Raw genomic sequence first — 71,669 nt, 5'->3', positions numbered from 1 at the left:
TGGTGGTGCACTTGTCTAGGATGCAGACAGAAGGAAAAGATCCATCTGCTCCCTTCTCACCTAAGCTTGCAGAGTGCAGGACAGCTCTCAATGTGTTCCCTGCTCCAGCAGATGGGTCACGTAAGGGACCAAAGCAGGATTTGCTCAACCTGACCTTTTAGAAGGGAAGTTTGCTTCTCTAACCCACCACAGTACAGACCCTTGAGAGGTTCAGCTCTGCTCCACCAGTGCTGGCAGTGGCTGAAAGTCACCCAGGAGTGGCACCTGGAAAACTCCTCCAACCTGTTACAAGAACAAGTGCTCAGTTTCCAGTCAGACATTACACTAGGGGCAGAAAGACACGCCTGAAAGCTGAAGTTTGGAGGACTGGAAAACATCACTTTGACAAAAAGAACTTTTCTTGCCTGTTTCTACAAGGGGAAATAGTAGAAGTGAACACTCTCTACGCCTTTACATCAAATGTCAAGTCCTTTTCATCACCTCCTCTACCCACTAGAAAGCAGCACCTTGCCTACTGCAAAGCAAATATCCCCTGGAATGGATCCACATTCCAATATTATGGGGCTGCTGTGACCATTCTGGGATTATGGTGGTATTATTCTACCTCTAGCTGTTTTAATAACTATTATATGATTGCCAGGGAAACCCTGAGGAACAGAATAATACTGAATACCCATAGTTCTGAATTCCACCAGCATCTGAGTCAATTGCTATAATATGTAAATTAAGTAGTTAATGGATTAAAGCCATTAAATCTATGACTGGGACATCCTGGGACTAACTATGCCTCTCTCTTCCAGCAGACACTTGTTTACTCAGCATTTTCATTAACAGAGGAAAGTTAACTTGCCTAGAAATAGTGGAAATATTTCCCAAGCTGCCACTTCCACCAGTGTGACATTTCTGGGGAGGCCTTGCAGAAGTGACTGTGGACAGACCTGATGTCCTGAAGATGACCACTGAGCCACCAACTTCTGACTGAAAACCCCCAGTTTAAAAGGCACTTCTCTGAAAGAGAGCTTACAGAACTTTCCTAAAAAACCCAGATGTTTTGGGTTTGCTTATATTAAGGTTTTTCCTGTGCTCATAGTTGTGTTCATTATTTTGTTTTTCTTAAATGTAGCAAATTACACCTTTTTTGCAGCTTCTTAAAAGTCACAATCTAAGTTCTGGGTACACAGAAGAAATTATTACAAGGAACTTTGAATGAGACTGTTTCTACATCAACAACCATCTCCAGTATTTCCACTGGATACTCATTAATATTCCTAAATCTACAAAGCTTTTTTTCCTTTTTCGTTCTTTCTCTTATCTTGGTAATTCTTATCCTAGTAAAAGGATAAGGATCTCATCTTGCAAAAGGAGTCCATGTATACCAGTCCTAGAGCAATGCTCTGGTGATAATGGTCTGTGTGATGAAGTCTCTTGGCAGGATCACATTCCTCAGCTGCAGCCTCCTCCTGATAGATCTGGGAATGATTTGGGAAGGGGCAAGAAGAGAGGTGACAAGTGCTGAGGGTGAGGGGTTCTCAGCCTGGGGAGAGGAGTTACTGAGCAGTGGGGAACAGAATGAAGTAAGTTCCATTTGCAATTGGAATGCTAAAAAGCACAAAGGATTTTTTCCTGGAAAATAGACAACTCTGATTCAACATATACAATAATGGGCTAAAAGTTAGATTGTGCCACTCCTAGAAAAGAAATCCTGGATTAATTGTGTGGTCTCTGGAGACAGCTGTCTGCTTGATAGAGATCAGAAAGCATGAAAACCTCCCGGTGTAGTCACACATTGCATGCAGCAAATCTGAGCAGGCTGGCTGCTGGAAGGGCAGCTGCTTTTCCCTGTGTGCTCCCTCCCTGTTCCTTGCACCCTCCTGATGCTCCTCTGCTCCTCAGCAGCAAATACACCCAGGAGAAGGAAAACAGCTATTTGTGCCATAGGTGTTAAAATTATGCAGTCTAAATGAAATTTGTTTTACAGGAATATGCTAAACAGGGTGTCCTCACAAGTCAAGATAAGCTTCATCTCAAACCCCTCTGAGGGATGTCACAGTAGTTTGTCATATCACTGTGCATGTGAGCCCTGCTGTGGGGACATGCCCAACATAGCGAGGACACAATGTGGATGCTGAACCCCCAGAATGGCACCACTTCCTGCACCCTATCTTCACCAGCATCCTCACTGAGTGATTTCCATTGCACTCCAGCCCCTGGCACTGCATGCCCCATTGCAGTCCCTGTCCCTGGGCAGCCTGGCCCCTTCTGCAGGTCTGCACTGCACAATGTGATGGGGATTTGGCCCATGGAGGGAGGCACAGGAAGTGGGAGATGTTGTTTGCACATCCAGGGCATGGCAGGAGGGCTCAACCAGCCTCAGGGTCTGCCTGCAGTGGGACAGTGGCCTGGCAGTGCTTCCCAGCTCTTCTGCAAAAGCATTTAGCAACAGGAAGGGGCTAAATCCTGTTGATAACCTTTGGTCCCAACTTGGCTTCTCCCCAGCCAGAACACGGAGCAGCATCCCATCCCACCCCACCCCACTTTCCCATCTCCTGGGACCCATCTGCCCTGTTGGCCTGGAACCCAGTGACTCCCATCTGCTGTTCCCTGGCCCTGCTGTCCAGCCTTCTCTGAGTGTTTGCACCCTGCAAGAAGCTTCCTGACCTTTTCCTCCTGCTAGCACTCCATGGCACACATGGGAGTGGGTGCTGCCAGCCATGGGGCAGGAAATCCAGCTGCCAGCCCATAAAGCACAGTTCATGACCTGGAGAGCAGAGTCTGAAGTGAATCAGTCTGCAGAAGGGGCTGTGTGCCACAGGATACTGCTCCCCTGCATGCAGAAGGCAGCTGCTCTCTTCACCAGATGGCTCAGCCTCCTGGGATTCTTTAGACTTGAAAGAATTCAAACCAGACCCTAAAAAGGTTATTAGGCTTGTGCTGGCCAGACAGCCCCCATTGTGCTGTGAATTACTGCTACACCTGCAGGGAAGGTGGGAAAGCAGGTAGGGTGGAAAAGTTTTTGGCACCTCTCACCACCTCCAGTGAATAATTGACCCAACTGATGGTCGTACTATTAATTACTCAGTACTATTAAATATTTTGTTCATGATCATGTATAACAACAACATTCTGTACTTCATAAGAGGAATTTCATTTTTCTCTCACAATGCTGAAAGGGACCTTGAGAGATCATCTAATCTTTTCTCCTGCCTAGGTAAAGATAAGCTGCATCTCAAATCCTTCCGAGAGATGTCACATTAGTTTGCCATATCACATTCCCTTTCTCAGGGTCTGTCCTGCCAAGTTTTTGACCTACATGATGTCATGGAAAAGGTAATTGTGGGTTCTGCAAAGAATTCAGCAGGCTGCACCCACAGGCAGGGCAGTGCCAGTGGTGACATCAGCTGTCACCTCTGGCCGCCCTCAGCAAAGGGATCCCCTGCACCCACCCGACCTGGGGGCTGGAAAACCTTTTCTCCAGCAGCCACTGGGAGCCCACAGAGCCAAGGTGAACTACGGAAAGGCATGAATTTGGATAGGCTCAATTAAACTGCATTAAGGTGAATCCACTTTGGGGAGAACAATGCTACTGGAATTCTGCAGCTGCAGACAGCTGTGTGCCACGAGACAGCTGTGTGTTCTGCAGACAGCTGTGTGTCCTGAGCCAGCTGTGCACCCCACAGACAGCTGTGTGCTCTGATGTAGCTGTGCACCTTGAGATAACTGTGCCCTGCAGAGCTGAGCACCCAGGGACAGATGTGTCCCAGGCAGAGCTGTGTGCCACACTGTGCCCTGTGAACACTGGGACAGCCTGCAGACAGCTGTGCATCCTGCAGACAGCTGGGTGCCACGTGGACAGCTGTGGGCCATTCAGCCAGCTGTGCTCCCTGCAGTCAGTCCTGCACACAGCTGGGCTGCAGAGAAGCCTTCTGCTCACCACCACCTCGCAGAGTGCCAGCCCTCAGGCATGCCAGTAAAGCTGCTTGCCAGGGGCTTCTCCACCTCATTCCTGGCAGAAGGAGCTTGCTTAGGAAGTACCCATGATGTAAGAGCACAGGACATTGATAGGACAAGCTCAATTGGAGGAAAATAGTTTAAGGAGCAGCATCAGAAAGAGCTCTGGCTGTGGATCAGGACAATGGTGACATCTGGCAGACATCGCCATTAAAGAGTGCTTCTAACAGAGCCTGATCAAAAACATTTCAGACTAATATTCTCTAGTGTGAAAGGGACATACTCCACATCAGGCAATTTTGATATCACCCCAGGGTTTAAATAGAGTGCTACAAAAACCCAACAGCAGCACCCATTGAAGACTGAAGGCATCCTTGCATGTGCTGCTGCACACATGGTTTTGAACTGTGCATACATGTTTCTAGTTGCTCTTTTAGCCTTCTCTACTGAGCTCTGGGGTTTGGAAAAGACCTGGAGTGGAAGTGATTATCTTGGTCTTGCTCTCTGTACAATCTTGTTCTCTACTTGGCTGCCAGGAAAATCTTGTACCCATGATCTTCTACCCATTTACATTGGTAAAGACCTTTAAGACCCTAGAGTCCAACTTTATACCTAACACTGCCAAGTCCACCACTGAATCATGTCCCTCAGTGCCACATCTACTTGTAATCCCACTATCAGGCACTAGAACTGATGCTGCTGGAGCTCTGGGCTAAGATACCATCTCTAACTGTATTCAAGATGATACTTCAAGCCAAATTTTACATGGAATCTCAGTTTGTCTTTTGCATCAGATTTCTAAGTTGTCAGGTCTCCAGCAGATGAAAGGGAAGAACACAGATCTAACATTTTTCTAGCCATGGTAATGACTAAATGAGGCTTATTTGGATTTGTTTCTCTCCCTTTCTCTCTTACAGGGTCTTCTGCCTTGAAGGAGCTTGAAGATCTGCTGTCACTGACTCATCACAATAGTCAGTGCTGCTGAGTACACATAAGGAAATGGCACTGCAGTCTCAGAGATGCACAAATGTGCACTGGGGTCATGGCCCTAAGCTAGCCAGAGCTGGAGACTGTTTTTAAAGAGACTTTGAAAGGAAGATGATTTGCAATCACTAGAATAATGAGGAGATATCCTCTGCTTTGAGACCTTGGATTCATTTTCCCCTGTATTCAGACTGCTGAGGGAGACAGGCAGCAGGAATGTCAAGAATCCACAAATACCCCTGTTCAGTGGACTAAGCAAAAAGAGGGCTGCACAGAAAAGGGTGCTTTAAGTGGATACTCACGTGCATAGGCATACCTGGCTAACAGTCCCACACCCCAAATGTGACACTGCCACAAATCCAGCATTCCCAAAAATGACAGCACTGTACTCCAGCCAGGTGGAGATGGTCTGTTAACATATTCTGCTGTTGCTGTCATTACTGAAAGTACAAGGTCCTAAAATTATGTGATTCCATGCAGAACTGAACTTGCAACATTTTTTTTTTCCTGAGGAGTTTTATGTGGTCTTTGCATTACAAAGGAAAAGCTCAGAAATGTGACTTTGAAAGGCACTAGAAGAGATCATAGTGCTTCTCTTAAGGATGGAAAACAAAACAGTTTTTCCTTTACAAGTTTGGACTGTAATTATCTGTTCTTTGGCTTCTTTCTTTTGCATTGGTTACAAATACTGGTAGACAGACAGGACTCCATTTCTAGGATATCTCTGTAGAGACATGAATAGAGGCAGGGAACAGGCTACTATTAATAACATACATCACCAGTTTTCTGCACTTTTCTTTATTATCTAGCTACCTGTAGCTACAGACGTGTCTTTTACGATACCTGCAAAAAATTTGTATTAGGAGAATCATGAAGTCGAAGTGGCAAAAGTGAGGAGGTACCAAATCTTGTGGATGAATGGAATTTTTAGGATAAAATCTTTAATGGCAAATTACTTCACACATTTTCTCAGCCTTCCCTACCACAGTATACATTCGTTCTGATTTTAAATATATTCCTCTTGAATCTCTGTGAGGTCTCATCTGCCTGAGGTGGTGGCTGATCAGTCCATGATACTCTGCCTTCTTCCACAGGGAAAGCATCATGGGGAGAAATCCTGCTTGCAGGCGGCACCCTTGAGTGCTCCCTGTGGCCTGCAGAGACTGAGCTACCCCTCCGTGCTCCACACCCACGTGAAAATGGTCTCCCACCTCAATTTTTCACTTTTCTGTTATTCATGTCCCTGGCCCTGGAGGGGGTGAGGACTGTGGGATAGGGGAAAGATTTGGCAACGCCTGCTAAATTTCCATGAAGGAGGAAAATTCAGCCTGGCTTAGGTATCCAGCTGTGGGGAGATGATCACAGTTGTGCTGTGCTGCTGCTGCAGAGCTGAACAATCTCCCGCAGGGAAGGCTGATGCTCCCCTCGCCTGTGCTCGGGAGTTTAGGCAGCTCCTCATACGAAGCATCCTCTTCTGCAGTCCCATTCCTGGCTTCCCTTCCCTGGTGCTGGGCACACAAGGCTCCACCTGCCAGGCAACAGGCTCTCAGCTCTCCTTTCTCTCCTGCCAGCGTGGCTGGAAGCTCTAGGAACGGCTTGCAGGGCAATCTCACAGTCCGAATGCCTCTCAGGATCTGGGCTCGTTTTGCTCCCTTGATCAAGGGCTTGCTAAGTCAATGACATGCCCTTGGGAAACACCATCCTTAGATGCTTTGTAAAGAGCACCTGAATTCGCTGCTTGCAGCTTTGCAGTACCTGTGATGCCTTATTAAACAAATTCAAATGTATCTGCTTTTTCAATAGAGCCTTCTCAGGGCTGTTGTTGTGCAAATCTGGAGTAGCTCTTCGAATGTCACTTAAATTACTCTCAGTTTATACAGCGGGATCAGAATTTATTCCACAAGGTTTTGCACTAGATCCTGTTACAAATGATGGAAATTTTGAATGCAAGGAAAAATCCATTAAATGTGAGAAGAATTTTACAAATAGAGTCCTTTTTAATGGGGAATAAGTGGAGTTCTAGATTATTTATTAGGAATGCTTTTAGATGCACTCAAAATTTTACTGCTCTGGCAGTAAAGGGATTCAAACAAAACATGCAAAAGGATTGCAAGTCCAAGAAAAAAACTACAACTTATTAACAATAAATTAGACTGTTTAATGTGAGAAAGCTTAATAATGTTGGAATCCTTCCCTGTATACCTTTAAAAATCACAGTGGATGACAAAATTCTGCCTGCCTTCTGTGTGTGTATGGACAAGAGGGAAGGAAGGGAAAATGTCCATGGGAATAATGGGGATAACAAGGTTATTCAGAAATGAAGCTTAACCCAAAAAGGAGAGATCTGTAGAAAACTTTAAAAATCCGGGATAGTTTTTCATGGCTCACCACAAACCTGGGGCCAATGTTATGCTGTCCAGGTGACACAGAAGTGATTTTCTGACTTGGAAAGCAGAGGACTAAAAATCTCCCACCAACATGTAGCTACCCCTTTTTAGTCCCTTTCCACACTCAACCAAATTTTCCTTGCCAGTGTTCACAGCTAAATATCTCCATGCTGGTGTCCCCTGCAGAGACCTTCCTACAGAAATAAAACCCTAATATTGCAGAAATAAAGCCAGACAGGAGCATGGTCGCCCTCCTGTTTTAGCACAGGCAGCCCTTCACAGACTCTGCATTCCCAGCAATCCCTCTGGAATGAGCTGGCTGTTAGCCAAATGCAGCCTGGCTAAGTCCTTTGCATATCTTTGGGCTGCTGTGAAAACCGATCCTTAGATCTTTAGCTGCCCAGAGCCAAGGTCAGCTTTGTCCCCTTGTTTTCCATCTAAAATTTGGAAGCCTGTTTCCCCTAGCCTGAAGGCAAATCGTGGGTGCATCCCCCAAATCCTAGAGTCTCCAGCTGTCGACCAAGAAAAATAAACAGGGAGAAAAGTGCCAAGTGCTCCACTGTCCCTGAGTTGTGCCAAAATCAAAGCTGTGCATACAGTGTTTTGACTGAGAAATCAACACATTATAAAATAAAAAATTTCTCCCAACCGGAATCTTGCGCTTGAAGGTCTATTCCTTCTTTCAGATTTGGGATAAGCATTGTGCTCTGTCTGTGCTCTACATGAGAAGATGTTAAAAATATCTTGGTTCTGAAAAGGAAAGATTTACAAAGCCAGAAATATCCAAAGTGTTTCCAAACCCAGGAAAAGATTTAAAACCTCATCATATTTAAATGCTTTTAATTCTAAACACAGACAGGAGGGTCTCTTGAAGCTTTCTCATTTACTTATCCAATTTTTTTTCTGTAAGTATAATGAGTTTAGAGAGGAAATATTTTGTTTTCCTGCTAAATTCCAGGAATCCCACTTTAATGGCATTTTTTAATTCAGCCAAATATACATCATTGTGAGTGTGGGCTCTGTAATCTAATCAAACCATCTAGTTATCTGACATGATGGATGGAAAGTAGAAATATTATATTTGCTTTCCCATTGAAGGTAAGGGCCAAATTTTGCTCCCTCTACCAGCACTTCAAATTCAGTCTATCCCTTGTTATTTTCCTCTTGATGTACTTGAGAGTGGAATTTAGCCCTTAGGGTTAACTAATGCCAAAGGCAAATCATTTGCTTTGCTAATGAGGCAGCGAGCTTCCCTTCTTCACAGCTACACAAACAGCAATCACTTCATTACACTTTCAGATAGCTGCATTTTTCTAAAGAAAGAAAATATAATTAAGCAGTATGATAGTAATCGTGCCCTGGAATAGCTCAGTGCTTTTGATAAAATTACCTGTATTAGAAACATTTTAAATCAGATTATTCCATTACTGAATGCTGTATAGATAAGAGGCCTCTGCCTAAGATCAGGGTTAAGTCAGAAAGTTTTCTAACAAAGACTACTTTATATCTGAAAGCCATATATATACATTTGTGTGTATATATATATAAAAAAGACTGCTTTTGGATATCATTCATCAAAACAAATTTAGATGAAATATTTGTTCTGGAAACTTACATTTTTCTGTTCTTTCACCTTTACTTTATATATTGCTTTTCCACACTAAGAAATTTGCACATACAAACAAAAAAAATGGACCAGTTTCAAATGTCTTGGTGCAATATATCTTTATTGTTGGGCAAGATGTATCCCAGTACACTCAACTAAACCCAAGGCACAGTTACTCTCAAATACATTTTAAGATATAGCATTTGGCAATAAAGGTCTATTTTAGACACATAAGGCAATCTTTCTGAATTTCATTGCAGTCTATTGCTTACCACACATGGTATTAAAATCTGAATTATATTTATGACCAAATATTACTGAGAGCTCCACACTCCAAATCCCTTTTGGGAATCATCTTAGCTTAAGTGTCTAATCATTATGAATTCCTGAGCCATTGAAAACCTCCACACTGCCCTTGCTAAAGCTGACTGCTTTCCAGTGATCTGTGAAATAAACCCATTTTTCATGAAGCAGTTTTTCAGAGGACATTTCATATTCTTTATGAGAGAATTGTTGACTAAGAAAAGGTAGTTCCTTCCAATAGGAAAAATTACAGAAGCCAACTTTAGAATTTTGTTTAGGGGGAAGCTCCAAAATGAAACATTTCAAAAGTACTGATACAACCTATTTAAAGAACTCAGTTCAGAGAAAGATTCATGTTTCTTTTTGAAAACAAATTTTCAGAATGTCTTTTAAAATAATTTTTAGCATATAAAAGCATTTCAAGGTTTACAAATTGAAAGCAAAATGAAGACTTCTGAATCTTTTTCCTACATGGTCCTTAAGCAATTTGTGCTTATGTGTTTCATTTTAGAATAGAAATGTTTTTGACATCTCATTTGAGTTTCCCACAAGACACAAAAGCCAGATCCTAGCTCAGTCACAGCCTCAGATCGAGGAGTATATGGTTTCTAAGGAATGAAATCTAGCTTTTGGCACCAAGAATACACAAGTGACATGTGTAATACTAGAAGTTACTTCCTTCAGCTATTTTTTTTCTCCACTAGCATTAGGTATTTTCCTCAAAGAAAACCTCTTCTAATGTACTGCATGCTTCTTTAATCTCATACATGTTTAAATGGGCAAAATGCATCTCATTTTCCTAATTAACAAAAGATATTTTTTTCTGCCACTTCATCTGGTAGAGCAATTAAAACCCACCTTTAATTCATAATTCAAAAATCCTCGTGTGACTGTTTGCCATGATTTCAGGATGGGACTGACACTTTGAACAGGTGAAAATCAGGATAGCCAGAGCTAAGCTCTGTGTTTTGCACAGCTCCACTGCTGCTGGATGGGCTCTGCCGCAGCAAACCCTCCAGGGAGGGATGCACCCCTCTGAGTGCAGCCTCAAGCACATCCTCACCTCAGAGCACTGCCTGGAGACAGCACAGCAACCACAGTGTTGGGGTTACTGCAGCCCTGCCTGCCCCGAGCGTTTAGCACTGCTCAAAGTGTCAAGCCCTATTTCTGGCAGGACGGAAGAAAGTCCAGCGCTGTTGTGAGTCACTGTTTTTGCTGCAATTTGCACGTTTGCAAAGAAAAGCAAAGCGCCTTTTGCATAACACGGCAGTTTGAAGCTCTGGTCCCTTTCCGAGCAGCCCAGCGCACACACAGGTGCCCCTGCCTTTGCAGCTGCTCTTCAGGCTGTGACCCAAGGCTTAGGTGCTGTATTCCTTGTTTTGGCAGCTCACAGCTCCTCTCTCCTTTCTGTGCTCACCTGTGTCACAGCTCAGAGGGGCAGCAGGGCCCAGCCACCCTGATGGAAAGGGTACCAAGATGTGTAAGGTACACAGGGGTTACATCCCTGTGCCAGGAGGCACTGCCAGGCTAAACCTGGGCAGTCACTCTGCTGCCTCCTTCCAGAGGTTATTGTGACAGCCTGGGCCATAAGGGCTGCCTGCAGAGCTCAGCTCAGGGCTGGGGGATGCCTTCACTCCCCAGTGTGTGCATTCAGTCCCCAGTGCTGGTTACTGCTCTAGTAGCCTGTGCTGTGCCTGCTGGCCTCGAGCCAGCAAAGTACTTAACCACATGCCCAGCTTTAAGTAGACAAGTCACTACTGCTTGTGTTACAACTTCAGGCCAAGCACGTGCTTCAGCGTTTTGCTGAATTAAAGTCACAGGCAACACTTAGGGGACTTTTGCATTTGACCTCTGCTGCACCCACTGTAACCCCTGACTCAGATGCTGTTCATCTGTTGGGGATGTCTGAAGCTCACAAGAAGACCATGAAATGGCTGTGTTTGCCCAATGGATCCACAAATGACCAGGTAATTTATTCCCTGGAAATGCTCTCTCAGAGGTGAAAACAGAAAGGTCAAGTGTGGATAGAAATTTTTCAAGCTAGGTCTATTGCCCTTGCAGAGTTTATGCCTCCTCATTGGTCCTGCTCTCAAGACAAGCAATATTTTCCAGATTGGAAAAATGAATTTCTGTAAAGAAGTTCTTCCTTTAATGACCTTCTTGCAGCTGCCACACCTAGAGCAATAGCCGTGTCTGCTGTCATCAATAGAAGGATCCTGGTGACCTTCTTTTTATAGTGTGGCTGAGAGCAGGACAGAATTGTAATTGCAATTCCATGTTCCTGACAAGTTCCAGGCTTCATATTGAAAAATATTTTTAGCTATAATTTGTTTTATCTTTTCATCATCCTTGGGAAAGCAGAGCTGTTGGCTCTGTTCTGGGGTTAGCATCACTGGGCTGTTGACCCACCCACACAAAGTCTGCTGTAAATTGCACCCTCATGAGCAGGGCTTGGCTGAGGGGATCTGAAGAGCAAAGCTGTCTGGACACCACGAGGGGCCTGACACAAGGCAGTAACAAAACCTGGTTCTCCATCTACCTCCAGGCATACTCACACTGCCAAGAGGCATCTCAGCTCTCCTCCTGGGGTATGTGAGGGCAGTTAAACACCTTTTGCTCTGGGAGTGTTTCCTGCCAAGGCTGGCCAAGGCAGTGCAGCATGCCGGTGCCACTGCTTCCCAGAAAGACAATGGAAAGGATCACGTGTTGACCACGTCTGACTGAAAGCCAAGTCCTTCACAAATCCAGCCAAGGGATGGAAACTCTCAGACCTATGAAGCCCTAACTTGACGTCTCACAGACTATGTCCAGCTGGTCTGAGATGTTCATCTATCAGCCGTGATAACATCACTCAACTCCTGAGCATCAGGATTTTGCCTTGCTGCTTTTTCCCAAGCAGCCCAATATCTTCCTGTCCCCAAACTGGCTGATGGTGTCTCTATCACCTCTGTTTGCCCTGTAATTCTCATCTACCTGGAGATAGTGAAAAGTCTCCTACAAATCATGTTCATTACTTAGGCCCTTTCCTGGCTGCTGAAGACAAGAAAGCCAAAGAAGAAAATAATTGCACTCAGTTATCTCTCAGTATGAAAGCATTCACAGGTCATCTATAGCATCTAATGTATAGCATCTAATATCCTTAATACAGCAAATCCTTTCAGTGATACTTCCCAGACTGATCCTTGTCTACACTAAAATCACAGTCCTTCACCCATGAAGTTTTATAAAAACTTCTGGATTTATTTTAGAAACAGAACTTTATCTGCTGGTTCCTGGAAAGGAAAGGTTGTACCTATATAGACCAATATACACCATATTTGTGCCTACACACGGGGATGTATGTGCATGGAGTGTACTATAAAGAATTTATATATATACTATATAGTATACTATACATATATAGTATACTATATATATATAGTATATATATATATATACTATAAAGAATTTAGGACTGTTCTCAGATGTGCTTAAACTGGCTACAGCCCTAAACCTTTACCAGCTCTGCAGCCTTGAGGTTTGAGTGCAATACCTGCAGGGACAGCTGGGACCAGCTATGTGAGCGACTGGTGTAGGGAAGGCACAACATGAGGCCTGAAGCCCAGGAGGCACAAACCTGCCCAGGCGGCACAAACCTACCCAGGAGCTTGTGAAAAAACACAAATCTGTTTGCCCACTTTACTGCAAATAAACAGGAACCTTTATACGGTAAAATGCAGGTCACAGAGAGTGGGATTTCTAATTCACAGAACATCTTGAATGAAAGCAGCCTTGCCTTAACTCAGGAAATGTCATTGTGGTTTGATCCCATGACAGCATGGGCTAAAGCATCATGGAGCTGTCTCTGCATATCTTTGCAGTGCATTATGTCTGAAGGGATATAGATGCAGAGATGGATGATGTAAATGGGCATCTCTGTGTGTCTGTCTCCACATATGTATGTATAGATGTAAATGAATGGGGAGATTTCACAGCAGGTCTGTCTGGAATAAATCTTGCTCCTTTAGAAACCATGTGGATCTCATCCACTGTCTAAATGAAGATAAAAGTGAAATTTTTTTTCTCAGAATTCAGGTAGAAGAATTATTTGGTTTTCAGGGGCAAAAAAACCACAAACAATTTAATAGAATTCAAAGAGTGACTTAGAAATGCCAGTGAGCATGCAAAATTTATATTATCCCAGGGCAGGATTGAGATACAATGGCCAGGAGCCAGCTAGAAACCACACACAGCTCTGCAGGGCTGCTCACCTCTCCTGGAGATGGAGAGGGCTCCAGAGCAGCCATACCAGGGCTGGAGATGGCTGTGAAAAGTGGGATTTAAGTTTGAATACTCATTCCCCTTTTTTAACAATTAAATGAGGTGCAACAGCAAGGTATCATAAAAATACCAGTGCTGAGATTCCTAATTTTTCTCCCAAGCAGGCATCTGGATTACCAAGTGTGTCTGCAGAGTGCAAAGCTATGCTGCTTGTGTGGGGACTGGGTAATCCCAATACAACTGGCCAGTGACCAGAAATGATGCAGGAATTATTAGAAAACATCTGCTTCCCTGTCATATCCTGCACTATCTGCATTCCATCTGCTTTGGCTGGACATAACTTTTGTATAAATGTCTTGTGAATTGGCCCCTTTGGGAGTCATTTTATTTTTAAAAGTATATGACAAGTGATGGAGGGAAAAGGGCTAAATAAATCTGTTGTGGTGATTGCATTTTGCATTACTAGCACTTCTCGACCACTTTTGAGAGAAGACATTTCTTTGCTTAGTTACTTTACTGAATGAAATAATTTCTTCTGCTTGGGGAACAAAGATTTATTTATCTCCAATAATGTAAAAGGTCATTCTTCACTGGGCCTATAAACTGGATCATTCTTTTGGCAGCAGCTGCTGCTAAACTATTAATGTTACTGGTAACATGAGAAAAGAAATAAACAGAAATGTCTTTAAAAAGCTAGGAGAACTGGAAATTGATGTAAATTAAAGTATGTGAACATGCAATCTTATCTCCTGCACTCTAGGATTTATTCTCCAGTGCTCTCCATGTCCAAGGGTGTCTATCTGATGTGGAGCTGGCAGGTGTGGTCCAAGCCAGCATGAGCAGCATCCTGGGAGTGTCAACCTTGCACTTTGCTAACCTGCGATTATTTCTGATTTGTGCCTGTAGGAGCCCAGGATTGCCCAGCCAGAGTGCAGGCAGAGTGGACTGACAGCACTGCAAGGCTGTGGAGATACGGTGGAGACAGGGATGGAAGGAGGAGGGGAGAGGGGAGGTGAGAGTGCTCACCCAGCCATGTGAGCAGAGACTTGGATCTATGGCTGGTGTGGGGAAAACCCACCAGAGATCAGGGATCTTTCCCTCAGCAGAAGAAAACTCCTAAAATAATTCCCTACAAACGTAAATTTGCTGCATTTACCAGGCTCACCAAAAATCCGCTACAATCCAGCATCTGTTCAGCAACTCCTCCAGCCAGTTCTTCATTTCTCTTGTGTCACCATCTCATGCACACCCTTCAGAGTGCCATTGGGAAGAGAAATTCAAGAGACCTACTTCAGTGGCTTACAAGTGCTTATCCCAGGCTATCTCTGCTCTTCAGAAGTCACGCTTCCTCAGCTCCCTATCTCTCAGCTGGGCTGGAATTCAAGCTGACTCTGGCAAGCCCCTTGAAACATCAGCTGTGGGCACAAGCAGCAGCCCCTTCTGCATGAAAAAACTTTTCTGAATCAACTTTGCTCCTCTGCATGTTATCAGGAAATAGGAATGTTTGTGATTATGTCTGGTGAAAACTAGTGCTGGAGAAATAGTAGTGAGGAGGCAGCCTGGGTTTGTGGCAGATAAGCACAAGGAGTTGTACTGATTAGCCAGTGTTTATCCAAGTTATTCCAACTTCTACAGTGAGCGAAATGAAGCTGCAAATCTCTCAAGCCCAAACTTCCTCCAGAGGTTTGTGACTGCTCTGGAAATGCCGCAAACGAAGCCTGGTTAGAAACAAAAATCTGTATAAAAATACTCTCCCTAAGCTCAGACTTTGCAGTTCACAGGAGCATGGATGGAAGTTAGAGGACCCTGGCATGCTAATGCCAGCCCTGTGTAAGGAAATCAGCATTAGATACTGAGAAAATTCAGAGAAGACAGAAAACTGAGCATTTTGAACCTTAGTTGACTTAAAGGACTAATTTCAGAAGGGGAAAACCTGAGGCTTGCCAAACTGCCTGGGACATCTGCATCAATATCCCAAGTCTGGTTATATTCAGAACCAGATGCTCCTAAGGAAGAGGGAAACTGCCCGCTGGGGAGCCTGCTTACTAATTTACTTTATTAGCAGTTGTCTGCCAACATTGTAACTGTCCCCAAACTCTTGTTTATGAAAATGCATTAATATAACAGTGAATATTCCCATAGCTTTGAGGAGCATCCTATTTTACTCTGAACCTCTCTGTCTCCAGGCATCAAATGCAGCATGTGGAGAAGCCATTGCTGTAGATACAATCAAATGTTATGACTCAATTCCACAGTGTATTTGTGCACATCCAGGAAGTTCCTGTGTTAAGAGACACAGCAACAGAAGCTCTATGATGATCTGGCTTCTATACAGCTCTCACAGTCCTGTCTACTTCTATAACATTCCTATTTTTTAATCTCTGCTGTAAAGCAAGTCCCACTATTTTCAGTGTCTTCTTGCTCAACATGATTTCCTAGGCTGTAATCTCTCTTCCTGCCTCTAATCACACTTGTGATTCCAGAGCTTCCTTTTGGGACAGTGTCCCCAGTGATAGAAGCGATAGCTCCATGCTATTGAGTGGATTATTGTCCATCCTATCAGCAGTGCTGAAAGGAGCAGTCCTGCAGGCTGTGCACATCAAGCAGCCCATTCTTGGCACTGTGTTGGTACTCTCAGCCTGACAGCTTTCCTTTCACTACAAGGAAATACTCTTTGGCCTAATGCTTTTCTGTTGGAGCTGTGTGAGATAGGAGAACGAGGCCAGTGCAGCAAACACCCTGGTACTGATAGAATCATAAACTCAAAGAGCACTTTAACTAAAAGAGCACTTTCTTCTTTGGTAGCCTTGCTGCATTCAGAAATGGTTTGAGGGGCTTGGAAACTGGGCCCTCACCAAGGGGTCACTTTTTCTGTAGCAAGGCTAACTCATCTCAAGGCCAGCTCTGTAACCCCACAACAGCTTTGGTCAGGTATGTGAGGTTTTTACTTATGGGTGAGATGTGCAACTTTCAATGTGAATGAGATTATATAAAAATGAAGATGTCTTACTTTGGCACAACATATCCCCAGATGGCTCCTGGAATGAGCAATCCAGGTTGAAGGTGCATTTCTACAAGGAAAACAATATTCAGCAGTTGTGTGAGATATGTACCACTTCCATGTTCCCTTAAAGCAACATAATGTGTGTTGACAAATCCTGTGCCAACAAAGGTTTCATTTTTTAATGTGTTTGGGAAGGGAAGGACAGGCAGATGGATTGATTGCTTGATGTTTGCTGTTCAAACTAGAGTTTCATTTTGGACAGGGACAAATGTGACTTTTCTTCTCCCCTGTATCCTCCCTCCCCGATATTTCTTTCTTTTTTATTTTTCTGCTTCAGATGTAGGGGAGTTTTTTTGAAAACTGAAATACAAACTTGAAACTTTTATTTAAAATCCTTTTTAAAAAGCCCTCTTACTTTTTTCTGTCCCTTTCCATGAATCTTCTTAAAAAACAGAAGAAAAGAAGAAAACTACAATTTTTTTTCACAAAGCCAAGTGGTATTTTTATGAAACACAATTGACTTCTTTCTCCAGATCTCAAGGGATATTTCAGAAACAAAGGCAAGGCAGAGATGAGGGACCTTTGAAATCTTTTCTGATCATTTAGTAAAGGAATAAGCAGGCTCCAGATCACCTCATCTATACATCCTCTCTGCACGAGTCATCCCTGACCTGAACCTCATCAAACACTGGGACCAGGGGTGGGGACCACAGACTCTGCCAAAGCTGAGTGGTCTCACTTGAAAATCACTGTATAGCTTAACCCGTGCCTTCTGACCTGCCAGAAACATATGAATAAGTCAAATAAAATCATTTGCAAGGGAAGAAGGAATAGTCTGATATCCAAGCAGGATCTTACAGTAAGAAAAATAACAATTCTAGACTGCAAATCGCCATGCTGAAATCAGGCAAAAAAGAGATGTGCTTAGAGACTGGGAGCAGCATTTGTGTTCTAGCCTTGTCCCTGGGTTTTGCTGTGGATGGTGAAAAGGCAGTGAAGGCTGTTCCCAGCCCCTGGAAGGCAGGCAGGGGACTCACTGGGGGCAGGGGGTCCCTGCAGGACAGAGGGGCTGCAGGACACGTCTGCATCACCCACCCTCCACTCACTGCTACCTTTGTCTGCCTCTGCCGAGGGGGAGAGCTGCCCTTGGGCACCGTGGGGACCACAACTGCTTTAAAGTCTGGCTAAAGGTAACAGTGTCACCACCTGCTTGATTTCCCAGGTTGTAAAATGATCCGTAAACAGCGCAGATTATTTCCATCTGCCGGGGCAGGAGGGGGCAGGAGGCCCTTCTTTATGTTCTCTTTACCAGCCTGTGTGCTGGGGGAAGCTCAAATGGCTGCAGTTCTCCATGAATGGAGGCACTGCGCTGAGTTACAGCTCATTTTCAGACAGCTCCGTGTCCACTCTCACAAAGACTGCCTCTTTTGCCTGAGTTTTTCTATCAGAAAATGTGGTTTCAAGTGAAAGTAATATTTGTGGGGAGGAAAAAGGGACCAGCCCATTGTGACAGATGTTTTTCAATATTCCAGGGAGATGAAATGAAGCAAAAAGAAAACTTGCCTCCACTTGAGCTTTGGACCAAAATAAAGTTATTTTGTTTCAAAACATTCATTTGAGATGGAAAAAGCTGCCCTCATCAGTTTTGTTTTGTTTTTTTTTTTAATCGAATGCCTCAAATATGTTGTTTCCATATCCCTAATTCAATTCTTTCTCTTTAAAATGGTTTAGTAATTTGGCCTGCTGGTTTTGTTCAAACGGGAAGCAAATTGCAAAGCAATTAGGTTTCCTGCAACAGAACTGGCCTTGCCCTTGGTCACTGCTAGCAGAAGGACATAGAAGTGGGTGGCCCAGGCCAAGAGAGTGGCTTGCAGACCATCCACCTCAAGCTCTGCAGGAGTGCAGCTCTAAGACCTCAGAGAGGAAAGCTAAAAAATGCAGCCCATGTTTCATTTACAGGGTTCAAGGCAGCCCATCTCCAAAGGTGCTCATGGTGCTGAGCTCTGGCTCCTTTTCATGGTAGGAATCAAACCAAGCTTTAAGCCCAGTTCAGTCCTGAGCTTCATTTCAGAACTGTTTGGAGTTGAAACTTTGGTTTAGACCTGAATCTGATCTGTAACTTCACTACCTTCATCAGAAATGCCTTCACATCCCTGCAGCCCCAAGGCAGTGCACTCCTTGTGCTGCCAGCTAGGAAATCAAACTCAGACCCAGCCCTTGCCAGAGCTTCACGAATGGGCTTGCTCTGTGCAAGATGGAAAAGAGATCTGGGAGCATGGCACCTGACAGGCAGAGGGAAGTAAATGCTTGCAGGATTTAGGAAGAGCCCTCAGTAAAGGAGGATTTCTGTTACCTTCATTCCTGGATTGACAAGGAACAACTATTGGAAAAGGTGCTGGAGAGGGAAGCAGCTGACAGGGTGGGGCAGAGGTGAAACAAACTGCAAGAGAATGGAGACATTGCTGGGGCTTCTCTGGAATGGAGCCCAGCCCAGCCCCAGCAGGGCAGGAACTGCCTTGGGTGAGAGAAGTGCACTTGTGGGTAAAGGGAGAGATCACCTTGTGAGCCCAGAGGGATTTACCCAGTGGCACAAACTAACTCCCAGCTTTGCCTCTGCTCTTGCCAGCATGTAATGAAGTCAGGAAGCTCATTGCACAGCTTAGCAGTGCAGGACCTTGGTCATTTGCTGGACAGTGTGCAAGGGTGACATTATTGTCTGGTTACACTGCCAGCTGCAATGCTGATGAGAAGTGCTGCCAGTGACACTGGCCTTTCACCAGCCATGCACCAGCCTGCATTGCCTGTGCTCCTTACAGCTAAAAATCCATCTGCTTGGTAACCTCTGCCCCTGGGCTATGCAGGCCCTTTGGGAGGCATGACAACACTGTGAGAGGCACTGAGGGAGGGGACAGCAGTCAGACTCCTGGTGCCATCTATCTGCATCTGCATCAGTATCTGCATCTCCATCTGCATCCCCATCTCCATCTGCATCACTTACCTGCCTCAGGGAAGAGGGCAGCCTCCTCTGCCCTTCTAATACAAAGGCTTGGAAAAATGAAGCAAAGGAAAGGAGTAGAAAGCAACCTGGAAAGGCTCATAAATGCTGCTTTGCTGAGCTGCTCTCCCTGCCTAGCTGGTTTGAGCAGTTTGGATGTCTGTCCTGTGCTATGGGAAACTCTGTGGTGGCAGATGGAGGATGCAGTGCTCTGAATTTGTGTTTCACACCATTCATCAGAAGGAAGCTGCTCTGGTCCAGACAGGTGTTATTGCTGGGGGTAAAGCCCAAACTATTTGTTCTTCCCATCTCACCTGTGACACTGTATTTTCCAGCTGAGAGGTACCCTTAAATAACTCTGCAGCCTCTTATATGTTCTTCTCTTACCTGACCCCCTTCCCATTAATCACCATTTTGAAACTCCTTGCCAGAAGATGTTTCCAGCATTTTACCTGACTGTTCCTCCAATGAGTATCAGCCAACCACCAGAGCTGGCTGCTAAAGAAATTGGCTTGTTTTCACCTGCTCCTTCCACAACCAGAATAAAATGAGAAAATGATTGCTCTGAAAGAAGCAGGCAGTGAAAACAGATGCAAGACTGAAGTGCTAACTCCTCTGTCAAGTTAATTGTCTGCCTCTTGCAACTCAGTGCAGCTCAGTTTTGAAAGCTCTTATAGAAATCCAATTATGTGTTGGCTGTGGAATTTTTATTGATAAATAACTTACCAGAGCAATGCAAACTGAGGAGAAGGGAGGGTGGTGAAGGGGTGTTATTCCTACAGAAAGAGTGGGGCCATGGGGGAAGCTTAAATTCATGATTGATTTTTAGGCTTTCAAAACTACTCCCATGTGACTTTCCCTAGCAAACCCTGCACTGGCAATAAGCCATCAGGAGTAAAACCAACCCAAGAAAAAGAAAGATATGTGCAGATGCAAGCTTTATGCAGGGCTTACAGAGAGACCCTGCTTCATTGTGCAGTGAGTTATTCACTTAACAGGTCTCTGGACACAGGATTTCTTTATGGAGGGCAGTGCTAGGCAAAGCTATTAGAGCCTGGTATCTGCCAGCTGGGAGCACTATGGCCCAGTCCTCATTTTGTGCACTTTTAAAAGTCAGCCCAGCTTCCAAACAGCAGAGCTGTAATCTGAACCTCATTTTAATTCTGAATTTTGCAGTTTAGTTTCAGTGAGGATGCTGAAGTCAGTAGGAGTTGTGGATGCTCTGGGAACATATGCTCATCTCAGGGTCAGCAATGGACCTTTCTAAGTGGGGAAGGAAAGAAATTATACTGGGAAGGAAAAGACAAGGATTTTGTCATAGAAAGTATTCAGCCTGCCTAGGAAGGGGAAAAGAAAGAAATCAAATGACATCACCAACCAGAAATTAAAAGTAAGCTTAACCCTGGTGCTTTTATAGCAAATAAAAAGTCACAGAAGGTATGGCATTTTTTTAAATACATTTTGAAAGTGAAGCCTTTGGCCAAAGTTTGTCACCAGGAACTTTCATGTCGAAAAAATCTGCATTGGACGGTCCTCCCCTTTCATCTTTGTTTTTCAGTATTTCTTCTTTTTGGCTTATTTATTTTGGCTTTTGCTCCATTTCAGAATAAGGGTTAAGCATGTCTTCTGCCCACCTACCCAACACAAGAACCTGTGGGCTGGCTGGAGGCTATAGCTGCTCTGAATTCATTTCAGAGGCAATAAGCTACTTAAAGACCATGTGCACAGGTTCACTGTGAATATTTATTTCCATTCTCCTTTGTTTCAGCCCTAGGGATAGGGTGTCTTTTTTTGTGATGGAGTAGACCTTGCTGAGACCCATTTGCATGAAAGACCTAGCAGATTGGATGATCGCTGGGAATTGATCCAGATTTGAAGACTCAGCAAATGAATGCTGGAAATTTTTCAAATACATCTAGACTTTTTAGCTGTTTTCCCTTCTGGTCTGACTGGTGGGAGCTGAAGAATGACCTCCTTTGCAGGATTTCTGCATTTCTTCTTTCATATCTGGCATTCAGACAGAAAATAAGTAGTGCATGAAAATCAAAAGTAAAAAATAACAAGGTTTTCCCAAGTTCAAGGCCTGGATTTAGTGTGAACCATAACTGGGTCGTGCCCTGGGCTATTTGCTCCAAGTTTTAGCCTTGAATTCATTTGGTGCTGGGGCAAAGGTCTGGGCCAGCTCTGAGCACTGCATTTGCATTCAGTCTAATGACATTCTCCTGGCCTCCCTGGCCTCATTAATTCTGAATGTGACATTGTGTCACCCACGAGCTGACATAAACCACGGAAACTCCTCAAAGGGCAGGCATAGAAAAAGAAGGCTTGGATTTCATGTGCTGGTGGAAACCAAGAGTCACTGTACATGAACCCCTCCCAGTCATTTCTAAGCTCCTTTTCTCCCTCCCGAGCCAGGTGAGGAGGAGGGAGGGCTCAGGGCAGAGGTGTGCTGGGCTGTGGGGCTCAGGATAGTTGAGAGCTCTTGTTTGGATGCCTGTGCAGCCACCCAGCCAGAGCTGTCCCACCACAGGGCCTGCCAGGGAGCCCCTCAGGCCATCAAGGCTGAGGGAGACCATGCAGCCACCGCAGCCCTGGGACCCCTGAGGAGTTCCTGCACTCATCTTCTGATGAAGCACTTTGATGGATGTTTATTTCTTGCTTTTATGCCCTTCTCCCAAAAAACTAATTGTTTAAATTCTGTTAAAAATACTACTTGCTTTGAAAATTGTTTTCCACAATTTCTTCATGTTGAAGAACTGGACACTGGGGAGTAATTAAGCAAGATCTCCTCTCGCTGCTATTTACCTTTTTCCAACTGCTTCTTTTTTAAACACAGTTATCAGAACAAAAAATTGTTGACATGGATTTTACCCATCAAAAATTAACTGGAAGAACAAAAGTAAAATATTAAGGACTGGTTTTGTGTATTTAAAAGACACACATCATTTTCATGCCTTGCTTAGCTGGGTCTCAACAGAAGTTGCATCTGTTTGAAACACTCAGATACTTTAGGATTCTTACATTAAGACATTTATTCTCCTAACACCTTTGTGAGGTGAGGACATGCTGTCATCCATATTTTACCCTAGAGGTGAGGAGAAGGCCTTCAGGAAGCCCTGAGTGGCATCCTGATGGCAGCAGTAGCTGTGGAGTGAGTGTGTGCTGAACACCAGCTGGCACTGCAGGTGACACTGTGACACGTGCCCCATAGACTCACAGCAGAGTGCAGCAGCTGGCAGGGGAGCACTGTCCCCAGCCCACAGGGTCACCCTGCAAAGCAAGATGCCATCCATCAGGGACAGGAGTTCCTGCTGCAGTGTCCCACAACCTAATGGGAGCGCTGGTTCTAGCTCTGCTGGAGCGCCTTGTGTTGCACAGGCCATGGAGTGCCTCACAGCAATGGGAGGCTCAGGGCTTTCTCACCCTCTGATCCCTGGGTGCAGATGTGTTTAAGCAATGAGCATCCTCCTTCCAGAGAGGAGCTGTGTTCTGAGCACCAGGGGAGGCACAGGGCCTATCACAGCTCGTACATCATCTCTGGGCCTGCAGGCATTCGTACGAGGGTATTTGTTCCTCAGGTTTGTAATGATTCCTGACAGCCCAGCAGTGAAATACTTTCCAGAGTGGGAGTACAGATGTGGGGTGAGTGGATCTAATTTCTCACACAGCCTCAGCCGTGTAAATATGTGGATTGAAATACGCAGGGTGATGAAGAGCAGATTACCCAAACACAAGGCCTGCAAGGGGTTTGCCTGTGAGGAAAGCAAGTCTAATAAAAGTGATAGACAGAACAAAGCTGGCTGCACATCAGCCACAGGCCAGGCAATGCTCACCTCTCCCCCTGTAGAGTATCTTGTGTTCTTTCTGGATGAACCACCCCTTCAGAGGCATGTAAAACACCTCAGACCCACGTGAAGGGATTGGGGCTGCTCCAGGCCACAGCAGCTGGAACTTTGGCCATTATCCTAGTCACAAGTGAAAGGATCTCCTGGGAATGGCCTTTCCTGAAGACACACTCTGCCCTAGCCTGATACCCAGATTAGAGCAGGGATACTAAAAACCCTCCAGCCTCAGGAGCAACCATTTTTGGAAACTGAGGAGGTTGGGGGTGAAGGGACACATAGATCACAGGAGGAGCAAAGTGATCCGGTCTCAATAAACAGTAAGTGGTGAGAACAGGAAGAGGATATTGACTGAGAGTATGGATGGAAAGTAACTGGAAAGAGACTGAGGCTTTGGCAGCTGATTTAGGAAACTTAGAGAAGGGATGAGATAATTGATTTGGACTGAACTGAACTGTAATAGAACAGTAAAATAAAAAAGATAATCATCACGGAACCATTTGTTTTTTCTCAAATTATCTTACTGTTTCAATTACCTTTTAGATGAGGAAAGTATTTTAGACAAGGCTCCTTCAGAAAGAAAAAGGAAAATATTTTAATTTTAAAATGGCAACCTGAAGTGCTGAAGTACTTTTGAAATTTGCTTTGTTTTTTTTTCATCTGAAACTTGGATCCAGCCAAACGTGCAGATAGTTTCAATCCCCTGTGCTTTGGTGGTGTTCATTGAAAAAAGGACAACTGACACCGTGCAGCAGTGAGGGACAGATGTGGAGTGGCTGTTGCCAACACATACTTACCCCAGAGGAGGAGAAATCACAGCCAGTGTCTGGGAGTGACACAGCAGAGCCCTGGCAGTCACAGCTCACCCCGCTGGCCCCAGCCCAGCTGGCAGCATCTGCACAAGAGCAGGTTTGCAAGAGAGTGTCACACGCTGCACCTCTCTCTACAGCTCCTATCTGCCTGTCTCTGCCTGCCAGGCTGCAGTCCAAAATGGAAGGGCAATGCTGGGGGCATTAAGGGCCTTTGCAGCAATTTTGTCTAACCTGTAATGGAGGAGGGATAAAGGAATGGTAGAAAAAGCTGAGAAGGATTGCTGCTTAGCACATGTGCAGGGCAGACCAGAACTGGAAATAGAATATAGTCTGAGAACATCTCTTTGGCCTGGCTGTACTAGGTTGTGCCTGAATGCAATTCTTCTGTGTGAACTTCTTGAGGATGATTAGATTAACCTGGGAAACAACAGCTGAGTGCAGCTGAGCCAAAATATTGCAATAACTCAGTAGTTCTCTGCCCACACAGGGCTAGTAGATGGTGCTTGCTCCTTATGCACATGTAAACTACCTCAGAGCATAATTAGTCAATTTGCTAGTTGTGTATATGGGTTTGTGAAATAATGACCTCCTCCATCATCTGTGTACTTCTAAGCTAAGTGAGCTTTTAAAAAAATATGGGGATAACATAATTCTTCAAATGCCTTATCAGCTAGAGCCTAACTGAGAAATGCAGTCTCCCTCAGGCAACTCTGGTATTTTCTACAGTTTCATGCATCACTATGAGGAAAAACAGTGATGGAGAGTGAGAAATCAATTATGGAGCCCTTTTCAGCAATGGGGAGCTGTTTGCTGTTGGCTGACATGATGCTCTCTGCCCGTTCTGAAGCAAAACTTTGTGGTTTTTTGCAGCTCCCCAGTCCTGCTGTACTGAATCCAATCCCAGATAGTCTTCCCATCCCAGCCTGCAGTGTAATTTGTGGCTACAGCCTTAATGCAATGTCTCTCAAGAAAACTATGTGAGGCACTGAATGACTGGCATGAGTGAGACATGACTGACAATTCCAAGCAAACCATTTCAATTCACTTTTCCCAAAGGGAAGATGCTGCCAAAATCAATCTGTTTCCTGAAAATGCTTTGATCTTCACACAGCTTCAATTTTCCAATGAGAAAACCCTTAAACTTCCAGCAGACCTCTAGCATAGCTCTGCCTGGGTGTTTGCAGTGTCCCCTGTGCTCCCACTGGAAGGGCTCCTACACTTCTCATGTGTCCCTTGCAAGGACTAAACTATCTCAAATTCTTTGCAGTGCTGTTTCTTGATTAATATTATGGGTAGCACCCGGGTAAGGGGTGATTTACATGCCAAGCTCAATAAAAGATTTAATAAAATTCCCTATGCTTTCTAGCTGGAACACCTGGGGTGTGATTTTATTGGCCTGTTAGGTTGCTGGCTGCTTTTTATACACATCTTTATACACAGGTAAAATGGATTATATGTCATATATACATCCAAATGTACAGATACAAGCACATTTATGTATGTATCAATACACCTATGACTTTTATATGTACATTTCACTTAGAAAAGTGAAATTATAAATAAAGGGAATGAATTATAGTTTCCTGTTTCTTTACAACTGAATGAGCAGCGAGTGTTGAATTGTGCAGTGGCCCTGCTAAAATTTATATATATGTATGCAAATTTCAGAGCAATAAACTCAGAATTGCTTCTTTATTTGGTTTGTTTTCTTAATGTTCATAATAGTTGGCTGAGTCCAGAGGAAACTGAACTGAAGCTACAAGGTGACTTGAAAGCCAACATGCCAAATGAAAAGTCAGTTCCTGTGCCATTTGCAGCGTGCTCAGCTCCTTGTCCCTGCCCTGTCTCATCATCTCCCACTCGAGGTGCAGCACCTGCTGATTGCTGCCCCTGCTCTGCATGTGCCAGGGCTGCCATGGTCTCACTGCTGCATGGGCTGTGACTGTGCAGAAGGAGAGTTCTGGGTGTTGCTTCACCCCAGCTTGGGTGTTTGGAGGGAGATGCTTGTTGCAAGAAACTGAGACACACCTGGGTCTGTGCGGAAATGGGAACAGAGACCTGGGCATGACCAGGGACAACCAGCAACACCCAGAAGCTGGATGCAAATCTATTTCTCATATCTACACTGCTGCTCTCCTTGGGCTGCTGTGTCCTTTGCTCTGCAGTGCTTAGTTCAGGCACCCTAAAGGGACTCTTGCACTTGTGAAAACAAAGAGAAGGGCTGGTCTCCATGTTTGTCCCCAGGACCCAATCCTCTGCCTTTCATTTCCCCACTGGTTTGTGTTTGCACCCTTTCTGGCATGGCAGCACTTGCAGGCAGGTGACATTATAAATAAATTTTAGAACAACCAGGCATTCTATAGCAATGTTGTTCTTTTTCTTCTTCTTGGTGGAAGAGAAGCCATAGTAAATATTCCCTGGATTTCAGTGAATAGGAAATGGGCTGTCCCCAGCTGATGGTTTATGCTGTGTTAGTTCCTGTCTCATCTCATACTTAACAGCCTCTTTATAACATGACCATTTGGGTAGTTCTTCAAAGGGAATGAGAAGTGGTGTTCCAGCCCACTGGAAATACATAAAGGAGATTTTAAGAGCTTAATATCTGTGTGGTGACTCAGCAAGTCAAGGAGTCTGATCAGCTCACCCTGCCTTCCAACCATCTGAGCTGACTGCCTCTCCTGCAGCATCCCAGGCTTGCAAGCATCACCTCCCAGTGGCAGGGGAGGTCCAGAAGGAGCTGCTGGGTGAGTCTGCCATGGGAGATGTCACTTGGATCATGGCTGCAAACTGACCTGTCTGAAGCAGAGTGGTTTGGACTCTACCAAAGGGGCCTTTGGTGATTTATGCCTGCAGAACTGTGAAGAATTGGAAGAAACCTTTGCCAGACAACCCTGGATGCTCCTACCTGCTTCTGCGACAGCTTCCAGGAGAAGACATCTCTGAGGGAGGACAGGCTTCCACTGCCCTGCAGCATGGTGGAGTGCAGCATTTCATTTCTGTGGGAAATGAAGCATTTAATTTCTGTAGGAGTTTTCCTAAATTGCTTCTCAAATAATTCTTTAAAGTGATTTGCTTATGCAAGTTTGGACAGTGTATTAGAAAAGCAGATCCCATCTTCCCTAGAAACTCGTGTGAGCAGAGTACCTAAGGTTAATTAGAAATGATGAAACAATGCGGAGAGACATTTAGAACCTGATCTGACAGTCTGCTGAAGATGCAGCCCCTCAAAGAGGCAGGATGGGAGTAAATTGGTCTTGCACATACCTGCTGGTTTGTGGCATCCCCCTAAGCAAATCCCATCTCTATGAAGTGAAACTCTTCCCTAACTGCAGCCTACCAGCACCTACCTATAAATGCTTTTTTTCTATAGCACAACTCTCCCTTATAAATAAATAAAGATCCAAAACAAACAAAACAGCAGAAAAAACCAAACACCAAAGCCACACAACCTCCTCCCTCAGAATCATCCATCTCTGGGATATTTTGCTGCACAATCTGCTGAGAATGATCCAGTGCTGAGCACTGCTCCCAGGGCTGTGGAGAAGGTGATGACACCCATCCACCCTGGAGATCAGGCACACCTCTGGGCTCAGAAACAGCAAACCTTTCATTTGTAATGGTTTGTTTAGTTAGTCATCGTGGTGAATTAGTGTGGGCTATGTCTCATCAGCCTTCCCTGCATTTTACCCTGCAGGTCACCAAGGTTGCTCCTCTGTGGAAGGACATTTGCCAAAGTCTGAACAACCGGGACTGCAGGATGAAAGCTACTAATAATCTAATTTCATTCCTCTGAAGGCAAGTGTTCAAAGAGTTAGGATCCACAAGTTCTAAGTAACAAGTAAAACAAAGTGATGAAAAGTCCAGGGGGAGGATACTTGGCAAAGTTCTAGTCTTGGTTAGAGTATAATCCAAAATAAGTCCACAAGCTTTGTTCCCCATGTCATTAAATCCACATACCTGAAACTATTTAGGACTTTTTTAAAGCCTTTTTTTCTAGATAGACAAAAAGACTAGAAGGCACTTGGATCTGATTTTGCTTTTACAGAGCCTGGTGTGTAAGATGAGAAAACTCATACAGTTGTGCTAGAGATAAACTCTCTGTGTTAGAAAACTCCAAGAATTAGATCCTGTATACGACTTCTTATACAGATATAGTGCTTTCAAAGTAGTTTCACAGATACAGCAAATTCAGGAGACAGGTAAAAATAAAAGAAAAATACTTTTCTCAGTTTGGAAAAAAATTCCTTTAAAAAGTATTTATTCAGCATGCAAAGAAATGGGAAAATCCCCCCATGGGTGACCCACATGTCCATCCTGCACAGAACGTGTGTGTCTGTGCTGTCTGGGTCCTGACTTTACAGACCAGTAAGGACTAGAGGTCATGGATGTACAGTGCACACCTGAACATGAACTCCTTCCCCACAGGAAATCTGAAGATATCTCCACTATTTTTTGCCTGTAGATATTCTTCCTTATCTCTTAGATTGACAAGATTTATAATCTTAGGTTTTGCCTTTTCCTCTGGTTAAATCTCTCCACTCTTTCAGCTCACTCACCACTGAGACTCCAAATATTGTGCAGGTGGAAGAACATCTCATCCTTCCCCTCTTCTCCTGACTGTCCTACCTTTTTTCTGATGCTGTCAAGGCAGTGCACAAATGGTGAGAAAGAGACACACAGAGAGAAAAGGGGGGTCTGGAGGGAGGAGGCAAGGGAAACAAAAGGCTGCAGAAGTTTAATACAAAACAGGCATAATGACAAAAAATACCACATTTATGGATTCATAACTTCAGTCTAATTCAAACCCATCGCAGAACAGCCCCTGAAGGGGAATGTACATGAAAGCCTCATCCAGGTTGGCTGCTACACGTTGCTTTCCATGGTTTCCAGGCACTGATGCTGCCAGAGCATCGTTTTGGGGCACTCTCATACACTCATACCTTCACCTTCTAACCACTAAGGCTCCCTGCTGCTAGGGACAGATTCCAGCAGCACTGCAAGGATCCCTCAGAGTTTGCTATGCCTGCAGGGATAAACTGGTCTTCTGTTCCTCTAAAGTTCCTCTTCCCTAAACCATGGCTGCCAGAAGTGATCAAAAAAAGAAATAATTTTTCCTGAGTACTGCTGATGTTTTGCCATTTGTTTCCATTACTAATTGACTCAGGGGAAGTCAGTCATCATAACTTATTGCAGGAAGACTATTTCCACAAAAAATATTTAATTTGGGAATATATTTAATTTCTAAAAGATAAAAACATCTACTTTTGATGTTCCATTGCTCTGTTATATTATTAGATCATATTTGAAATAGTGAAGTCAAAACAAGAAATTCTACCTCATCAGAACTACAGGTTTCAATATTATGAAAATGAAACAATTGAGAACTATTGAGAGAAAATGAAAAAGTTACCTCAGAGCACTTGGACTTTCCCACTGAAGTTTAACCAACATGGCAATGTTCCCATTGAATGTTTGGATTCCAAGAAAATCAAATTGACAAAAAAAAAAAATTGTGTCCAGATCTGTTTGTGAGACAGCAGACAAGAACAATCCTTCCTTTACTCTCTCTGCTACCTGCCCTCCCTTGGGGTGGTGGGATTGCTGCTCGGGGTGAGCCTGTGCAGACCCCCAGAAAAGCCCATGCAGGTGCTGTGGGGCAGAGGTGGAGGAGGGGACAGGCCCCAGGAGTGATCTGTTCATGTGAAATGTGTACTTCATGTGTACATGAGAGTTGGGATGCCCTCCAAGGGAAAGGAGGCATTTGAGAGCAGGAGGAAGAAATAATGCTGGAAAGATTTGGCATTGTTTATCTGCTGATCAATACCAGAGAATGATTCCCCAGCTGAGTGAAATATGCTGAAGAGCACAAACAAAACAATAAACAGCAGATAATTGATAACTCTTCAGAAAACTTAGAAACAATTGAGAATCTTCTACTGGAGCATTCATGCAATTAAAAATAACTTTCATGAAATTGAATTTTTTCAATGAAAGTTTGCAGAAATTTGTATACTCTCTGCTGGGCATCAAATCATAATACAAAGAGATCAGATTAAATTGACCTACTCCCAGACTCTGCTTCATGCTCTCAGTATCTTTTATGAGCTTGGTGCTGTGAAGAAACTATAAACCCTTGAAACACCTTTGGCCCTTTGGCTGACATGTTCCAATAAGTCATAGATGGGCCATGAAGAGGTGTAGTAGTGTAGGAGATGTAGGCTAGCCTGGGGAAGCCAGGGTTGGGTGGATTGCTGGAACTTCAACTCCTATCAGTCACTGTGACATGTAGGCAAAGCCAATTCTCTGTCTATTAGAGCAGAACAAATTACTTTGTCATTTCCTGAGAGAATCCTTTCCAAACTGTCCATTCCACCAGCAAACATGATATTTTGACATTTTCTGTCCTGCTTTAGAATACTAAAAAAAGTGAGAGTGTTGGGAATGTCTCCCTCTTTCTTCTGGATGAAAATCTAGTTCTGAAGCAGCTCTGGGCACTGGGCAGCACATGCCTGAGCACAGCATGGGAGCCACAGGCTTCCAGCTGCCCTGCTCCATATGCCTCTCTCTGCACTCATCACCATGGAGGGGTGATCCCTTTGAGGGTTTCAAAGAGAGGTGGAAGTGGAGTGGAAATGTTGTGCCATTTACTTCTGTGCTTTGTGAGGACTTTCTGAGTATACAGGTTGTTCATTGCAGTCAGGTCCCCTTTACACATTGACATTAAGGAAAACCAGACATGAGAGATATCCATGTCACGAGCATTGTGTGGCTTTTATGCCTTCTCTGCCAAGCCAGCTAGATTGCTGAAGGCCAGATGGCAATGTGAGATACACTGCTGTAAATCATGAGCCTTTCACCAGCCCCACAGTGCAGAGTGAGCAGAATCAGGCCCTCCCACCCAAGACCCAGTATTGCTGGCCGTGTAGCTGGGGACTTCCATTTGTTTGCAATTAGGTGCTGGCACTGGGAAAGCCCTGAAGTCTCCATGGTCTCTGGGCAACAGATAAAGCTTTTGTTTTTGCACAGACAAAAGGCAGAGCAGGCCAAACCAACGCAGAGTGTGTGAGCGATGGGAAGCCTGATGAAAGACCATAAAGAATGTCCCAAGTCAGCAACAAATAACATGGCAGCAGGAAAGAGGAACCTTAAAGAAGTTAGAGATGAGGAAGGAGGGAGGGCAAGAGAAGGGAGAGGAAGGGAGGAGCCAGGATGGATTAGCGCCCAAAGCAGCCATACACGGGGTGAGCACTGCTAAGGCACACATGGGAACAAGGCACTGGGGACTGTGTGGAGTGAGCTGCACAGCTCAGACCTTCCCATCTCCTGCCTGCAAAGCAAAGGGACGTGGGGACTGTGTGGAGTGAGCAGCACAGCTCAGACCTCCTCATCTCCTGCCTGCAGAGCATCCCGCTCCAGACTTTATCTCGAGGAACTGAATGACTGGGAAGCTTTGTTTCTCCTTGTCACTTCTCCTTTATCTTTTCACAATACTCCATCCCTCCAAGGAACTGAAAAGCTTCCTGTTAACCAAATCTTGCGTATGTTGAAAGAGGGGAATGTGAAATTAGATGATCTGTAGTTCTTTACTTGCTTGACAAGCCATCCCACGTCTGGTGTGATTCTTCTCCAACACCCAAGGAAGAGATAGAGCCTTGCATTTTTTGCAACATACATGCTTGATTAAGACCCTGGCAGAGCAGAACTTCGACCATGAAATCTACCAGGTAGGGACTGTCTTTATCCTTCTCTGTTTGTGCAACTCCTGCATAATAGGACCTTGTCTGAATTAAAATAATGATGAAAGAAAATCAGACTGGGAGATGACATGCAAGAGTAGGAATTTGCAGGCTTGTACAACACATATATTCTGGAAATGCCCTTGGAATCTCCCTCCCCCATTCTTAGCAAGACCAGATGTCTGCTCTGGAGGTCCCAAGGGTGGGGAGGATGGTACCAATCCCTCCGTAACTGGGTTGGGGTAGACTGCTTAACAGGCAATAATGCCAGTAGGAGAATCTTTGGAGCAACCAGGCTGCAGAAAGCACTGAAAGCTACAACAAGGACCTTAATTTTGAATATGGACACTTAGCATGAATGGTAGTCAGCCAGCTGCTTTTGTGGCTGTAGATCTGGCACGGACAGTTGGATTTCTATTTGCATTCATAGTATTTATTTTTTGAAAGAAAGACGTATTTCCTCTCTCCACATATTTTGTGAAGAACTGTTTTGCTAGTGCTCTGCCTTGTGGAAAGGGTTTAATTTAGAAAAGATGCACTAGGCTATGTAATGGGGCTTGGCATTTGCTTCCTTAAGTACTCTACCCTTTGTGTATGAATAGTACAGTCTGCAGTGGTTTAAGTCTCTCTCTGGTGCTCAGAGGCAAAATAGATAGAGTGTGCTAGATATTAAACTTGTACTGGCCGTTTGCGTTGCTGTGGTACTGTGTGCAAGGACCTGGCGATCTGGGTTTTGTTACACACTCTGAACCACATCCAGAAAGTCCTTTCTTCAGATTTGCTGTTTTATAGGCAACGCACAAACATGTTTCACCACAGCCAAAATCTTGCAGGCACGGTAATAAATCACACAGCACGCTCGGCAGCTGGAATTGATTGTGGATCTTTGGGGTGGAAGAATCGCACACATCCTGGAGATTTCAGTGAGCTACAGCAGCACTTTAAACCTCTGTCCTTCTGTTCTTGGGTTGTGCTCTTCCACCTCTCAGCACACTGGCTAGACTTCACCTTCTGCTCCAGCCATGGTGGTCTGATTGGGTCAGCTGAAAGCCTGAGGCATCACGTTGGTTCTGCCAGCTCACCAAGCCACTGTGCCCAGGTTTGGCTCTCAGTGTGCTGGCAGCACTCACAGGTCATTTCTCCTTGGCAGCAGTCACAGGTCACCATTTTTCTTTGGCAGCTACTGTGAGGCATGGCTGGCTGTGGAAGCAGGACCTGGGAACCATGTGAGCTAAGGACATGCTGAGGAGCCAAAGGGTGTTGCTGGTGCAGGCAGGGAAGACAGATTGGACTTCACAGCTGGGAATGAGCCCAAGAGCATAAAAGATACACAGCTTTGCAGCAGCAGTCATGCAGCTCCTCTCCAAAAGGATCCCAGAGGACCCTGGATCCTGCTCTGATACAGTGGCTGCAAAGGACAGAAGGGAAACGTCCTTCCACCTCTTTCAGAGACTAGAAATGGATGGCTGGCCCTAGCCAGGGAGCACATGAGAGATATGAAATGCAGTGATGAGAAAGCAGGAGGAAGGTGCTGAGAATGGCTTTAAACTACCAGGGTTTTTCCCTTCAGCTAGGAAAACTGGGTTTGAGAGGAAAGAGAAGGTCCCCAAAAGAGTCAGAGGGGAGCATGAAGGACAAAGAAGGGCAAGAGGCAGAAAGGACAATGACAGAAACTCAGGGAATTCCTACAAGAAATATCACCTGTGTAAGCAGTGTGATCCAGAGGGCACCTATGTGAGCAAACCTCTCCTCCCAAAGCTGGTGGATGCAGGACCCAGGACAGGGCTGCAGACTTTTCTCACTGCCATGCCTCTTCCCCTGCAGCTGGAGGGCAACCTTCATGACCAGAAATAGAAGCCTCTTACCCCAGATCTGTCTCCTGTGTAACAGCTGGAGTCGTCCTCAGCCTTGGTCCAAGGAGCTGGGATGGCTGATGATATGCAGGTGTTGTTAATAACACAGGCTGAGGAATGCTCCCCTGCAACTGGGGCTTTCTGCATATGGATTCCTGAGGCCAGAGGGATCTTCAGCTCCTCCTGTCTGACCCTACTGGTAACAGGGGCAAGAGGTGCTCACCCCCTGTCCCCTGAGAGCCCAGCAAGGTATGTATGGCTAACACCACCATGGCCTTCAGCCCTGCTAGGAAGGCATAGGAAGGATCAGGGCTTTCCTTCCCCCTCTCTTGGGGAAGGTGTTCCAAAGGCTAATCAATTCCACACTTAAAAATCTGTTTTCAGTTTGAATTTCTCTGGCTGCAGCTTCTAGATCTTGGGGGTTCTGGTTTTGTTTTTTTTTTTTCATTTTGCCTTTGCTAGTCTCAATGCTACATATTTGTTTAGTCTGAAAGACCCTTGGGACAACTTGAGAGCAAGTAGCTTTATAAAACAGGGAAATGCTCACTAGAAGCTAGGTGTGACCCTCATCATGTATCATCCGAGGTAACATCCTCAGTGGTGACATCCTCAGTGGTCCTAGGAAGCATTTACCATGCTGTCCCCTGATCTGTAGCATGCCAGGACCTAATCAATCCAGCCCATAATTAGTGTCAGGATGGCTGAGGCCGTGAATGCAGCTGATTTCCTTCAGCTTGCTAATATTGGAAAGCTGCCTGTGAAGAGAGCCAGATGTGCTAATAAGGTGGGCTCTCCTCCAGTTCTTAGGCAGTTCACAGACACATTGCCATGATGCTTTGCTGAGGGAGCAAGAACCAAAACTTTCACATTTGAGAGAAAAGACCTGATGAAAGGCACAGCAAAGTGCTCCACAGAACACGTGGCCTATGCTTTAATATTAATGTGGAATTTTGTAGCTAATTACTCCCAATGCATTTCGCAGTGAGTGGCCAGGGAATCTCTCACTGACCATCTGCACTCACAATTACCTACTAGTTTTTCATAAATGTCTTAGTAAATAATTGATGGATTTGCAAGGGGGTCATCAGTCATCTGAGTTTCCTCTTTCCCTTTTTTGCATGCCTTTTGCCTTGCATCAATTTGAACAAGAAATATTTATTAAGCAAGAAGCTCGGAACAGCTCAAGCACTGTTTCACTGTTCTATTAAGGTGTCTCTGAGCTTTGCTCCAGCCAGAGCTGTACACAGTGCTGGGATTCACCTGTGTTGCAGTAGGTGTGAGCAGGGCAGTGTGGAGGGGCAGGGTGACCTCAGGGAACAGCTTCCCCTTGCCATGAGAACTTGGGGAGATGCACTGAACAAAGGCCAGTTTTCAACTCATGGTTTTGAAACCCACAGCGCTTCCCCTACAACCTCATCCAAGTTAGGATTATACCTGCAGGTCCTCAGGTCAGTTCTACGTGCCTCTAATTTTTTTTTTCTCTCCAAACTGAATATTGACCCTGCTGTGCCCTGGGAAAAGCAGCCCCCAGGACAGGGTTGTTCACATCTGCTCTTGTCCAATGCATTCCCTGTTACCCCTCATGCTTTTCAGAGAAACCTTCATCCCCACCCTCAGCACAGATGATGATGATGGCATCTCTGTTGCTGGAACAAAACCAGCTCGCAGCTCTCAGTTCCACTGAAGTCAAACTGCTGCAGGATACAAGTTTGGGGAAGAAAAGAGTAAAAAATCAAAAAAAAAAAAAGTTTGGGTTTCTGTTTTGGGAGCAAATGGTTAAGGGTTTCCTTTTGAAGATGGCACATTTCAATTTGCTGAGCTGCTGCTCCCTGCCAGATCCATGGACCATTCAGCTCAGGTTCCCTGCAGAGAGTCTGGGCATTGGGGCAATATGGAGGCATCCTTGAAACTGGACACAAACCACACCTGAATGTTTTTCTGAGTGAAGATTGTAGCTGTTTGTTTGTGAGGAGAAAAAAAAAATAGAATCAAGCAAAAACTTTATTCAGACATATATTTTTATTAAGAAAATTTTAAGTGCATACACATTTATGTGAGAAATTACAACAATATAAAAGTGTTTCTTTTCAAAATTTTCTATGAAAGGAGTAATTTCAAAAGCGTAATAGAACTCCTCCATAAAAGCTGCCTTACAGGAACACAAATACAAAACCCTTTTCACATTATTTGGGAAGATACTTCTTTTTACTTAATAAAAATATAAAGTACAGTATTTACCGCATTCTGACAACACAGAGTTCTTAAGGAATGAAGGATGGGAGGTCCATGCAGCCCTTTTGTCATGATACATGTTTTCTTCTCTGTGGCAACCAAAGTTTTGTGTTTTCAGACAACAATTATCTTGGTGGGATGTTAAGAAAAAAAAATCAAATTTGAGGTGATGAGTTTGCAAAAAACCTTGACTGCTATAAATCACATCACTCAAAACAAGTTGCCAGAGAAAAGGACCTTTTAGAGGCTAATAAAGGGAAATTGGCAACAAAAACTTCTATAGGAGCTGCATTTTCGACAAAATGTGTATATTTAACTTTTTAAAAAAGCTTTCATTGCAAAATAAACAGACACCTTTGCTCAAACACCCTAATCAAAAACACATCAAAATCACCCTTCATTTCATTCTTCCTCAGGCAGAATTCAGATAAGATATTCATACATAAAAGTATAAAGCTAGTATAAATAAAAAACTGACACAGCAATAAATACCATCTACTCTTAGAACTGGGATTTGACAGCTGCACATTGAAAATACCCACATGATGATTTCACATTCATGGAAGCTGCTTTTTCAGCATGGTTCAGTGTTACCTCTTGTCCCTCCTGTTCACATTTGGTCCCCATCTCCTCACGCTTCCTTCCCCTGACTCTGTCTTTGGTCTACAGTTTAAGGCAGGAGGGAACACCAAGTGCTCTCCCCAGGTGAGATGCTGCCAGTGCTGCTCCTCAGCCTGCTCTGGTCGTGGCATGGACAGGACAAATGTGAAGCACTGGGCAGCCCAGAGATTGATCCTTCTGGTGCCAAGAGCAAAGCTGCTCTCCGCAGTGCATCATGCAAACAGAGTCAGGCCAACAGCAAAGCTTCCCACTCAAGGCTGAATTTGGTCCAAAGCAAGAGAAAGCTTTTAAAACGTTCTCACTTAAGTCTCTGGCCAGGTCTGTGTCGCCTCTGCATTCATGCTGTGCTCAACCTTACCCAGGCGAGGAGGGTCACACTGCTGGCCCCTGAGCGCAGCCCTGTGCCCTGAGTGGGCTCAGATGCAGGAGCAGTGACGCATCAGCAGCACAGAGGTGTCAGGGCCCAGTCTCTGTGTGTGAGGTTGGGGCAGACAGCCCCAAAGCCCCACACAAACACCTGGCTGTGCAAGGTCCCTTGCCTTCCATGGACTGCATTTTCCTCCTGCTGCCCCTCATGCCTTTTTCCCAGGAACAAATGCCCTTGCTTTAGCAGGGTCTAGCCCTGCAGCCCCTAGAGGAGAAGCTGACAGGAGCCCCCCTTTGCTGCAGTACCTCCACTACCTAGCTATACCATCCAGAGCCTGGGTTTGGCCAGGTGCTCCAGTACTGCCCATCTCAGTGGTCCTGTCACAGCACTCATGTGGGGTTGGCACGTTCCCAGTGACCTGTCCCTGCTGGTGTTGACCCAGATGCACTCCCTGGTAATCAGGACTGCAGCAGAGCACTGGCAGGGCTGTGCAGTCACATCTACCTAGCCCACCTTCTCACCCACCTTCTCACCAGAATGCCAAAGCTTTCCCTGGAAACAAAATGGTCATGGCCCCAATCATAATGAACAGGGCATGCTGCTGAATCAAAATCAGAGGATTATTTAATTCTCCATTTACTGCAATGGGGATCAATCAGACCTCAGGCTGTCCTTTGACAGAAGTTGTGTGTGAAGGATGCTCTTTCCTGGGTGACTTTTTCTGCAGTTATTCTTGGCTTGGACACTCACATGTCCACCTCTGGCAAACCACTGGCAAATGCAGGTGGTTTGTGGGACAGGGAATGGAGCCTAGGATATCAAATACAGCCCAGGGAACATAGAAAAACTCTGCTTTTCTCATAAAATTAATTTCTTTCTTTCTTTCTCTTTCCAGGAGAGGATCTGATCCTACTGATACTATATCAAAACTTCAATCTCATTAAGTACAGTGGTACCAGACCTTTCAAAACACAGACACAATATACTTAAAGCACCAGGCTGGTAATGATAACAAAAGGAATGTCAAAAGCACAAACACAAATATTTTAGGCACAGCAGTTTGTTTCTGCTTTAAAGCAAATGAGGTGTGTTGTTCCCAGCTGAAGGCCTCTCTGCATTAGCCCTGTTTTGCAGAAAGGAAAAGACACGATTTTTACCTGAATCCACATGGAAATAATGGAGTCCCTGGATAGCCAAAGTGCCTCTGTGGCACTAAAGTTGCCTACCACAAAAGGGAGTGTAAAACACTCCTCTCAGTGTTCCTGACACAGGCTGCAGGGAAGAGGGAAGATTTCTTTTGAATCAACCAGCTTAAAAAGGACACTCTTACAACACTTTTTTGTTGACAGTACAAACACAGATACATACAAACACAAGCATTGTGCTGCACAAATGTGCTTCCCCCCAGATCTCAGTGCACAGCATGACATGATCCTTGCAGTGCTGCAGATGTCTCTCCATACCACGTAGCAGATATTGTGTATACAGGAAGGAATAAGGAGGAAGAAACTTCTGGCTTAGGGGATCAGTGCAAGGAGTGGTGCCTGTCACAGGCTGTGCTTTGCAAAGGGCATTCCAGAGGCTATCCTTTTCACCAGCAAACCCCTGATAGCTGATGAACTGGCCTTCATTTCCACACCAGTGAAACACCTCTCCTTCCACAAACTGCACAGACCCCCTCCTGCCCCAGGCATCTCCCTTCTCCAAGGTGTGGCCACAAATCCTCTTCTGGGCATCTCCAGAGCAATCAGGGGTGTGGCTGCCCTCAGGCAGGTACAACTGTTCATGGCTGGTGAAGGGTGAATAAATCTCAGCCTGCTTCAGTGCAAAGCCAGACAGGCAAGCTGAAGTCCCCTCCTATGGATGGGTGAGAGATCCCTGGTGCATGGCAGCGTATCTGACTCCTCCAGCAGCTTGCAACATGATCTTGTGGTCAGAGCTTTGATAACCCATTCCTTTTTTTTTTTTTTGCTAAATTTATCATCAGAAACACAGGAACATAGGAAATGCCAGACGACATCAGAACTGTGTTGTGGCTTCTAACACACACAACTGCTACAAACCAAGTATTAGCACCTTGCAGTACCAGATGTGCATTGATCCAGCTGCTCACAGCTGTCAGCAAGGGTTCTGATCTTCAGAGAAGGGCTTTAGCCCTGTAGCCCTGAGTTTAATCACTCACCCAAAATATCTGTAAATGCCACCCAGGGTAATGTTGTCTATTGTCATCAGTCTGATGCTTTTGAGCCTTCCTATGTTCTTGGCCTCTATGACTTCTGGAGGCAAGGAGTTCCACCACTACTTACACAACATCATTGCACTGTACAGTTCATGTCCTTCTAGGTTTAAAACTCCAGGAGACTTGCATGAACCAAAAGAAAGTTAAATAAAGCAGGACCTCTACACAACAAAGGAAATAAAATACCACATAATAACAGGGTTAGTTTAAATTGGTATCTGCCCCCAGTGCTAGGTAATAAACCATATTATAAATTCATATTTTTCTCAAATAGTTACATCTTACTATATAAAAATAGCACTATGAAAGCAAGCCAATTTGTGCAAGGGGAAAAAAACCAAACAAAAAAAAAATCCACCAAAAAGAACCAAGAAAAAAACCTTTGGAAATGCGTGAAGCGTTGCTTTTGTGCTGCATGTTAGCAGTGAAATGTATTCAGTCCCTAATACTGGTTATCTGCTCTCTGGGTCCTACAGTAAGAAATCCTGTAGACGGCTTACAATGCTTGCCTCTTACATCTTGAACCTCCTGTTGATGAAGAAGAAAGTGAAACACTATTAAGGTTTATTTCAGTTGCAAAAGCTTTGCTATCAGGCCTAGTCAAACAGCAAATCTGTGTCTGGACTAACCCAAAGGCAGCCCCTCCAACCAGTAATTGCTGGACATTTTGGGAGTTCTCCACAAGGAGCTACTGGGGCCCAGCAGGGCAAACCCAGCAATGGGTGTTATTTTGGGCAGGTTGTGCTCATCACAGTTAGTAAGGTGTTCAGAACTAATACAGTAGGAAGGCTGGCTAGAAAGCTTATTCTGGACTTGAAAGCCAGAGCAGAGAATTGTCGGTGGGCAAAGAAACTCGGCAAAAAATACAGCAGGGAAAGGAGAGATTAATCATTTGTGAGCAGCCCCAGTAGCAGAGCAAGTGGCACTGGGAATGCCTCCTCTATTTGCTCCTATCCCACAACTCTGATGGAGCTTATGGACTGCAGCTCCAGAGAGTGCTAGGTCTCTGTGAGGATGGAGGAACGCAGAGGGCAGCCCATGCTCTGGTCTTGTTTGGCTTCCACCGTGGGGTGGCTGGAGAGTAGAGGCAGGCAGTGTTCTGCCAGCCAGGAGCCACCCTGAGCCTCCCTGCCCGGGCACCTCACCTGGAGTGAGCAGCTGGGGACCGCACCAGAGCTTGTGGTGACCAGCTGCCCAGTGAGGTGAGGTGACAGGCAGGCAGTGCACAGTGAGCCTGGCAGCCCTGGAGGGCTGAGGGAGGGAGCTCAGGTGGGGTGCAGACAAATGGAGTGTGCCATGCTCAGTGTGAGCATGGTACCCAGGAGAGTGTGGGTTAGGCATCACAGCAAAGTGCAAGTGTCTCGTGTGTGTGGTTCACCCAGAACAAGGAGCCACTTTGTGCTGGTGGCCTCCAGGTTTTGTCTGAAGTGACTCCTGCTCCTGCTCCAGGCTGGTGGCCTTTTGCAACCTAGATGAGGTCACTAAGACTCAGTTACAAGTGGCAGAGAGTCAACACCAGCTATTCAAATACTGATGTCTCAGCTCATCTTGACTAACACCCCTTCCAATGCCTGCTGGACAACTAGGGCTCTGTGACCACAGCTAGAGACTGTGACCCCCAGTCAAGGCAGCCTCAGAAAACTCATCTAGGCACAAAGACAATGACTAAACCATGAGGAAAACTTCTCCTCTGGAGATATCTTTTCCAACATCCCACAGCAGTAACCCTTTATCTCTTGATGCAGAAATGCAGGACAAACTACCCTTGTGAGGAACAAAAACCTGGGACACCCAGAGCACTGGCATGTGTAACACCATTCCACAGGGCTTGCTAGCATCTCCCATAAGAAAGGCATCAACCAGTCACCCATGCACCACATCATGCTGTCACCACGTGGTGCTGCATTTCTCATTAAAAAACACCAGTGGCAAATTCACAGCTGTTATAGTTTAACTCTGTCAGTTTGATATTGGAGCTAAAATAAATAGGGCTCCGAAACCTTTACCCTGTTTTTGACTTTGTCTTTGCTTCAGGTTTATTTTGGTCTCTTTGTATGTCCATTTTCCCATTTGTAAAATTTTGTAAATTTTATAATTCCCATTTATGAAATGGGAAAATCATCCCACATCTGTTGTAGCTAAGCTTTCCCCCTGTTTTGAGAGTTTCATCTCTATAATACTCTTTTGGTGGAAGGGGAGAGATGTTATCCTCAACAAATATGGGGGGGAAATGGAGGTCTGAATAGGCTAATATATTTGCCCAAGGTCCCATAACATGGTCAATGGAAGAGCAGGGACTTCAACCTGAGGTGTCCCAGCTCAGAAACTAATGCCTCCTACCATTCTTTCTCCCTGGAGACTTTAGTGGTGTTGCACGGGAAGGGCAGAGTGGGCCCCGTTTCTTCTGTTGCTTTTTTTTATGAGTGCGATGACGTGGTCTAAATTAAAAGAAAAATACAAGAAAAAGACTGCCATAAATTATCCATATACAAAGGCCTCATTCACATTTATCTTATGGTCCCTTCGTATCTTGCTGGCAGGGTGCAATGTAACATCCCCTTTCATATAACCTCTGTCTGAGAGAAATGCCAGACAAGTAAAAGCATCCTGGTGGAAGAACATTTGCAAACCCTGAGGCCAGAACAACCCTTTTACCCAAAATGCCAAAGCCTCCTCAAATGCCTTCCAGAACTTCTCAGTCAGGAGCCTCACCATCCAAAAAGCTCCCCCTGAGGTACAGAGGAAGCAGAGGCAGAGCTGCATTTCTGGCTTCCCACCCAGTATTCCTGCTGACATCAGCAAGAACCAGTGGCTGCTCTGAGGGGGTTAAAGGCATTTGGTGCCTTAAAACAAGGCTGTAAAAATAAACACCCACATTGTCCCCCTTCGTGTGGGGCCTTGACCCAGCACATGCTTGGTGGAATATTGGGAGTCTGTTCTTCTGGCACCTTGTACTTCAACTGTTACTTACAAATTAGGTTAGAAATTAGGAAGAGCTGCCACACCAGGGTTTGGAAGGCAGCAGCAGGGCTTGGCTGCCAACACAGCCAGCCCCTACACATTCAGAGTTTCTTTTCCTTTCTCCCAGCTTGCTTAATGGAAAGATTTTTCCCATGTGAGTTTGTTATCTTCTGCAGATCCATCAAATCTCTCCTGCAGTAGCCACTGAGCTTAACGGACTCCGGCATCTTGAAGCGAGGGGAGCTCTGAAGTGGGACTGTATTAACATGACAGTGGATGAATGTTGGATGATGTTGGCCACAGCAGCTGCACAATGATTTTTAAAGCCAGTTAAGGAATTTGGATTCCTGACAGCCTGAATGTGTTTTACTGATGTCTCATGTATATATTATATGGAGATGTGATGAATATAAAGCAATAATAAATGCTAAGCGGAATTAGTGAGCAAAATAATTCCCTAGTAAAAACCACTTCTGGTTTCATATTAAACTGTATAGGACTACTCTTTTAAGAACTTTTCCTTGCCCTTAGCTGCAGATTATAACACTGAAGATATTTTCATATTGAAGTACTGGTATAGATTAAGATGTCTTCACTGTTTGGATTCTACTTAAGCAATTACAAGAGCCCTTTCTACAAAACGTATTGATTTTATTCCAGAAAAATAAATTCCCATGTACAATTGGGTTTTCATAACATGAAACAATTAGCCATTTTATTGCTAGTGCATATAGGGTAATGTCACATTTCATACAATTTCGGTACAAGTGAAAAAATATAATATATGGCTGATTGAAACTGATAGCTACATTAACATTTATAGATCTATATAGATTCATTTTACAAGCTGTTAGTAGTTTAGAGGGATATCGGTGTTTTAAACTACCAACATTCATATGGCTCCAATTCAAATATATGAATTGTTTGATGCGCTATAAATATATTCCAAAGTACATTTCATTGAAGAAGTCAAAGCTGTGCACTAAAATATATCAAAAACATGCCTTGTGAAAATGCTACAGACAGAGCCCTGACTGTCTGTGGAGCATGAAAATGCCACTGGTACTAGCATCACTAGGTGGAAAATGAACATAATGCCATGATTACAGGATTAGGTGATGGAGATATATGCTTTCTGTCATCTTATTTCACAAAGCTGGGACGAAATTCTCTCTTGTTACTTAATGTAAACCAGGAAGAATCCACCAAATTGGCAGAATCGCTTCTGTATTAATATTTGGTAAAGAAAACCCAGAATCTGGCTGGAGATCAGGCAGACTCACTGGTTTCAGTGGAGCTGGTCTCAGATCTTCACTAGTGGTAGTAAAAGCAGAACATGTTCCAGCTGAGTTGCTCCCCTAAGTCAGACAGGCACATAATCATATTTGCCCAACCTTGCAGATTTCTAAAACGCCTCCTAAATCTCAGGTTGGGGATGATAGTAAACAGAAACTTGAGCAGGTTTTCCCAGTTTGTAAAACCAAGTGGCTCAGGTCCCTAGGATATTCAGTATGGGCCACATCCTGCTCTTAGGTTCAGTTGTGCCTAAATCCAAAGCCATTCTGGCAGCATTAACCTGGATTACCACTGCAGAGAATTTGTCCAGAGGACAAAAGGGCTGAGTGCTGGCAGCAAAGAAGGCACTGAGGATCAGATGAGATGGGAGGAGCTGTCAGGGCTGGAATCACATTGGCTTAGCTAGGCTGGCTTCCTTCCTTCTTCCTCCTCACTCTTGGCCCCCAGTGCAGTCCCCAAAAGGGACACATGGAGGAATCTCTCTTCTTCTGGTGGCATTTCCCCCCTTGCTTATTGCAAAAACACAGGGGGACAAAGAATTTTTTTTCTTTTTTTAACTCTGACCCTTGTTTGGTAGATACATTTACAAAGGAAACAGTAGAGACCATTCAGGTACCTGTGCCCCTCATCTGCCCTGGGGCCACACCTTCCCCAGTAATACATTGTTTTGGGAAATGATTGAATTCCAGCCCTGCCTTCACCCTAGAGATGCAGGGGGGACAGGGTTCAGCAGGGTTACAGCGCAGTTACGTGGGGTGGGGATGTGATGGAAGGGTGGCAGGGATACTGAGTGCACAGGCAGGCTAGCTGGCCAAAATGTTGCTGCAGGACCAAGCTCAGCCCAGGGCTCTGGGCAAGCAAGGGAATGCTTTGTACCATCCTTTGGTATGTACCATTCCAGCTGAGGGCTGGAGTCCTCCTCCTCAGCACAAAAATGTGCTCGGTGCTGCTCTGCTCAGCACAACATTGAACAGAGATGGGCTCAGTCCACCACAAAGTAGGCATGATCAACCATTTTCAAGGGGAATAAAAACAGGTTTAAAAAGTCTGAATTTGCCAAGTTTGGCTGGCTTTCCCCTGGTATTGTGGGAAAGACTTATTCATGGTAGCCCATCGTGCCATGGCCAGCTTTAACAGCATTCACAGTGGGCAGCAGAGAAACAATTTTTAGCACCAAGAATCCCAAGGCCTCAGCTGCCTGTGCAAGCAGACACCCAGTGTAACATGGAGAAGGGGCTCCAAAGACACCGGAACGATATAGATTCTCAAGAAATTGTAGTTTGGCTGGAGAAGAAAGGGCATTAAAGGAAGAATTTTCCTTGGGAGAACAGCTTTTTTTTTTTTTTTAAAGAGGATGAGTTCGGGACCCCAGAACATACTCATTAGCACAATTTTTGCCTCAAACCCTGGCAAAATTCTTAGTTTAACATCTAGGATATATTAGAAACTGTTGTTTTAATACAAATTATGTCAACTCCAAACCCTTCTTTGAAACAATATCTGATTCCACAAGTACTTTGTCCACATGGTAAAAGCCAGCCCTTAATGTTCTACCCTTTAATAATTCAGGATGTTAGCTGTTAAGTCCATTTGTCTCTTGCCTTACTTGTTTAAAGCTTTCTCCAGATATTCCTGGATCCACTTTAACTTGGGATCAATGCACACTTGCTTGCTGTTGCTCTTGAGCCTTGCACTGCCAAAGGAGAAAAGTCAGAGTGAGTCTGGTGTGCAAATTCCTCAGCCCACACCCACCCCCCCACACGGTGCCTTATTTTCCTTGGATGCCAGTGCTGCTTTTGGTTAAAGATGTGAATTATTTCTCCCATCCTTGACCTCCCTCACCTATTATAAATATCCCTGGCTTAGAAACCAGCTGTCTCCTTTGACAGGCTCCTGTGGTCTGTACTGGGAATCATGTGAGAGTGGAACAGACACAAAATTTGAATCTAAGACTTCCAATTCATACCTGGACCATGAATGAGAGCTCATGGTCATCAACAGAAAAATTTCATTTGGAAATACTGACATGGTAAATTTAGGTAATTTTTGCAAGTAATTGATTTAAAACAGCTTTTGATTTCTTTAAATTCAACCCCAAACTGAAGTTTCACATGTTTTGAGGACAGACACCTCATGGATGTTCTGAAAGAAAGGGTGTAGTCACTTGTTAGCTTTTTGTTTTATCCAAGACTGAATTAACAGGTTGCAGGGAGGAAGACAACTGAAAGTGCCATAGTGCCAGAGGCAAGTTTCTCCTCATGTATTCACTCAGCATTGGAACCAAAGGCAGAAACCTCCTGAGGGGTTTCTCCTGCATGTCCAAGCTGCACTTCCCACAGCAAATTTTTTAGCTAATTCGAATTCTCTCTGAATTTGACACTTGGGCTCTCTGAATCTTTCATTCAGAAACAGGACAAATAGCTTTTCATCAACAGGTTTCACCCTCCAGGGATCTCAGGACCTGGAAAAAGCTGTTATCTCCCACATTCCCTGCAGCACCCTGCCTCTGCCCCAGCTGCTCCAGCCTCTGCCTTGGGAAAGTGCAGAGAACAGCAATTTTAAGGAAGTGCCCATATGAAGAAGTCCAGTACTTGTTTAAACATTTGCTGGGTGGAAGCCATAATGTTCCTCCCTTTATAAAATGAAATCTGCAGAATATAAAACGATGGTGTAAGAAATAAGAGGTCAAAAAGGCTCCTTGGTCTGAAGTTATGCAACGACACAGTTGTAACATAAACACATCAAGGATCAGTCCTGCAACCCCTGCTCCAGCACAGAGATGAATGGGCCTGACTCATATTTCCCTTACAGCAGTGCCAAGCTGGAGCATTTCCAGTTAAGTGATACCAACAGTGTGTAAGAATGGATTTGCTGATGTTAGCAATGCCTGGGAATTCTTCAGCTGACCTCACAGGGTACAGAAGCAGAAGCACACGTAACCAGTCTCCAGCCACATTCAACACAATTCCTCTCACCTCATACTGACACACTGATTGCTTCAGACACTCATTTCTGAGCCTGCGAGTCCCTGTTCCATGTGCAAGGAGGAGACATAGGAAATTGTATGGAGTGTTTAACCTGGACTGGTTTAGGTGTCTGCTTGCTAAAAATGCTCATTTCCCTGTACTGAAAAGCAAGGAATTTAGTGTGGACTTTGTAGAAGTAGAGGAGTTCACTGGATTTGGAGAGATGATTTCCAATAGAGTGAAAGACAAAAGCCTGCTCTTAGGCTTTTTGTTCAAGTACAACTCCCCTTAACCAAAAAGGAAAATATACTTGTGAAAAAACAAACAAACAAGCAAACAAAATCAAAACTAAAAACCTAAACTAAAACAAAAAAATTCCAAACAATAAACTCAGAAAATATCTCCTAGCAACTGTATATTTCACTTAGTTCTCTATTCCTGAAAATGGCAGCTTTTAATTTATTTACACCTTAGTTGTTTAATGCTTAAAATTAATCAAGATGAAAAATTCATGTGTTGGCTTTGACTTATTACATCTCCTGTTTTGATGAAGACCTAGTTTAAAGTCATGTTTCAAGGGTATTTGGAGGGATGTATCAAGTACCTTGCTTGTCAAAGTAACAAAAACAGGGTTAACTATACGTTCATACGTTCTGTGTGTACCCCACACAAACACATTTGGGTCAGGAATAGGCAAGAATGTGAGATGTTTCTGGTTTTGCATTTCATGCTCTTATTTATCTCTAATTACTATAATCCTATGTTAAGAGATAAATATATACTCTATCCTGTCTTAAATGCTGACATTTTCTTGAAACTAGTCCAGATAATTCCAGATAATCTAAAAAGCCTTAGCACTGGGATTCTTACGACATCACTGACAGTCCCAGAGCACAAATTCATGCACTAGTGCATTCTTGCTGCCAAAATTGTTTATAGGTAGAGATCAGAGTTAGTCACAGCTGGTTTTGCCATTTTTCTGAAAGGAAATTATTTCTCAGCTGAGGCTTACATTTTTCTCACTGTCCTCCACCAAATCCTAAGGCAGAAGCACATGATAAAATGTGTGTGATATACACAGAGTGGTTCAAGACCGAAAAAACCCCATACTAATAAAAATTGGTTCATGAATGGATAACGGCTCACATACATTCCTGAGCAATCTCATGAAACCACATCAGTTTTCTGAGTGCAAAGGTTTTGAACGACAAAAATTGATTTTTACAGCATTTGAGTTGCAAGAGGAAGGGCTCAACATATGGGTCAAAGACAGAACCAGTAATGGGATCACTGCACAGAAACCAAACCTCGTCTGTGACACCCTCTTATAGAGGTTAACAGAAGTTGAGAGTAGTAAGGTTCCCTTGCAATGAAAAGATGAATGCTGGGGAGTTTTTTTCTTCAGAAGGTTTTGAATTTTGAGAGGGTTTTCAGAAGGTTTTGAATTTTCATGTTCACCCATGAAGAAGTGAACAAAAAAGACCTTCCTAAAACATACACATACATACACATCTACAAAGATGAACAAACAAAATCCCAATGTTTCTTGAAAATGAGGGTTGCTTTTCGAGAAAAAAGAGGCTATTTTCCATTGGGAGCCCATTTTTCTGTTCTGCTGCAGTTTACTGAGTCAGTCCCTGCCTGGCAAGCATCCTTAGATTAAGCCATCACATTTCCAGGGTCTGTACCTCCTGCAGAGGATACATGAAACACAGGAATTCCTTTTGCTTGTTTAGCTCCACTCCGTGGAGAAGTGACCCATTAGAAGACTCAGACCACTGTGAAGGTTTTACCCTGGGTGTGAAGCTCCACATCCAAGGCAGTGCAAGGCCTGTCTGACACTCCTGCTCACATACCCATGGGGGAACAGCACATGGGATCACACAGTGATGGGGACATCACAGAGAACACAGCTGGGAAACAACAGCTGGGCTCCTTTACATGCGTAAAGCAGGGTCCAGCAGTCCCTGACACAGGGGGTGAAGAGATGAATTGGGAGCCATGGCATGAGGCAGACTGAAACTCAACCACCAGGGCAGGCACCAGCTCTGTGACCCTTCTTTCTGACAGCCCAGATTTGCACCCAGCTGAAAAGAGCAAGAGACTTACACAATCTGAAGTGAGCAGTTGGGTGTGGAGAGGATTTTGAGGTGCTTAATATTGGCTCTTGCCACGTTGCTCTCGTAGAATCGACAGGGACATCGGTAAGTCAGGCTGACGGGTTTCTCTGCGGGACAAAGGGAGGAAAAGGACAGGTTACCTCTGGCTCCCGGTCAGCAGCACAGATAACACCGCTCAGGGCTCACAGAAATAAACGCCCTCCGAATATGCAGGTGGGGAAAAAAGCAGCAGAAAAGCTGTAGCTTTGGGAGAGCATTTGCCCACAGCTCAGAGCACAATCCATTCAGCTCAGCGCCCGGCCTTTCAACAAGGGTGCGTGGGATTTTGGAAGACAAAAGAAGAGGGAGAGAAGATGGAGATAAGTAAAATGGAAGAGATTAGAATAAGGAGCCTTGCTATTGTACAGGGATGCTCCCCGTAATTAGACAAGATAAAGGCCAAGAGAGGGGGCACTTGTCCTCCGTGTTGTTCTACTCAAACGATTTTGACCCGAGGCCAAATTAGAAGGTAGCCAGAAGAAAGAGATGAATTCCAGGGAGTTCAGATCAAACCGGCTCGGCTCAGGTGCAGGCTTTTCACAGGGGACTTAGCGGCTACAGAAAGGCTCTGGATTCGCAGGCGTTCCCAGGCCCGGCTGACCTCTCCCCGCCGCAGCAGCCCCGGCTCCCAGCAGAGGTGCCCGCGCAGGAGGTGCGGCTGCCTCGGAGAGGCGAGATCCCAGCGGCTTCACATCAGACACCCCGAGTCTTTTGAATTTCTAGCCTGCGGCTAAGTAAGGCAATCGAGGAGACAGTTATCAGCCAGGGCGTCCCCAATACACGATTCAGGGGCCACCAGGCTGGATGAGAGTTCTGTCACTGCTATCACTAGGGACAGAATTAAGTTTAACCCCTTAGGCTAAAAATCTGCCATGTATATGCATGCAGAACTGAGGAAAGCAGCCTGGCGCCCACCAGAGCCTCCGCTGCCCGATTTCTCTATGGGACAACTTAATTACTGACAATCAAGTGCACCTAAATAAGGTCTTCATCGGACTGTAAGTCTGAAAGCTCCATGCACAATAAAATACAAGCACAGAAGCCTTGCCTGGAAGTCTAAGAGATGCCTAAGATTTTAAAGAATTTCCCAGTGGAGCAGTTTTCAGCCTCCGGGAGGAATTAAATTCATACACCTAACCCTTAAAATCTGGCTCATGCTGTAGATGGTCAGATCTATATCTGGCAGGGCTTGAGATCCCACATGGCAATCCGCCATCCTGTTTGTTTAGCCACACAGGAATACTTGCAGCATCCAAACCCAGTTCCCTTTCAAGGCAAATGGGGAGATAAAGAGCCGGGAAGGGCTTGGAATTCCTAAACAGCTGTCTAGGAAGGTGAGAAAAGAGACAGGTTTTCAAGCGCAGCAGATCTACATATATTGCACATTAATCGATGCCTGTCTCTAGCACAGCATAAGCACAGACAACAGGGTGAAATTGGCCCGTCCTGAGGAGGGAAGCCCCTTTTTTCCCAGTGTCTCTACAAAGAGATGAGGCAGAATCAGATCCCACAGGAGAGGAACCGATCAGTGGGAACAGAACTTCTGATTCACACCAGAATCTGGGCTATAAATCGAAAAAACTGAAGGAGTTTTCTATCAGTTTTCTGCCACTGCCAACAGTGGTTCCACCTGTGAGTTAATAATCTGCAGGGAAGGAGGAAGGAGGGCCACAGAGTGAGCCCCTAGAACATGGATTAGACTGCCTAGTGCTAATGTGGAAAGGAGTGAGGAAGGCACTAGGATTTCCCACTGCAAATCTGTGCCTGACAGCTACACATCTGTGGATTTGTATTGGAAAGGCAGGCTGAAACTGAATACAGTCGAACAACTCTCAGCACAGCTGCAGGGATAGTGTCTCTGCAAGCTTGTCCCAACCAAGCTTAAGCCAGCTTTAACTTAAACAACGTGCAAGAGATGAACTGTTCAGATCCAGGATTTGATAATGCAATCCTGTCCTCCCTCAGACTCGAGGTGGGATTTTCAATCCCATACCATTTGAAATCAGGAACAGAGAAAGTTTAACCATGACTAAACAAAGTCCCAAAGTTGTTTCCCGTCCAAGAAAAGGCATCTAGCACAGCAAGGAAGAGGGGAAGCCCCAGTATCAGTGTGCTGTTACCCCAAGATGCAGTGGAATGACAAACCCCCTCCCAGCACAAGAATCCCTTTGGTGTTTATTTCTGTGTGCCTTTCTTGGTGATCAGGAGCAGGCACTGAGCACCACTGGGTCAGCTCTCTGCATCCCCAACAGGGAATCAGTGACTCCTGTCTCACCGTGCTATCAACAAGGCTCAAACCCAGGGAAACCTGGTGCATGTGGCATCTTCCAACACATGAGCCCCTATCTTCCAAAAGTAGGAGAGGGAAGGGGCTGTTTGGAGGCTGTAATTTAGGACAGGAACATTTCTGGTCTTACTCTGAGGCTGACAAACCCATTCTGTATCTCTTTTCAAAATTTGAAACATATTGTTGCATGTACATTAATTAATCAGCTTAATCAGCTCTAATCTACCAATTTGTACTCTGAGTTCTCTGACATCTATCAAACATGGCACAAGCTGAAGCCATTCCCTCAGTACAGCAAATTAGTATAATCTGTTAATTGCCTTATTACATGAAAACATGTAACTGATGGCACACAAAGCTTTTGAGACTTTTATGTGTCTGGCACATTTGGTTCAAATGGACGAATAGAGTGAAAAGTTACAGAAGAGCCAGATGCCGGTTTGATATCTCAATGCCATTCCTTCAACCTAACAAAAAGAGAACATCTCCTTTGGCCTCGACTAGAAGTTTGTGTTTTGGAATTTTTTAAAGAATAAACAGTTTTATTGTTGTCCAACTCAAGCTGAGTTTTGTTGGCTCTGAACACCTACTTTTGCTGACAGATTCTCTCTAGAGACAAAGCACACACAAAGTGCTCTCACAGAGTGGCCACTTGTCAGTGCTGGACAGTACCTACTTCATCCCACAGGGATCTGCCTCTCCTTCCCCACATTGAAACGGGACAGTGAGGGAAGAAGTCAGTTCCCAGTTCTGCTGCAGTTATCAGTAACATGCTGTGTGGACTAGGAAGCTCTGGATGCTTGGATAGAGAGGGAATCTATATCCAGGAAAGCAGGATGGAAATAGACAAAACATTTGAGGAAATAATTTTACTTCTGTTCAGCCTAGGGTGCATTTGTCATTATTAGGAGATGACTGATAACTTTTAAAGTGTAGAACATCTCCATTTCCCTGGAAAGGGAGGCTGGGATAGGCAGACACCTCTTTACCAGGTAACTAAGAAGAATTCAGAGCTCACCTGCTCCCCAGCACAAGGCAACCCTGCGAGCCCTCATCTGGATCAGGGCTGAGAGCACTTCATGACACGCAAAGTAGCCAAAACCCTTCACTCTAAACACCGCAAGACGGTGGGGTCACTTTGCTTACACAAGTTTCTCTCCAGCCCTTGTGAGCCATTTCCTCCCTCAGGCAGCCAGGTCCCCACACGCTTATCCCGGCACACGCTTATCCCGACACACGCTTATCCCGCTGTCAGGGAAGGAGAGCAGCCGCGCTGGGGGCAAGCCGGGCTGCAGCTGGGCAGCTGTAAGGATGTAAGGGGGATGAGAGCCTCTGTCCCTTCCTCCCTCCAGAGACGAGGGAAGCCGCTCGGCAGCTGGTCACACTGGCAGCCGGGGGCTGGAGCTGGCACTGCCACCCGTGGTCCCCCGGCTCTGCCTCCCCTACCTGCCGCTGTCGCTTCCCATCCCGCAGCCCCGGGGCGGTGGATGCGGCGAACGCGGCGGGGGCTGGAGCCCACCTGTCCGGGACATTGGAGCCTCTCCGGGGCAGGGCCGGCTCCGTGCTCTAGCGGGACGGGGCTGTTGTGAGGAAAGGCACGGGGAAATTTTCGGGGAAAACTAAACTCTCTCAAGCTAAACAAGGAGGGCACCGGAGGGCATCCTCTACCTCCCAGGGTGGGGAACACCCAAGTTTCATTGGTAAGAACAGGAGAACAGAATGAGAGCGGAGGTGTGAAAACCCAGCCAGAGGACATTCGACGACGGGACAAGAGATGGCAAATCTCTGCCAGCCGCAGGAGGAGCGTCCGGAGGATGCCCAGAGGTGGCAGCCAGAACCCATCCCGCCCGGAGTCCCGGGGCACAGGGCTCCCCACGACAGCGCGGGTGTCCGCTCTCTCCGGGGCTGTCCGAACGCGGGGGACTCCACGAGCACAGCTGGCACAGTAACCCGGGCAGCTGGAGCTGGCACCGGGCTGCGGCGCGACACGCGGGACGGCGGGGACGGCGTGGGGCGAGCGGGCTGTAGCTCGGCGCTGCGGGTCGGATTGACTGCGAGCCCCACGCCGCCAGCCCGGACCCCCAGACCTCCCGTCACGGCAGCTCCCTGCACCCCAAAACATTCCCGTGCGGTACGGTACATTCCTACCCAGTGACCGCTTTGGCTCAGCTCTATCCCGATTAAGGGAAGACAGACCACGATAGGGGACAGAAGAGGTACCGAACAACCGCCTGTTTCTAATTCTTGGTAACTTTTAGGGTTGGGGTTTTTTTGTTAGAGGGAAAGTCGATATGCATATTTAGCAGCCAAACCACCTCCCTGCAGACGGAGCGCTGCTGAAAGCCTTCCTCCAGACGACTTCAATCTGGGGCGAGTTTGGCAGAGAGAACCGCTTTGGCCAGCTTTTGAAAAAAGCCAGGGAGGGATGGAGGAGAGGGAGGAATGGGAGCCCGCCTGCTTCCAGCTTTGCACAGCCATCGCTTTGGCTGCCCAGACGCATCTGAGCCGGGCCGGGAGAGCGGTGCAGCTGCGGGGAGAGGGGGAAGAGCGGGGGATTCCGCGGGACCATCGCTCCCGGCCCCGCAGCCCACTTACCCTCCGAGAGGGAGATGACGGCCAGGGCGAGGGCGAGCAGCGCCAGGGCGCGGAGCTCCATGCTGGGCTGGCTGGAGGAGGCGGCAGGCGCTGCTCTGCTCTGCTCCGCTCTGCTCTGCTCTGCTCTGCTCCGCTCGTCCCGGCGGCCGCGGCGCTCTGCTGCTGGCGGCCCCTCCGCCCCTCCCGCTATAGAGGGGCCGGGGGCGGGGGGAGGAGAGCCAGGGGGAGTAGCTAGACTGTGATTTATTGCCCGTGGCATGTTATTACATCCTTCCTCTGCTAAAAATGGTTGGAAAGAAACCAAAAGAGCGAGGGCTTCTCGCTTCGCTCCGTCAGCCTCTCCCCAGGCACAGCCTCTGTCCCCCCAGCTCCGCGCTCCGAGCCCCCCCAGGACCAGCGGCTCGGGGCTGCGGCCGTGACCGGTGTGTGTCACCGCCGCCCCATCCAGCCCCAGGGAGAAGAAAGTTGTCTCCCCACCAAACTGTGCCACCCCGGCACGGCGGCTCCTAAAGCAGAGGGGCTGGAACCGGGATAGCGGTATGGGACACGTCCCTCAAGTGTCCACACACGCATCCCTTAAGTGTTCACACCGGGGAGAGAAGAAAATTTCCCCTTCACTCTGGTGGGAGAGAATTTAGATTGACACTGGCGTCCTGGGCATCGCGTACAGCGCCTCATATGAAGAATTTTCGCAGAAGTTTATGTGGGCATTTGAGGAGAGAAAAGGGGGAGAGAGAGGCTTTCATTTTTTGCCCCTTCGTGTTTGGCCCTAAACACCACCTCTTCCCTGTATTAAATCACCCCAGTAGTACACTTGCTGCCAACATTCCACTTCCTTTGTATTGCAGATGCCACTGGACTCCCTGGCACCTCTGCCGAAAGCTCTGGTAGCCCTGCAGAGCTCAGAGGCCCAGGGGTGTCGCTTGCCCTCAGCTATTACAGCATTGTCGAGTGTAAATGACTTATGCTGTCTGCAGCCCAAGCCCACAGGACCCTGTTTGTTGCCATTAAAAACTTAAAATAAACATCGAAGCTTTGATTGAGTTTGGACTCCTCTCGTCTGCATTTATTACAGTGCAGGGTCCAGTGGGCACAGCTAATCCTTGTGTGGAGATGTTTGAAGGACAGGGTCACGATGCCACCAAAAAAGCACCAGCATGGCTGTTTTGTACCCTGGCTAACTGTTAATTCTCTCAGCCACAGACCATGAGGTTGGACACAGGAGTCCAAACGTTGCATCTTGCTAACCTGTTGCAGTTTCACTGAGAAATTATTGTGTTTCTAAAGGGCAGGAGAAATGCTTGCAGTGATGCTTGGTGATGAACAGGAACCCTACCTGACAAAGACACACATCCATCCCCTAAATCTACTTATTTGTATTTCTTAGTGCCTTCTTACCAAAGAGCACTGAATTTATTTAGGCTGATTTTGCTCTCAGACCCCCTCCTTTCTTTTGGGCGAGGAAGCACAGTAGTGGATGAACTTGGTGCACTGAAAGGACCAATAGCTGTAACCAGTGCTGTGAGCCTGGCTGCTGCTGCCGTGACAGTTGTGACACTCTGCAGGGATGGGAGAAGCTCATCGCAATTGCAAACACTGCTAGGAGTGCTGCTGTCCCCACCAGTGCTCCCACTGGCACACAAGGACAACCACACGGCACTTAGCAGAGGCGCTGTTATGTCCACACCACACTGAGAGTCACAATTACTTGGAGTAAAACACTTAAAACAGCAGCGTGTCTTTGCTGTTGCTATTGCCACAAAGAGAAACATCTCAAGGATCTAATCAAAGAGACTGCATAAACGTGGAACAAAATCAGAGCCAAATCTTTGTAGCAGTCTCCCCCTCGGCATCCCTAGACATGCAGGCGTGTTGTAACTGAAGGTGAAAACTAGTTGGATTCTAGGAAATGTCTGGACAGATCTTGGGAGTCGAAGAGTCGAAGAGTCACAGCACGCAGGTGAAAGGGCTCCCTCTACACCTCGGGATAGCTGAGCGAGCAGCAACAAGGCAGGAGGATGCCTCGGTCCCCCTGCGCCTCGTCTGCCCCCTCCCCATTCTGCATGGGAGATCAAGTCTCCCGGGGAGAGGGGCACAGGAGGGGACAGAGATACCACACCCGGCCCCACCATCCCTCCACAGCCTCCCGACCGGCCCAGCCAGCCCGGCAGGGGATCCCGGCGGGGCAGGGAAGGGGCTCCAGGTACTGGATGAAGTCCCGGGAGCTCGGCGCAGAGGCCGCCCCGCCGTGTGTCTGTCCCTGTCCGCAGGCGTGCCCAGCCCGCTGCGCTCCGGCCGGGCACGGAGCGGGCACCGAGGCGGCTGCGGGGCTGCTTCGGCAGGGCCGGTTCCCGGAGCGGCACAGGGGCAGCCCGGGGTGTCCCAGGCGGAGGGGAGGGAGGCGCTGGGTCGGGGCTCAGCACGGCGGTGTCCCGGGCGGAGCGGAGGTGTCGGGTCGGGGCCCCGAGCAGAGCGGGACGCGGGGACAGCGAGGGACGGAGCCCGCACGGCCCCAGCCCCGCACGGCCCCAGCCCCGCACGGCCCCAGCCCCGCACCGGCGCTGCCCCCGGGCTTCACGCCGCCACCCCGCTCCTCCCGAGTGAAGAAGAGGTCTCCAGGCAACAATCGAGCTCTTCTGAGTGAACTCCGAGCCATTCTCATGAACGACGATTTTTGGTTTTTCCTCCCGTCAAGCAGAAAGTGCTGCCTACCATACAACAACTTGTGAGCTTAAGGTTTAAGCAGCATAAATTAACAAAACAAAACAAAGCATCAAAACTCCCTCTCAATGGGAGTCTCGTGGTTTACCCCCGCCCCAAACTAGAACTAGGAACTCGGGGAGATCTGAACGAATTGAACATTTAAAAGGAAAATCAAATTACTTGCCAAATGTTAAATTCCTTGAAAAGTTCGTTTCAACTTAATGTTAACTCCCACAGAATTGACCAGTGTTTATCTGAATGCTCAAAAAATCCAGCCTACACCCCTTGATGATCTGGGCGGCTGAATATCTCCCTCTCCCCCTTCTCCCCCCAAACAGCTGCAGCCAGAACTCCCTAATAGCCAGTAAATTCAATCTTTTATCTGAATGCTAACAAAGAAAGGATGAATTCAGAAACCTTAAATAGACCTACTGTTGACTTCAACACAGCTTGAAACAGCCTTTTTTAATAATAAAATATTCCAAATTTTTAGTGTGTTTGTATCAAATTACATTTCCTCTTAAATGAGGACATGGCAACATTTCTGTTACTTAGAATTTTAGACTGGCATAACACAGCAATGAAATCATTATTATATGAAGCTGTTTCAAACTCCCATAGATTATGTCTAAAACAAGTCACTTCTGGCCAGCACAACTAAGAAAATTTTGTGTGAGTCAAGAATTAAATTGAATGTCCTCAAGTTGGAAAATAGTAACCTTGTTTTCACCTTGTTCTCACTAATGCAATTTCACTGAGATCTTCCTTAAAGTTTCCTGGACTTATTAACTGTAACTAAATGCACTACTTTTTTTGGATGGCCATAGGATCTATATTTAAGTGGAATTAAGGTAAAGAGTGCATCTCAACAATTTCAAGTTAAATACATTACAATACATTACCTTGGGTTCTAGAGTTAAGGAAAATTACATTTAGAAATCTGTACTTAATTAGGTTGTTGGATTGCATAATAAAGATACAAAATCAACCTTACCTCTTTGTTTGGGCATCTACTAGCCCACACAATAATGACTACAGCAGTTTAGTATCATCTCTAGATGCAGATTTTTTTTTTTTTTTAAGCATGTTTATACAGCTTATTACCTTTTTGTATGATACTGTGACAGGACGGAAATTAAAGATGCTAAAATGTTAAAATTGATACTAGCTACTGCATTCTATCCTTAGTGTACACAGTTAAGAGTACTTGGAGATTTTAAGTGCTTCAATATTTTTATGTATCTATATTATTTCATAACTTAACTCTGAAATTTTTTATCATATTAAAAAAAAAAGATAAAACCCAACCCAACCAAACCAATCCATCCATATAAAATTCTTCCTTTAGTTGCTATATGACTGTAACTTACTTCCATCTTACTGTCATTTTTGTTTTGCTTAAGAATTCTTTTTTTTATATAGCAGTCTTACTCTTGCAGCGTTCCTACAGAATGTACAGAATGTTTTTCCCCCAAGGCTATTAATCAGGTGAAAGCTTGAAGACTTTGTCATCTTGCTGCACATTCAAGCAGCAGCTAGAAAAGGACAACTGTAGTGTGGCTTGAAGGTCTTTCTTGACTCCTGTCTTTGACCTTCCCATTTCAAGTGCTATGACTATTTTCTCTTCTTATTGCCATGGCAGGATTCCAAAATCATCCTTTACAAAGGTCCTGTGGCAAAAATAGCAATTAAGTATTTTCAGCAGACCAGTATAAACCAAGAGAAGTCATTTGTTGGATTTGTCTGTAGAAAGAAAAAACAATTTCCCCAAACAAGCAGATTTCAGATAGAATTGCAAGAGATCTGTTCTCATAGTAGTAAAATAGCCTCCAACATTCATGTACACAGACATATCCATAATGTATGTTGGCCCTGAAAGATTCCTTGGAGGGCAGAGGGAGAGATCAAATAGAGGTCAAGTGAGTAACTGTTTATAGATGGTTAACTAGAATGACAGAGAACTGTGGTAGCTGCTTTTGTAGCAGTATTTAAAAGTTTAGGCTTGCTTCCCTGGGAGTTTTGCATGTGATTTCAGTGAATATGAAATCAGCCTTTAAGGGCAGACTCCATCTCTTCTTTTATCCCAGCAGAGTACATCCCCACTTGGTCTAACCTTTCACGAAGAAACTCAAAACGCGATAAATTTTGCTTGGGTTTAAGTTTTGTTATGAACATAGCTCTTGGCCTCGCTGCAAGGAGTTTCCTGAAGCTTGGGGTAAAGCAGAGCCAAGTTTGCCGTGCTCTGCCTCTCCCCCTGAGCACCAGGCTGACACCACGGAGGGGCTTTTCTTCCAGGAGTGTTTCAAACTGTGTGGCTTTGCTTGGGTTTCGCTTGGACTGTTCGGGTTCACTGAGCCTGCAGGCCACTGCAAGGAACCTGGAGCCCAGCAGTAAAGGCCCTCAATTCCCAGCAAGGGGAGGTACCTGGGAGGTCTGGCCAGGGCCGAGCTCAGCTCTGCCTTTATTCTCTCTCCACAGGAAAGTGATGCACAGACAAGCAGAGCATTGGAAGTGAAACGGTTTAAGAGTCTGCAGGGAAATGATTTAGCCCAGTGCTCAGGTCAGGATGGTCAGGGGTCCTTACAACACCCATCTCATTTCTTTCAGCCTTTCATCTGACTAATCGAATATGAGTCACATGCCTCTTGGGATTTTTTTCCCCCCTTCTGTTATTACTTGCTTTAATCTAAGATAGGCATGAACAAAACACCATAAACCAAATACCTATAGACTTTGGGGATTTTCAGATTCTGAAACAAACTTCCCAGCTGCATTCTTCCTCAAAAAAGACCAGGGGTATGTCTGTATTAACAACTTGCGAGGTGAATATAAGAACAGATCTACAGAGCAAAGCAGTCATTCCATTTCATTTTAAGGGGTTTTTTTAGTCTAGCTGTAGTCTTGCCCTGAGAACTAAATTGCTATTTAGCAAGAGGATTATGTGCCCTTCTGGAGTCAATTTTATGACTTTTTTTCATCCTAAAACAATCTCCTTCACACATTCAGAGACAGCTTTGCGATGTAAAGCAGACAGAGATAGCGCTTCAGAAAGTCCAGGCCAAAGGCAGGTCCCGGATCCCGGTTAAAATCCAAAGGTAGGTGCGAGCCCAGCCGGGTCCGCAGCCGGGCACCGTTGGGTGTCCTGGGGAGCCCTCTAGTGCCTGGAGAGCGCTCGGGCTGCGAGAGACGCCGCCACAAACTCCCCTCCACTGCGGCTCCGCTGCTTTCCAAAGTCTGCTTCTTGTTCCTTCTCTTTTTCTTTATATGTTTATTATTTTTATTTTTCACTCCTTCTTTTTCTTTCCCGTTTCCTTTTTTCCCCCTATTTCCCCCCTTTTTCTTAACGTCTTCCTTTCTGCAAATACTCAGGAAAAATCAGAAGATTGGAATTTCTATACATGCCATTTTATAATTAAAAAAAGAAAAATCCATTATTTTAGTGTTGCTTTGTAAAAGTCCTAGAGGCAATTAAAACCCTGAATATAGTCATCTTGGGCAAGAGGAACCACAGAGTTGCATCACATAAAAGATAAGAATAACCGCCCAGAGTAATAGGCAGGATAAAAAATGAGAAAGAAGAAAAGGATGAGTGAGGGAAAGGCTATGTGCTGTGTGCCCATAGCGTGCTGTGTGCCCAGAGCCAGGCATTAGGGGCTGGGCAGCATCTTCAGGAAATACCTGCCTGCTGATGAGGCAGATAAATTAAATCTAGTTCAGAGATTTGTTTCTGGGCTATGGGCAGCTTTATTATTCTCACATTGAAGCAAGATCCAGCAAAGGGATTGTTTGTGGTGGTGGAAACGTTTCATTGGCTGGAACTGCTCTGACATTCATTGTGTAAAGTTGCCAGATGGCAAAAACATTTCATTTGCAATAAACAATCATTAACATCACTTAAGATACATGTCACTCACAGGACAAGAACATGTGTCTTACAGGTCCAGCCCTAACTGGGGTGTGCAGAATGGGACACACCAAATGCAACAATTTTCTCACTTTATGGAGTGGTGTTTTACTCAGAACTTTCCTGGAACTTACAACCAATAGCTGACTGCATAACTGAGGTTTTCAAAGCCACCTCCTAAACCTCTGCTCACTTAGAGGGAAACACTCAGCCAGAAATGAGGCCCTGAAGGACACACCTGTGACCTGCCACTCCCCCAGCATGCTAGCAGAAATATCAGCTGGTCATTTCTCCTCCTTTGAGCAGCTCTGGTCCTGTGGCTGTAGCTACTCTTCCTCTTTCTGCTTCAGCATTTTGGGTTGGAATACGTGTTTCAGGAGATTATCACCACTCATACCAAAACACAGAGGGAGTAAGACCAGTTGGTACTCCTGGAGTATCATTCAACATAATGGATCCCCAGCTGCTTATAAAACTTCAACCTTCCACAAAGAGCATCAGAGTCGTTCAGTTACCAGACATGGAGTAGTACAGTAAAGCCATCTAACCCTCTTTTCTCACAGTGCAAGGTTGTTTCTGATTGAAGATTTATGGCCATTGTGTTCAATTGGTGCTTAAAAGTTTTTAGAGATTCAGCTTCTATTTCTTTCCTCAGGAGGCCTTTCTATAGTCCAATACGACTTTCCATCAGAAGTCTTTCCTTCCTAATGTCTCTACTTTTAAATCCTCCCTTCTGGAGCATAAAAAATCTGTTTATGCTAATTTACTACTTTACAATATTCCTCTCTGGAGATGGTTTCCATTTCCTCTTTGACCCACATAACAAATTATAAATGTCCAGTTATTTCGTTGTCCTATATCATGAGTCCTAAAAATGTTGCTCTTGTTGTATCTCAGTTCACTGAGATTTAAAGTATAAAAAAGGCATTGAGATTTAAAGTATAAAACCACCTAGACACTGCTGCTGTGTAGGTGGTTTTATACTTTTAAGCCTTTGTGGCTTTGTTAGCTCACCAGAAGCAGTTTACATGCCATTTTCAACCTGGCAAAGACCATATAGGTGAGGGATTTATACAGACTGAATTTCACGTCAACAAGTTTAGCCATGATTTTAATTGACCAGACTGGAACACAAATGTGCAAACAGCAAACATTTGAAAAAAGCATCTGTGTAGGGTTTGTAATCTCATTTTTAGGAGTTACTCAAAATTACTAACCTCAGAAAAATCAGTATATTCATAACTATACGGCTGCAGGAATTGGTTCCTCAGAACTTGCTTCATTCCATAGAAAATACTGAGATCTAAACAAGGCAGTTTAGAAGAAAATTTGTCAGACGGTTTTGCATTTCTTCCAATCTGCAGTGACTGCTCACATTTTCAGGAAAAAGAACTAGCTCAAAATATCTATGTATTTAAACTACTCAAAATGTATATGTATTTAAACCCCTGCACCACCTTCTTGTTTTGTGACATGTCCATTAAGCTAAGCCCTAAGAACATGACATATACATTAAACTAAGCTCTAAGAAAGTCAGTCTCCCACAAGGGAATAAAGTAGGTGTTCAAACTTGGCACAGCCACCCCCTTCACACATGCATACAATCAATTCCCCAGCACAGTTTACTACAACTTTTTTTGGTGTGTGTTAATTTAGTATGTACACAAAGCCCTGACAGTGGATCCCAGGTGGAGGGACTGATCCTTGGCCCCACTCCCATTTTGCAGAGCAAACACAGCACAGAGGTGTCAACATCTGTTAGAGCTTCACAGCTGGACATTCCCCATGTGCAGCAAAGTGCCCAACCCAAATCTGCCTGGTGCTCTCACCCTGCCCTGGTACAGCTCCCTCTGTGGTGTTTGGGGACAGGACTGCTGTGGGACCTGGGCTGGGTTTGTTACAGAGCACAGAGACCTCACTGGGGACAGCTCTGGTGTGGGACCTGGGCTGGGTGTGTGACAGAGCAGGAAAACCTCACTGACAGAGCACAAGCAGCTGCCAGCCCCAAGCCAGTTGCAGATGCAGAGGAAGATGCATGGGAGCAGTACAAAGGCCACATTATTTCAGATCAAAGGTGTGTGTAGCTCAGAATCCTCCCTCCAGCCATGCTGAAGAGCAGATGCTCAGGAGTGGAGGGCAAGCAAGGCTGAAGCTCCCTGCAGCAAGCCCTCCCAGCACATGGCCCAGAGCCTGGGCTCAGCTCCAAGGAGGATGTGGAGCTCCTAACATCCCACTGATTTCAGCAGTTTCAAGCAGGTTTCGCATCATTTGATTTTAGCAGGGAATCAGAAACTTCAGTAGAAAGAAAGAACTGTGGATATTGACTCTGGTCTTTGAAAAATTTTGCACTGTTCTCTCTGAAAAAACAAAATCCAACTTCCTCCCCAACCCCATCCTGATTATAAACAGTCTTTTTTAGCTCCTGCAATATCTGGAAAACTGCAGTTGGAATTTATAGAATTATAAATGTCTGCCCTGAAGATAAAGTCAAGAACACCTGGAAACAACAGTATTGTCCTTTCCTTCCCCAGCAGGAGCTCATGGCAATATCCCTTTGCAATAAAGTACCTATCAATAACCTCATTGGAAGAGCCCAAATGGTAGAGCTACAAAGACAGCAGGCACCAGAAAGGGAACTCAGAGCAAAGAGAGACTTTAGGCTTGAAAGATCAGTCCTAGAATGCTACATCTGTGAGGTTACAATGGTCTTCTCCCCATGTCCAGTTAGCAAATTATAGCCAACTAGCTTTTCTTGTGAAGAAGAACAAAATTAATTTGTGCAGTGTGCCCATCAAGGGACATAAATCCTGGTTTTTTGCAATCCCTTTTCCCAGAATAACACCACAGCAAACATCCCCTTCTCTGGTAACCAAGGAAATGAGGAGAAGGAATGTGCCTGGACCAAGCCACTCTGCACAAGAGGCCAGTATCTGATGTGCTGGCTCGTAAATGACACAAGAAGATTTTCTCTGGATTTACAACCTCATTGGTTCCGTGGGGGCTGTAGTTTTCCCTTTTACATTTCTTGGAGGTGTTGCATGCACTCTCAAACAGGAGATCTGATGTGGAAACAAAAGCTTTTCAGATGTCCCACAGAAGGTAGCTTTTTCCTCCCAAGCAAACACCCTGACCAGGTGGACTGCCTGCAGCTGCGATGCAGGAGCAAGTGTAAGTTGTTTAAAGGTCATAAAACCCCTTGGGCTTAGCTTTCATTTGTGGAAGGAAAACCCAGGTGGCAGATGCTGCTCTGCACTCCTTCCAACATGTGCCACGAGAGTGAGCCTGCCTGAGAGCTGTCTGCAATACAGAAGGAGAAGGCAGCTGGGTTGGCTCTATGAAATACATCTCTGTGCTGACATTGCTGTGCAATGCTCATTGTGGGTCTGTGGGCTCCCTCCTGGCCTCCAGCTGCCATCTCAGAAATACCTGGGTTCAAGCATCTTATCATCTGACAGGCACACTGCACACGTGAGCTGTTCCAAACAGCATTAGAAGGCTACATCTAGGCACCCAAATTCTACACAGGGGATTCTATCCTGGTGTTTTATTCCTATTTTAAGGATGGAAGAACCAAGGCCGAGTGTTATTTTGAATAATGGCTGCGAGAGTGTCCTTTCATTTGGGGTGAAGCAGGGTCTGGAAGGCCAAACCTTGCTTGCTGCAGATGAGTACTGCCAGGTCCTGCTGGGTGGTGTGAATATTCCAGCCTTTGGAAAACAGCTGCTCAAGGAGCACTATGGCACTAAGAGCTATTTATGGAATTTGGGATTACTCAGAAGATTGTACTAAAGGCCAGGCTAAGCCCCGGTTCTCAAGTGGTGCAGATTACTGCCATAGCTGCAGTGATCCTCAGCTGCAATGGCTCCTTGTGAAAGCTGAGAGATTTTCAGATGTTGCCAGAGACAATTAATTCCCTGTCTTCCATTCACCTACTCCAAGCCATGGAACCGACCCCGAGTCCCTCATGGGACACAAGACAAACATCCACACAGCTCAGCTCTTGCACACTGGGGTGATTTGCCCTGGCAGGCTGGTGCTGCCTGTAACCCCATGAACACACCCCCTGAACATGAGCTCACCAGCACTACTGACTGCTCTCAGCACCACTCACTGCTCTGTGCCTTCAGCTCGACCCAAGCCCAGCCTGATCCAGTCCCACACGTGGGCAAAGGGGTCAGGGATGCTGCAGTGACCATGCAGCTCACAGCCAAGAGCCCTGGGAGAGATCCTGGTGTATCTGTAGGGATGTGTGGAGTTCCTGGCACATTTATGCAAGGCAGTGGCAACTGAAGCAGAAGTGGCTGAAGCACATGGCCCAGCATTTCTGTCCTTACTGACACAGTGACAGCTGCACCACAGCACTGACTGAATGAGGACTGATGTGGCTGATGTGTACTGCCCCTGCTTTGCCTCCTGGCTCCTTGGGGGAAAGTTGCTGGGAAGAGATCAGCACTAAAAAGCAGCGAGCGCAGTTCCAGGCATGGGGAGCTCAAGGCTATCAGATCCTTGGTGGCCTGGGACTGCTGCTTCTAGAAGGGTCAATACAGAAAGGATTAACTCACTGGCAAAGGGCCCAGGGAGTGTGGGGCTTCCTTCCAAAACCTCCCAGCCTGAAGGGCTTTATTCAGCCCTAACTCCAGATGCTACAAAACAAGAGCAATAGGAATTTCCCAAACATTTACTCTGCTAGGGCCATGAGGCTGGAAGAGAGAGGATCATGCTCATGAGGGAAAACAACCCAGAGCACCAAGAACACTGCTGTGAGGCAGAGGCACAGACAGGTGAGCAAGACCTCCCTGGGACTTGCACTAGGACCTGAGTCAGAGAAGCCAGCTTCCATAATTTCCACTGTCTGCAAGCCCAGAGGTTGCTTATGGCATGCTCTGCAGCTGGCCCATCTAATCTCCCTATTTTTTTTATTTCTGCCACTCTCTCATCCTTCCCTTTGCTCACCTTGCACATTTGCTCTTAGTTAATTTTTCTAAATTTTTCCCCCCATCTCCCTACTTCTTCCTTCCTTTTCCCTCATCATTGCCCTGCTCTGCCTCTGTTCTGCCTCTCCATTTTCTCATCCCGCTCTTCCCACATGCTCCACTTCCCTGGAAGTACCTGGGTCCCACACAGCCCTTAGAGATGTGTAGGCACTAGCAATGTCCTTGGGCATGTGAACCTGCCCCTTTACAAGACACTGCCCGAGACATCTCATCCTGAGGAAGGAGGGCTTAGAAACATCTGCTGTCTGTGTGCTTTACGCTGTGGGATGTGTCAGACTGCTCTTTCAGCACTCCTGTGTGGCCAAACTAGGTCCTCTCTCACTGTCATAGAAAATTTTTAATTTCTAAAAGGTGTAAAACTGTAGGTCAAAAGTACATCAAGGTTTGTGGACTCCAAGGAAAGATCTGGTAAGAGTCCAGATCCCATTATCACACAAATAACCCTCTTATCCCACACCTCTTTAATCCAGCCTGCTGACAGAGTCTTTCAAAGCCCGTTTCAAATGTTGAGGACTTTCTCTTTATTGCAGCCTCAATTTATTCTTCATCCATTTATCAATAACTTGTTCTTGCATGATACAGTCTATGGCATGATGAATCTCTTCTCCCTCACTTACACACAAAACTTTTAGCTAGTCTTTTGGGGAGTTTTTCTAGATCTGTTGATGACAAACCTTTTGGTGTTTCCCTGTCCAGTGCAGTTAGCACAGCAGTCACAAGCAGGACTATCAGCTACAGCCCCATCATGCAATCTCCAGTGTCATCCTTCATCTATTTCCACTTGAACAGGGTTATCTAGCTGGTGCCATCTCACTCTGGAAGGTTACACTTCATTTAGATGTATTGAGTAAATTCTCAGCTCCACTGGTACTCCATCTTCTAACAGCAGGGGTAAAAGGGCAGACAATTGTTTACATTGGTTTCAGGCTCAATCATAATATAGGGTTTTGTCTGAGTAGAAGTGCAGAATTGGAGCAGCTGGCAAAATTCAGGAAAACTATAGGATTCCCTACAGATCAAAGGCTGTCACTTTCTTCTTTATTCCCACAACTGAACTTAAGGAACTCTCTTGTGCACTTTAAAAGGAAAAAAAAAAAATCATCATTTCCTCCTCCATCTCTTTTTTCATTGAATCTGATTGAAAATTTCTCATCAAAGCTTTTTCAGTAGATATTTGAGCTCTTGGTGAAGAGAAAAAAGTCTCGGTGCCCTTGGAAACATTCAATATTTCACTAAATAAACAAACCAAATTCTTTTAGATAAGAAGAGCAGAGTCAGGGGAGAAGGGCAGGAGGATACTGGGTCTCAGTGGAAAGGCAGTATGTTTTGTGTCAATGGAATATATTTCAACAAGCAGTATAAGCTCACCAAAAGTCCCTTAAATTCAACTTCTGAAAATCTCCAATGTCAAGCCAAAAAATTGTTGCAAAGTCAGTCTGTCTCTGCTTGCCAGTCATATTGACTCCACTGCTTTGAACCCTAAGACAGGCTTCTGAGTGGACTGGTGTCTAAAGCTGAGATATGTGCTCATACTTATGTTCCAAAATTAACATTTTGTTTTGAGGAATCTGAGTTTGACCCCACTTCTTGACATGGTATGGGTTCTGGGAAGCTGTCAGATGGCCATTTGTGCACTACTTGTCAGAGTGGGTTAGGAGAAAGCTCCTTTCTCTTCAAAAAGCTCCCAACCCAAGGAGAAACCTTCCTTTTCATGGCATAGCAAACACCAGAATGTTGCACTTAGTGTGCACAATCTGTGCAGTGCATAAGCTGCTTCTTCAAACACCTGGAAATCACCTGGACAATCTGTTTTCAGGAATAAGGGGTCTTGAGCCCTCACAGACAGACACACAAGTGTCACTGGAGCAGAAGCAAGAGGGACCAGCAGCTGAGCAGCCCCAGCAGCAGGGAAGGACCAGGCACACCTCGGCAATCCTGGCATCCAGCAGCAGGCAGTGCTCATGGCTGGGCTCACAGCTGCTGGAGATGGGGACACATTCATGCTGCAGGCTGGAGGAGCACAGGAATAGCAAAACTTGTGATTTGTTATAAAAGCCACCCAGAGGATATGAAGGCCACCAAATCCCAGTGACCAGAGTAAGAACTGTAGTTCAGCCTCCCGCCCTGGATTCAGCCTGGTACAAGTTTTGGAGAGGGGAATAACCTGGAGAACAAAGCCAGGTGAAGTCTGTACAGAAATGTAATGCAGATCTGTTGCCAGGGCAGAGAGCACTCCTGGAGGAGTTCAATTTTGGTGTCAGGCTGCCCTCCTTGGCAAAAGCCAGTGATGAATTTTGCACCGCTGAGTTATGCTGTCCTGTGCGACTGTAGCTCTGTTTATTTTGAAAACTTGCTGCGCTGGAGGGAATTTACGAGGCAGCAATATTTCTACTTTATAGCACTTCCTTCATCCACATTCCTTCGTCTGGTCATTTACACGGGCTGGGCCCACGAGGAGAGGTCAGGGGGGCACTCCAGCGGTATCCAGAGGCTCGGAATGGAAACATGTTTTCTCACGCAAAAATAAATACGGGAGAAATGTTTCCATTGCAGAAGAGGAGCAAAGGCTGGGATCCCAGCAGAGACCTACCAGGGAACAGCAGGCTGCCCAGCCAGGGCAATTAACAGCATTTAACAAGAGACACACACTGCACATCACACGTCTGTTCCAGTGACACCCTCTCTGGCTTTGGCACGCTTCAGTTTGGTGGCTTAAAATATTCAGCAGCCAAAACGCAAAATACAGATGCAGTTGTATCTGAATGAATAACCAAGGAGCTGTCTAAGGAGCAGGCACGTGTCTCCCCTGTGCTGCACCTGAACACAAAGCACCTACTCCCCTTGGATCACAGCTGAGGATTTCACATTTGAAGAGGCAATAGACCAAAAAAAAAAATCCCGGCTGTCCACACTAATTTTCTACACATACATATATACACTCTCACTCTACTGAGAAGTGGTTGATGACCCCTCCCTTGATGGAAACATTCAGGGTCAGGTTGGATGGGATTCTGAGCAACCTGATCTAATTGAAGGTGTCCCTGCTTATTTCAGGGAGTTTGGACTAGGACCTTTAAAGGTGCCTTTGAGACAAAATCATTCTAACACCCTATGATGCCCCATCCCTGCCCTTCTCAGGAGTGGACTGAGATCCCACCTTGGAATAATGTTCATCTAAAGTTGTCTGAAATCTGTATCTCATAAAATTTCTGATCTAAATCTGCAGCAAAATGAAAAAGACATCTGTGAATTTTAAGTATATAATCCCCCAGCCAATCCCACCAAAAGATTAAACAACCACCCAAGCCTGAAAGATCTACAAGATCAGCACAGTCTTACTAAAACACCAGGAGCACCCAAAAGAGCAGTGACCATCACCAGAGCTGGGGTGGTTCTGGTGAGTGTCCAGTCTCCAGCTGGGTCAGCAAGGTGCTACACAGTGGTGTAAAGCTGTAGGAAGCTCTGTCACCATGCCCCTCACCCTGCAGAAAGCACTGAGCCCAGCTGATGTGGCCTGCCCGTGTACACCTGCACTGTACATCAGACATTCCACACAGAGGGCTTCTCCCCTACATGTGCATGCAGACCACCACCTGCAGCGGAAGACCTTGGCTACTTTAATATTTTTCACATATTTGTTATGAGTCCTGTTGGTCTCACTCCTGCCTTCCCACCCCAAAGATGTCTGCATTTCTGCTTTAGATTAAACAAGCAATTCCCACACAGGCAGTTTGTTAAATGTCCTCGCAACGACAGACAATACCTTAGAAAGACACAAAGTGCTGATTTATCTGAGGTTACTGGCTACAGCACGTGGTTTAAATCAGATCCTGGCCCATGACAGTGATATAAGGGAGAACTCTACTTAATGGTAGTGAAGGGAGCACATCTCCCTTCCTTAATCACACACAGATTTCCAGTTGGAGAGAGGCAGGGCTGCCTATTTGTCCTTCATTACACAAACCATAAACACACACTGGTATATCCCAAGCTTGTCCGCTCTAATCATCTATCAAGAATTCCAGATTCCTCCTGTGTTATCCAAGTATTTTTTCATTACAACATCCTTTCCTAAAAATTTATACAAACCAACTTCTGTTCTCATCCTATTCTCATCTTTTCCCAGCTAAACTGAACAGACCAGCTTCCCAAAGAAGCTGGTTCTCCGTGTAGATGTTCTTATCTGGGTAAGTACAGAAATGTCACTTGCAGAGATTCCAACATTCATGAGCCTTGATTCTGTGACATTCTCTTTTTATTTTAGTCTCAAACAGCTCATCCAATGCTATTCATCAACTCCAAAGCCTACCAGATCAGCTTATGCCATGCCTGAACAGCAGCTTGGTGTTGCAGCTCAATCATGGTAAGTGCTCGTCCAGCTCTGTTTCGCAGCTGGGTAATTGTGAGAGAAACTCTTCTCACTGAAAGAGATTCAATGACAAATGCTTGGACAACAGTGTTACCTTAAATTGCCATGGCCTTTTTACAGTTATGTCAAAACCTAAATCAGATGGGGCATTTCTAGAGGAACAAAGCAGAATTAAGTGCCCGTTTCTAAGTGGCTCTCATGGCAAGTTGAACACCACATAGATATTTGTGGCTTTGAAGAGAGAATCCAAATACTGGACATTTGGCTCCTGCCTTAAATATCCTTGCAAAGTTTTTTTTGGCAAAGACAATTTCTACTCGAAAGGTTTGGGGAAAGCTTTTAAAATTCCATTTGCCATCGGATGTAACTCAGACATGACATTTGTAATGTCATCAGAGCAGAATTACTGACGTGAACAAGAGTGTTGGCAGTGACTTCCATGGGACCAGGACTGGGTCCAGTTTTCACATTTTCTAGGCATTTTTTGCTAAATGTTATTTTGTATAAAGAAGCATTTGTTTAGACTCCAGATGTTCAAGTAACCTCCTGTCATATTTTGTCTGCATCTCAGTGCTCCCATCTGTGATCTGAAGTGTTATGAGGTAAAAGTGGAAGGATTTATTTTGATCTCACTTCTATCTGGTTTACACTCCACTGATTCCCTTCTTGATTTGTACCAATATTTGAGAGCAGGGCTAAAGTGCAGAGGGTGCAGTTCTGCACTGCTCCTACCAGTGTAAACCCAGAAAACAGGACATTCACTAGGAACTGACCTCTGACAATTATTTACAGAATTATTTGGGATAAACAGTTGTGATCCAGGAAATCAGCAGTGTCTGTGCAGGCACTTGTTCAGGGAGAACATCTGCTATGAAACACTTCAGTTGTTACCAGTGCTTAACAGATGGGCACTGCTGAGGCTAATGATTGTGAAATATGAACTTTACGATGTTTCTGAGCAACCCAAAGCAATGTGACAGCGTATCCAGTGCTGACATCTCTTTATCTACTCTCATAGTGCTCTGAAGGCAGCCCAGACTTCAAAGCTCTGGGGCTGATACATCAGTGCCAGCCTTGGTTACAAGAATAGGAAATTTATGAACACTTCCCTTAATAGCTGTGATTATAATCACACTGACAACCTGATTTGGGCCAGAATGGCCCATGGTCATGGATGGCAAAAGCTCCTCATGAGTGTCAAACAGCTGTGTGTGCTGGGGTTGGAGATGTTCCCCCTCCAATTCCCAGGACACGTGCCTCTGTTCCAGGGCTTGGCTGCACAGCTCTCCATGACTGGGCACACAGGCAGTGTCTGAGGGCACAGAACCATCTCACTACTGTAGAACCAGACAAAAATCAGTGTCAGGGAGGTCTGTGTAGGCTCTTAAGATCAATTTAGAGTTTGCACCAGCTTACATAGTTCAGGCATCTGTCTAGTGCTGCTGAGAGGGTGAAGATGCATCTGCAGGCAATTAAAGACTCCTGGTTCCAGTATTTAATTCTGTAAATAGTTTGTGTTGCAGAATCCCAGCTGGAGGCAGCAGGATCACCAGCATAGGAAACAGGGATACTTGAATTCCAAATGGGTAAAAGGTATCCTACAACAGTACTGAGAATAGCAAAAAACTAAAAAAAAACACTGTCCAAGAAATTCAGAATGACGGAAACCTTCTGCTTCCATCTTCACTGTCTCAGCAGAAACTGGCAACAGATTCCAGGCAGTGGGGGGAGTGATTTTTCTCTCTCTTTATGCTACAAGAAAAAATTCTCAGAGCACTTTGTCGGAAAGAAATCATTAACACAGGAAACATGAATTAACAGAGACTGCAATTATCTTTGTTACCAGTGAGATGGACCGGGTTTGCCTCCCAGCTGCATCTCTGGAAATCCACCAAGGGAGGCATTTTGGACATAAAGATTCTCCAGAGCCTGGAGCACAAACTGTGTCACAAAGATTACAGGAACTCTTCTGCAATGTAGTGCTAACAGATTTTACAGGGGACCTGGAAATTTCCATGCCTGGTCCAGAACAGAATCCCTCGATGCTCAGCTATCCTGTTCCTCCCCAGGCCTGGCTGCTGAACCAATCCTAACACAGCCAGCAGCCCAAGGTGATATCACTTGCTAAGTATGAACTTTGGGATTGAAATGCCTCGTCCTTTCTCATTTTGCTTGCCAGCACAATCCCTCAGCTCTAGTCAGGGCCTCTTATTTGCCTGAGAACTGAATGTAACCAGAATAGTAAT

At 45.4% G+C, this 71,669-nt stretch overlaps 1 protein-coding gene across 3 annotated transcripts; it reads right to left on the bottom strand.

The window, feature by feature from the left end:
• Positions 1-38,576: 38,576 nt before the first annotated feature.
• Positions 38,577-53,591, bottom strand: CXCL12 (C-X-C motif chemokine ligand 12). Of its 3 annotated transcripts, none has more exons than XM_054277040.1 (4): positions 53,454-53,591; positions 48,522-48,639; positions 45,053-45,139; positions 38,577-39,717 (listed from the first exon to the last, which is right to left on the bottom strand). In XM_054277040.1, exons 1-4 carry the CDS (start codon positions 53,512-53,514, stop codon positions 39,702-39,704), a joined length of 282 nt encoding a protein of 93 aa, XP_054133015.1. In that variant the 5' UTR covers positions 53,515-53,591; the 3' UTR covers positions 38,577-39,701. The 3 variants fall into 3 exon arrangements, with proteins under 3 accessions (XP_054133015.1, XP_054133014.1, XP_054133016.1); XM_054277039.1 differs by lacking the exon at positions 38,577-39,717 and adding an exon at positions 41,043-41,627; XM_054277041.1 differs by lacking the exon at positions 38,577-39,717 and having other exon boundaries at positions 44,368-45,139.
• Between the last annotated feature and the right edge of the window lie 18,078 nt (positions 53,592-71,669).

Source organism: Melozone crissalis, unplaced genomic scaffold, assembly GCF_028551555.1.
Source record: "Melozone crissalis strain CALT ecotype California unplaced genomic scaffold, PUWL_Pcris_2 ptg000019l_1, whole genome shotgun sequence".
NCBI classification, from domain to species: Eukaryota; Metazoa; Chordata; class Aves; order Passeriformes; family Passerellidae; genus Melozone; species Melozone crissalis.
This window is presented reverse-complemented; position numbering and strand designations above follow the sequence as displayed.

What these genes read in the sequence shown, in the direction of transcription:
- CXCL12 (XM_054277039.1), bottom strand. Translation starts at nt 53,514, where the DNA reads ATGGAGCTCCGCGCCCTGGCGCTGCTCGCCCTCGCCCTGGCCGTCATC. An exon ending in CGTCATCTCCCTCTCGGAGG is followed by an intron (nt 48,640 to 53,453) that starts GTAAGTGGGCTG and finishes TTTGTCCCGCAG; the next exon opens with AGAAACCCGTCAGCCTGACT. An exon ending in CTGGAGAAAGCTTTAAACAA is followed by an intron (nt 41,628 to 45,052) that starts GTAAGGCAAGAG and finishes CTTTTAATTTAG; the next exon opens with ACCACGTCATCGCACTCATA.